Source organism: Arachis ipaensis, chromosome B10 (genome assembly GCF_059453495.1).
Source record: "Arachis ipaensis isolate K30076 ecotype BB chromosome B10, ASM5945349v1, whole genome shotgun sequence".
In the NCBI taxonomy this organism is placed as follows: Eukaryota; Viridiplantae; Streptophyta; class Magnoliopsida; order Fabales; family Fabaceae; genus Arachis; species Arachis ipaensis.
Genome location: NC_142435.1, coordinates 98,257,232 through 98,329,320, shown reverse-complemented (window position 1 = coordinate 98,329,320; position 72,089 = coordinate 98,257,232). Strand labels below are relative to the sequence as shown.

General features: G+C 34.4%; 3 protein-coding genes and 1 long non-coding RNA gene across 5 annotated transcripts; 2 read left to right on the top strand and 2 right to left on the bottom strand.

The window, feature by feature from the left end:
• Positions 1-25,989: 25,989 nt before the first annotated feature.
• Positions 25,990-30,412, top strand: LOC107621781 (uncharacterized). Its single transcript, XM_016323782.3, has 2 exons — positions 25,990-28,606; positions 29,982-30,412. Exons 1-2 carry the CDS (start codon positions 26,029-26,031, stop codon positions 30,386-30,388), a joined length of 2,985 nt encoding a protein of 994 aa, XP_016179268.1. The 5' UTR covers positions 25,990-26,028; the 3' UTR covers positions 30,389-30,412.
• Positions 30,413-41,934: 11,522 nt separating this feature from the next.
• LOC107622795 (DNA polymerase epsilon catalytic subunit A-like) lies at positions 41,935-43,559 on the bottom strand. The gene is made up of 4 exons (XM_088488584.1): positions 43,511-43,559; positions 42,883-43,001; positions 42,646-42,787; positions 41,935-42,048 (listed from the first exon to the last, which is right to left on the bottom strand). The coding sequence occupies exons 2-4, from the start codon at positions 42,894-42,896 to the stop codon at positions 41,935-41,937; spliced, it is 270 nt and encodes an 89-aa protein (XP_088344710.1). The 5' UTR covers positions 42,897-43,001; positions 43,511-43,559.
• Positions 43,560-46,425: 2,866 nt separating this feature from the next.
• Positions 46,426-47,147, bottom strand: LOC148581019 (AUGMIN subunit 1-like). The gene is made up of 2 exons (XM_088488422.1): positions 46,900-47,147; positions 46,426-46,468 (listed from the first exon to the last, which is right to left on the bottom strand). The coding sequence occupies exons 1-2, from the start codon at positions 47,145-47,147 to the stop codon at positions 46,426-46,428; spliced, it is 291 nt and encodes a 96-aa protein (XP_088344548.1).
• Positions 47,148-59,748: 12,601 nt separating this feature from the next.
• LOC148581018 (uncharacterized) lies at positions 59,749-65,734 on the top strand. Of its 2 annotated transcripts, none has more exons than XR_015907355.1 (2): positions 59,749-60,570; positions 65,115-65,734. It is a non-coding gene; the product is annotated as an uncharacterized LOC148581018 (long non-coding RNA). The 2 variants fall into 2 exon arrangements; XR_015907356.1 differs by lacking the exon at positions 65,115-65,734 and adding an exon at positions 62,694-62,881.
• The last annotated feature ends 6,355 nt before the right edge of the window (positions 65,735-72,089 follow it).

Genomic DNA, 72,089 nt, shown 5'->3' with positions numbered 1-72,089 from the left:
ATTTTATATTTTAAAAAAATTGAGTAATCTTTTTCTTAACAATATAATCAAAATATCTCTCTTTTTATATAGAATAATACTACACATTCAAGTAATTTTTTTGTTAAATAAGTCCAACCAAATTAATCTAAGATAACAAAAATCAATTATGACTAGCATTATTCTAAGTCTTATTGTTTAACTTGGTTAGACTTAGTTCATAAAAAGACTTAAATGTGTAGTATATATATATCAGTAAATGCTTATTTAGAAATTTACTTCTCATACAATTAGAAGCCAACTCTTATTGAGATTCATAGTTGAAAAAGTTCTTTTAATTAATGCAGTTGTTACAAAAATAATTAAAACTAATATAAAAAAAAATAAATAATACTCTTTTAAGTCGATTTCTAAAAAAAATCATAAATTTCATTTAAATTGATAATTGATCATTCTAATGACATCTAATATAAAATTTTTAAATTGATTATAAAGTATCAAAAATTGAATAAAAAATTATTGTGGGGTCAAATTTAATAATTTAGTGGAAGCAAATAAATATTATTATCATATACTACTCAAAAAAATTTCAAATTGTAGTGGGGACGGTTGCCCCTACAACCAAACACATAGATCCGTCCCTGGTCTCTATCCTATTATCCTATCTCTCTAAAAAAATACAATCTTAGATTTTTACCAAATCTTGCAAAAGATCAAAGATTAATAGAAAAACTTTGAATATTTTTTACCACTATGTGCTCTTGTCAAGGGAATGGAGAATATAAAATTAAAGATGACTTAGAATAAAATATGGCATAACTGTAATCGATTATATATATGTATATTTTTTAAAATTGATAGTAATGATTGATGAATATTATTAAATATTAAAATGAGTATTGCTACACATATAATAAGTCTTTTTGGTATATAAGTCATACAAATTAATTTTAACCCAACAAAATTCACTTACATAATGTGTGTGTGAAAATCATGTTATTCTTTTTTTTTATCCTGCGTTCCTCATCCTCCTTCTCCTCCTCTTCTTTCTTCTTCTTCTCCTTTTGTTTTTTTTTTTTTTTTTGTTTCTCCTCCTTTTACAATTTGATGTGACTGAAGTCATTGGGCATAAATATAGTAAAAGGACTTGACCAAAATTAAAAAGCTGAAAAGAATTTATTAATTAAAAAAAATAAATGATATTGTTGTAATATTATAAAATTGAATAATTTTTATTAAAATAATCATTAGATTAAATTTATTATTGTTAATTATATTTATTTTGCATTCAAATAAAATAAAATACTTGACAAAAATATAGTTACTATATATTTGTGTATATTACACACAAAAATATTTTATAAAAATAAATAATCAGCTATTATATATATATATATATATATATATATGTTATTTTACTCAATTTTTTAATGAAATTATTATTATCATCTGAATAATCAAATTTAGTATAAAAAAAATCAAATTTGTTATAACTAGGTAATTAAATTTTTTCATAAATACTAAATATGTATTCTTATATAACTAGTGGCTGATTTTTTATTTTTGTATTTATGTAATATAATTAAAAATAATTTGACATACTTTTTTTATATATCAAAATTAATATTAGTATACAAGTTTATAATTTACATGAATTTAAGCCGAATATAAAGCACATGGATACAAAAATAAATTTATGTATACAAACATTCTTTTATTTGAATAAAGTATTTTTTTTTCACTTCAAAATACTCATTTTATCTTAATATACATTATTTATATTATTTATTTTATTTTTATGCCTTTAGTAAATATTTTCTTAACAATGAATAATATTAATAATTTAAAATTATTATTTATACTATTGTTATTTAAATATTCTCTTAATAAAGAATACTGAAATTCAATACCACAATTTATATAAGAAAAATTAGACACGAATGTATTAAATTTAATTTATAAAAAATTTATAATTATATATATTTTTTTTTATTTAAATAAAAAAATTCATTAACCAATAACTTAAGTCCAATTGACATCTGCCTCTAACACTATATTTAGCTAGTCCAAGTCCAACACTAACTTAGCTTTCCACAACACCACAATATGAGCTGCTTTGAGTGTGCGCTATCATTTATACAACAAGGGCATCAAGCCACATTTCAAAAAAATCTACTTTTCGGTTAACAAAATGGTTGGTGCTCATCTCACGGTGTTCAACATCTTCGCATATACACAACAAAAAGTGTCTTTATAATCTTCACCACCAACTTATTTTATTCATTATATCCACGGTGAAAAATTAATGAATACTAGTGTGTCAGTAAAGTACAATGGCATATGTGAAAGTCTTCCCTATACTATAAGTCTATAACTACTTGCGCAAGATACAATAATCCACTGTTTGTCTTCTATCAATTTAGTCTTTATTTAGATTTAGAAAAATAGGAGTGATAAATATTTAGTTTTTTTGTTTTTGGTGACTTAAATATTTAGTTTGAAACTTAGTTTTCCATTTTATGTTATACATGTGAGTAATAACTTTCTTTTACGAAAAAGACACAAAAACAATCCTATATTATTGGCTAGATTTATTGTAATAAAAATTGAATGACCGAATAATGTTCTAGACTATGAAGTACGTATGGACACTTTGATGAGTTGTCGTTGATGATCGGATTTTTGTATGGTAAAAAATTTCACAATAAATTCTCGTTACAAGTATAGTTTCTAAACCAACAAAGAATCCTTTTATACAAAAATTTGGTTGTCACAAGTAACAAACCCCTAAAAATAATAACCGAAGTATTCAAACTTCGTGTCGTCTCCCAAAGAAATTGCAGGGAAGCGTTTTTGTTATTGGTTATGAGTTGTATATTTTGGGGTTTTGGATTAAGAAATAAGAAAAGTAAATTGCAAAGGAAACAAACTAACAACTATAAAAGCTCTTGGTAAGGAATAAGAATTGGAAGTCCTATCCTTATTATCGTCCTCAATAGTGATGAGAATTGTTCATTGCTCCCACTTAGTTAACCATCTAATTATGAAGGAAAGTCAAGTGGATGAATCAATTTGATTCCTCAAGTCCTAGTCAACTTCTAAGGAAAGACTAGTTTTAGTGGAATCCAAATCAATTAGCAACCTTCAATTATCAATCAACAAAGGAGTTTGATAACTCAAGTGTCACCAATTACTCAACCAAAGCCAAGAGGAGATAAGTCTAATCTAGAATCCAACCAAGCATTTTGTCAAACACTTGGTAGGTACAAAATAAAAGCATAGAAAATTAATAAGAGAATATTAAATCTAAACAACCAATTGCAAGCATCAATAACACAAATTAAAGAAAGCAACAATAACCATAGAAAGCATAAATTGCATTAATATGAAACCAAACGTAACAAGAGATCATAAACATAAAAATGGTGGAAAAGGAAAATTAACAAGAGAAGAAGATAAACTAAAGTAATAGAATAAATAAAAGTAGAAGAAAACTAAATTAAAAGAACATTGAACCTGGATTTGAGAAGAAATAAATCTAAAACTAAGATAAACCCTAAAACTTAGAGAGAGGAGAGAGCCTCTCTCTCTAGAAACTACATCTAAAACCTAAATTGTGAATAATGAAAAGTTCCCCTTGATTTTGCTCCACTCCCAGCCTCTAATCTGTGTTTTTGGGCTTGAAACTGGGCCAAAAACAGTCTAGAAATTGCTCTCAGCGATTCCTGATACGTACAGTACGTGGCTCCATCACGCATACGCGTCGCCCACGCATACGCGTCGCTTGTTTGCCGCACTATCCACGCGTACGTGTCGCCTAACAGCAAGGCAACTATGACAAATTGCATATCATTTTGAAGCCCCGGATGTTAGCTTTCCAACGCAACTGGAACCGCCTCATTTGGACCTCTGTAGCTCAAGTTATGATCGATTGAGTACGAAGAGGTCAGGGTTGACAGCTTAGCAATTCCTTCAATTTCTTGTATTCCTTCCACTTTTGCATGCTTCCTTTCCATCCTCTGAACCATTTCTGCCCTATAAACCCTGAAAATACTTAACAAATATATCACGGCATCGAATGGTAATAAGAGAGGATTAAAACTAGCAAATTTAAGGCCAAAGAAGCATGTTTTCAATCATAGCACAAAATTAGGAAGGAAAATGTAAAACATGCGATTTCTATGACTAAGTATGAGAATAATGGGTAAAATCTACTAAATTAAGCACAAGATAAACCCTAAAATAGCGTTTTATCAGTTGTGTTTACGTGTCGGACACATTTCGGACACGACACTCATCGACACTCGTCTGACACGCGTGTCTGCTGTGTCAAACCGTGTCTTAATAAAAAATAAAAAAATTTTCTTCGGACATACTTGGACACACCTAAATACCATCACGTGTCAGTGTGTTGTCACGGTAAATTTTAGAAGGTTAGATTTAACAGTGTTTGTATAGTTTTCTAGAGTATTTGAGAATGCTCTAGATGGTTTCGGAACATTCTAGAATGTCCTAGAAGGTCCTGGAATACCCTAGAAGGTTCTAGAAGACCCTGGAATGTCATAGAGTATTCTAGAAGAGCGTGGATGTATATAGAAGTATGAAGAGTAGTATAGAACAATCTAGAAGTATTTAAAGAAATATAGAAGGATAGATATTTGTAATGAAGGTTCTAAATGATTAATCTAGACCGTTGATTAGATTTAATCCTAACCATCCATTAAAGAGGTGGATGGCTATAAATAGGGAGTGAGAGTTAATGTGAGAATCATGTGTGAGTGATTTGTAACAAATAATTGAGTAATAAAGTGTTCTTTCCACCAAAGCTTCCTTTCTCTTGTGTTCTTAGCTTTCTTGCTAAGTATTGAAGGTTAGGCTGACTTGGTCTTAGCTCAAGAGGTTGAGTAAGTTCGAGTGCCAGCACGGTAGCATTAGAGTGTGTCCAAGACCGCGACAATTTGGCATCAGAGCAAGGTTCGAGAGGGAGTACAAGTGATTTGTGGGTATGGCTTCTAGTGTAACCATGGAGCATGTTGAGTCTCAAAGGGGAAGGAATACTATTCCTTCTCAATGAAGAGGCAAGAAGGTTTGTTCTTCAAGTGAGCCTAGAGGTAAGAATTCTAACCTCTTAGAAGAGATAGTTTCTATGTTGGAGAATATTTTATCCTCTATGGATGAGTGCTTCCAAATGATAGAACATGACAAGGAGACCTTCGAGACTCATATGTTAGGAGAACTAGATGCTTTCAAAGAAAGCATGCTCCAAATCGAAGAGAAGCTTGAGAATTTCTTGAAGTTATTTGAGGAAGTTCGAGTTTGGTTCGAGGAGGCAAAATCTCGACCAACCATTATAAGGGAGACGACAAAGATTGATCTCCCAAAGTCAATGGAGTTCAAGGGTGTGAGGGACGCTCGAGAGGTGGTGAACTTCCTATGGAAAATGAAGAGGTACTTCGAAGGCCATGGGGTGGTCGAAGAAGCAATAAAGGCACGCACCGCAGCTCTCAACCTTTCTGATAATGCTACTTTGTGGTGGAGGAGAAAGTGCGTAGATATGGAAAATGGTACTTGCAATATAGTCACATGGGAAGATTTCAAAAGGGGTTGAAAAGACAATTCTTCCCTGAAAATGTGGTCTATGAAGCAAGAAAGAAGTTGAGGGAGTTGAAGCACAAGAGTACAATTAGCGACTATGTAAAGGAGTTCACTACTCTCACACTTCAAATCCCCCAACTTAGCATCAGAGGATGCATTGTTCTTCTTCATTGATGGACTCCAACCTTGGGCAAAGCAAGAACTACAAAGAAGGAATGTTAAGGATGTCGATGAGACCATCGTGGTGGCCAATCACTTACTGAGTATCATGGGGAGGCTCTAAACCCAAGTCTTCCTCCAAGCTTAGTTCTACTAAAGGTGGGGGAGACAAGGGGAAGAGTTTCTCAACCAAGAAGGAAGGAAAATATTCCTCAAAGAAAGAGTATGAAGAAAAGAAGAAGGCTTTTGTGCCCAAAGGAAGACGCTTCGTGTGCAAGAGACCACACCAAATAAAGGATTGTCCCAAGCTAGGGACTCTGGCATCTATCACCGAGGAACAAGAGGCTCAAACTCAAGTAAATGAGTGTGTTAGATTTATCCAACTCATGAATATTGTGAAGGGCAAAGAGGCAAGCACTATAGAAAAGAAAGGCTTGATGTATGTCAAAGCCTTTATCAATGAAAAACTCGTCATGGCTATGATCGACACTGGTGCTACACACAACTTCATCATGCCTGATGAAGCAAAGAGGCTTGGGTTGAAGATCACCGAAAAGAATGATTAGTTCAAACCCGTGAATACCAAGGGTGAACCCTTTAAGGGAGTAGCAAAAGGGATTGAGATGACTCTTGGTTCTTGGAAGGGCCTTGTAGATTTCTCAGGAGCACCCATGGACAATTTCAAAATAGTCATCGTGCTCGATTTGCAAAGAAAGGCAAATATAATACCTATGCCATACTACGACATAGTATGTGTCATGGAGAAAGGGTCTCCATGCATGGTCCCTACAGTCTCAAAAGTTGGAGGACCACCAATACTCTCTGCTATGCAACTCAAGAAAGGGTTTAAGAAGGAAGAAATTACATATTTGGCCCTATTACAAGAGGAGTCAACATCTGAAAGAGAAGACGTTCCTCCCAAAATCAAGGAAGTCCTTAAAGAAAATAAGGATGTGATGCCTCCCGAGTTTCCAAAACAACTACCACCTAGGAGGAAGGTGGACCACAAGATTGAATTGGAGTCAGGAGTAAAGCCGCCTGCCTCAGCACCTTATAGGATGTAGTCAATTTCCATGGTCGAAGGAGACATTATACGCATCATTAAGGAAGGGTTACATCATGATCCACTAGCCAAGAAGTTGGTGGAGTTGGTTAGAGAAGGTAAGATCAAAAGATTTTGGCTAGAAGATGACCTTCTCTACTAAAGGGAAAAGACTATACGTCCTTAAATGAGAAAATATAAGAAAAAAGTTAATGAGAGAATGCCACGACACCAAGTGGGCTGGTCATCAAGGTCAGTGAAGGATCTTGGCACTCATTGAATCTTCTTATTATTGGCCTCAAATGAGAGATGTACTGGAGAGCTTTGTGAAGACTTGTCTTGTGTGCCAACAAGATAAGATTGAAAATAAGACACCAAGTGGGTTGTTGGAACCTCTACCTCTATCAGAGCGACCGTGGAAAAGTGTCTCTCTAGATTTTATCTCTGTCTTACCGAAGTCTGAGGGGTTTGGATCTATTCTTGTAGTAGTGGATCGATTTTCGAAGTATACTACTTTTCTACCTGCCCCAACTGACCGCACTGCAGAAGAAGCAGCATGACTATTCTTCAAGAATGTTGTGAAGTAGTATTGGAGATTATCTAAGAGTATCATTAGTGATCGAGATCCACGCTTCACAGGACAACTATGGATAGACCTATTCAAACTCCTTGGGTCGGAGCTTCATTTCTCAACAAGCTTCCATCCTCAAACCGATGGGCAGACTGAGAGAGTGAATGCCTTACTTGAGTGTTACTTGAGGTATTTTATAAGCGCTAATCAGAAGGACTGGACAAAACTCCTCGACATTGCTCAGTTCTCATATAATCTATAAAGGAGTGAGTCTACAGAAAAGAGTCCGTTCGAGATTGTGATTAGACATCAACCACTTACACCTCACTCTCTTTCTTCCTCTTACTTTGGAAAGAGCCCTAGAGTTTATTATATGATTAAGTCATGGAAAGAACAAGAAGATGTCACTCGTTCTTACCTTGACAAAGCTGCAAAGAGGATGAAGAAATGGGTAGATAAGAAGAGGAGGCATGCAAGCTATCAAGTGGGAGACAAGGTAATGATCAAACTTCTTCCACAACAATTCAAAGCCTTTCGCAAGGTTCATAAGGGTTTAATCCGCAAATATGAAGGGCCATTTGAGATCATTGGATGTGTTAAGGAGGTTGCTTACAAAGTACAACTCCCTCCCTCTATGAAATTCACCCGGTCTTTCATGTGAGTATGATTAAATCATATCATGAAGACCAAGATGAACCGAGTAGAGGTGACTCAAGTCGTGCTCCGCCTGTGGTGATTAGATCATTTGATAAAGAAATCGAAGAGATCTTAGCTAATTGCGTCGTGCGACGAAGAGGAGTACCACCAAGTATCCAAAACTTGATCAAGTGAAAAGGGCTCCCGATAATCGAAGCTAGCTGGGAAGCTCGTGAAGATCTGTGGCAATTCCAAGAACACCTAGAGCGCTATCATGAAAAGAACGCGACGAGGACATCTGCGCATTAGGTGGGGAAGAATGTCACGATAAATTTTAGAAGGTTAGATTTAACAGTGTTTGTATAGTTTTCTGGAGTATTTGAGAATGCTCTAGATGGTTCCGGAACATTCTAGAATGTCCTAGAAGGTCCTGAAATACCCTAGAAGGTTCTAGAAGAGTGTGGATGTATATAGGAGTATGAAGAGTAGTATGGAACAATCTAGAAGTATTTAGAGAAATATAGAAGGATAGATATTTGTAATGAAGGTTCTAGATGATTAATCTAGACTGTTGATTAGATTTAATTCTAAGCATTCATTGAGGAGGTAGATGGTATAAATAGGGAGTGAGAGTTAATGTGAGAATCATGTGTGGGTGATTTGTAACAAATACTTGAGCAATAAAGTGTTCTTTCCACCAAAGCTTCCTTTTTCTTGTGTTCTCTTGTGTTATTAGCTTTCTCGCTAAGTATTGAGGGTTAGGCTGACTTTGTCTTAGCTCAAGAGGTTGAGTAAGTCCGAGTGTTGGCACAGTAGCGTTGGAGTGTGTCCAAGACCGTGACAGTGTCCGGTCTTATTCTTAACATATATTTTTGAAATAAATTTAGATATAGTATATATTATTATTTATTAAAATAAAAAATATTTTAAATACTTGATATAATTAAAATAAGATATTAAAAATAATTAAAAAAATTACTTTATATTTTAATATCAATAAAATATCAAAATATCATTACGATTTATCTAAAAAATACTTTATATTTTATATGTATGCGTGTTCCCATGTCTTATAAGATTTTAAAATTCGTATATTGACGTGTCCCGTGTCATGTCATATTCCGTATCCGTATTGGTGTCCGAACATTATAGGTTCTAGACAATTTTATTGTCTAATTAAATGATAATATTGATGGTGTAATAAGTAAAGGATAACAAAAAAAAATCATTTTGACTGAAAAAATAATTTTAAAATTTTTAAATAATTACTTTTTTATAAATAAGTTACTCACATGATATTTTTATACGAACATAATAGTTAAAATGTGAATATTTGTTTTATAAATAATTTAATTAAATATATTAAATTATTTTTAATTATTATTTTTACCGAAAATGTTAATATAAAATATCAAAAGTCCGTTGAGTGAGTCAAGTCACAAGTGCCTTGCTTCATAGGCATGCTACGAAAAGTTCACTTAAGTAGTGTTTGGTAGAGAGACAGAGATTGAAAGACTGAAACTGAGAGACAAAGACTTAGAGACAAAGACAGAAATAAATTTTAATATTCTGTTTGGTACAAAATGGAGACAAAAATTAAAACAAGAATGAAGTTCTAATTTAATTTGTACAAAGAATAAAATTGGAATTAATTAATTGAAATGAGAGTATTTTAGGTATAAAATGTTATTAAAGTTTCAGTCTCCGTTTTTAAAAATTTCAGTCTCTTGTGTCCCTACTTTTTAGAAGTACTGAAATATTAAAATTTTGGGGACAGAGACAAAAATTTTAGTATCAGTCTCCAAACCAACAAACATAATACTGAATCTCAATCTTCCAATCTTTATTTCAATACCTCAAAACAAACGCTACCTTATGAATATCATAGACAGTAGTCTACTACATCGCTTTCCATTGCACTTTTTTCCAATCTTAACATATATGTCGATAAATTAAATAACGAGACTTATTGAAGGACATGACGAATAAAAATATCGTTATTAGTACATTAGCAAATGACATCAATTTGGAGACATTAAAAAAGGGCATTATTTCTAATTGAATGAGGATAAGATATTTGTGGGTATTAGTAGCTTCAATAAAGTTTGAGAGGATGGAATCATTACACTTTAAAGTTGGTATTTATCGAGAGATCATAAATCTTAGGTTGTGTTTGTTTTCTGCACAAGATATTAAAATTAGAATATTAAAACATAAAATTATATTTAATAGATAAAATATAAATAAAAATATTATATTTAGATGTATTAAACAGTGTATTTTATATTTTAATAAAATTATAATATAAAAATATTAATAAAAAATATAATTTATTTTTTATTTTTTTATTTTTTATTTTTTTATAATTATATTTTTTATTATTACATTTTTCGTCTTTTCAAACTTTTTATATGAAAAAAAGTTAAACATAAATTACACTTTTAAAATTTTTTTTTAATTTATCATTAAATAAAATATAAAAATATTAATTTTTATATTTTTTTTATATTTTATTTTTAATATCTTATCTTATCTTACTCTAAAAATCAAACATAATAATTTTAAAAATAAACAAGAGTCCAATGTAAAAATGTGATCATTTTTTCGAAAAATGTTTCTTCTCCGTGTATTATAACTACTTATGCAAGAGACAATAATCCACAAGTTTATCTATATCTCGTATCAATTTAGTTTTTATTTAGATTTAGAAAAAAAAAGTAATAAATATTAAGTTTAAAATTAATTTAATTGTTATATATCAGGAACTTTATTTTAAGAAAAATACAGGGACAAACAATTTTATAATTGGTTAGATTTGGTTAGATTTATAAAAATGAAAATTGAATAATAAAAATATTTTTAAAATAGATTTATGGAACCCAATTTACAGGTTCTAAATTTTGGAAATTATTGTCCAGCTTAAGAATCCAACAAATATTTGTTTCGGTGGAACACCTACAGACAAACGAATAAGCCGAAGCTGTGAAAAAGGTAATTTTGAATGGGTAGAAGAAAAGATTGGATGAACACCTAGATTCTTGGACTGACGAGGTGTAGTCGGTACTGTGATCATACCGAATAATAATACACTCCACTACCAACGAGACACCTTTCAGGCTTACCTATGGTGAAGAAGCGGTGATTCCGGTAGAACTTGGAGAGCCAAGTCCAAAAATACTTTTAGGAACATTGGCATCTCATGAGAGTCTGAACCTAATTGATAAAGTCAGGGGCATGACTAATTTAGCAGAATAAGCTCTAAAACAAAGGGTGACCAAAAGGTACAATACAAAGGTCTGATACAGGAGTTTTCAAGTGGGGGATCTAGGTCTAAGGTAAGCCGATGCCGAGTTACCAGAAATACGAGGTAGGCTAGCCCCGACCTGGAAAGGACCTTTCAGAGTGAAAGAAACACTGGGGAAATGTGCATACAAGTTAGAAACTTTGGACGATTCCGAAATTTCGAGAAGTTGGAGTGCAACCCATTTAAAAGGGTACCATTCTTAGGAAATGTTGGAACTTTTTTAAATTTCCCTTTATTTTCTTTGCTAAGTAGAATAAGGACATTCTTTTCCTAGCAATCTAGGTTTTTAATGAGACCCCACTTGTATTCGGTAAAAGAAACTTTATTTGCGACTTTAAATAAACATTTGAGTTATTAAATATTTTTTGTGAATCCTATAATAAATCCATGTTACAATACCCCCTCATTTGTATGTTATGCGTTAAAATATTCCCTCATTCGTTTAAAGACGAAATCGAACTGAAAAATAAATTTTGAGATAAAATGATTTGATGAAGAAGGATATACAATAAACAGTGAAATGATAAAATGTTAAAGTTAATCCCGAATATAACGGGAACAAATAAAGTTAAATCCCAAAAAAATAACAGGAGAGGATACTGCAAAAAGTGTCACAATTTCGAACTATTAAATTCAAAACATTTAGAAAAATAGGTAACAAATTGTAATTACAATATTGAAACAACCAAAATCCTAAACCCTAAATCCACCACTTTTTTGAAGGCATCAACTTCGGAGACATCCAAGTCAGGAGCCTTCAACTTGATTTGGTCAAAGATGTACTTCTTGGCATCGAACACACCATCAACAGCTGCATGTTCAGCTTTTCTAACTGAAAAATCGAATTCCTCTATCTTCTTTATCAACTTGGAGACCTGCTTCTTCAAAGTCGTATCCCTTAAGTCAGAAGCAGCCTAGGCTGCCTTTAGATTTTTCACCTCGTTTTCCAAAAGAGTATGTTTACCTTAAAGATTGGTAACCGATCTATTTAGCTTTTGGATTAGGGTGTTGGCCTCAGCAATCATTTTATCTTTAGAAAGAAATTTTGTGTCCTGAACATAAGTCACGGAACACAGGAGCATCTTCTGAACTCGAGGAAGAGTATCTTTCAAAGGCATATTAGCAAGAACATTCCTGGTGTCTTCATCCATAAAGTGTTGATTCACAAATTTAGGAGCTCGAAATCCCTTATTCAAACATGCCTGAAGGAGGTGGGGGTTGAGGCAGCAACATCATCTTGTCTAACATTCTTTAGCTTTTTGTTGGCTGGGGAGTTGGTAGGAGAATTCCCTTCCAAGATGTAGACCTTGGGACCTTGCCTTTTTCCATTCTCTTCAACCATCCAAGACTGTGGTTGACAACTAACAGTGGCAGAAGATGAAATTTTGTTGCCACCACCCATGATCGGAGGTTGGGTTACCAATCTCTTCTTCATATCGGCGATAGTAGCAAGTCCCCCAGCCATATCAACTAAAAAATAAAAGCAGAAGGCAATCCATAAAATGGAGAAACTAAACATGCACCAAAGCAAAAAATAAAGATACGAAGGATAGGAGACTTACTAATAGCATTTTGAGCAACCTGCTCATTTATAATGATATTCCACAAAACTAGAGGTCGTTTATTCCACAGCATCATTAATAAATTGATGCTGAGGAGTTTATTGGAATTCACACCAAAAATTCAAATTTTTGGTGAAGAAACATGATAGTTCTAATAAAGATTAAATCTTTGAGCATTCTTCAAAGTAAAAAAGAAGGGAGTGGTGCCCTCTACCCCTTCGATCTTAAAAAAATTTTCTTTGAATCCGTGATAGAATTCCTCAAACAAAGTAAAAATTTTTTATTCGGGACACTTCGAAAAGAGATGAATCCACGACCCTGAGACCTAAAAAAACGGTCAAAGTGAAGAAGTAAAAAAAGACTCTAAGGGTAGGTTTAATATCCAGGAACCACTACAACATTTTGGGTCTATGGCCACGGTTTTTTGGTCATGATAAAAAACCGTGACTATAAATGGTCTATGGTTTCGGATTTTTACCATGACAAGAAAAAAGCTATGGTCATGGTTTTTTAAAAAAAGGTGACCAGAGTACCTATGGTCACGGACTCACGATTTTTAAAAAAAGGTGGCCTAAATAGTCTATGGTCACAGTTTTTTGGGATGACAAAAAATGGTCTATGGTCACGATTTTTTAGGGTGACCTAAAAGGGTCTATGGTCACGGTTTGGGGTGACCTTAAATGATCTATGGTCACAGTTTTTCGAAAAAAGGGGGGATCTAAAAGGGTCTATGGTCACGATTTTGGGGGTAACCTAAAGGGGTCTATGGTCACGGTTTTGGGGGTGACCTAAAATGGCCTATGGTCACGGTTTTTCACCGTGATCAAAAGACATCTATGATCATGGTTTTGAGGGGTGACCTAAAAGAGTTTATGATCACGATTTTACGAAAGGGTGACCTAAAGAGGTCTATAATCACGATTTTTTAGAGTGACTTAAAGGGATCTATGGTCACGATTTTGGGAGTGACCTTAAATAGGTCTATGGTCACTTATTCAGAGCCTATACAAAGAACTATTCTTCTATTCAGTTGTTCAGTACCAGCAATTAACCAACATTAATTAATTAACAATATATAACCTAAATCAAATAAAGAGGAGACAAATTAAAACACTTAGGTCTATTAATGAGTTTTTTTTTTCGAAGAAGACATGACAACATTAAAATTTCATAATTAACTACTACAGTAATCTATTATATATGTAAAATAGATAACCGGTTATTACAACACAGGAGAAAATAAGAAAGTAAATAAAGCTAATAAGTGGGTTTGGTGTGAAAACAATATAAGAAAACAGTTAAGCCTTCAAAGATGTTTATTTTTCCAGATTAAAAGTTTTTACCAACTATTTTAACAATACATGATTCATTCCATGGCAAACCATAAATGTCTAAATCCTAATCTCTTAGTGATTTAGCCTCCTCTAACCTTCATCAACCGCCACTCTCGTGGTCACTTAATTCCGATTAGAGGGTTAAGTTCAAAAACTAGTTTATGACCACAAAAACTCTAATTACCCAAAGCTAACAGGATTATATATCACATATCCCAATTAATTCATGTAATTAGTAATTTAGGAGGAATTTATTTACAAGTTGTAGTTCAAGCGAGATAACTCTCTCGAGAATTACAAGAACTCGTGTAGAATAAGGGTCATATTCTCGTTTCACGCAGATTCATAAGATTGAGAACAAAAACAATCCTTAGAATTGAATCAAAACATTAATTAAAATAGAAGAATAATAGTTCTAATCCATAGAAATAAATAGAACTCCTAACCTTAACCAAGAGGTTTAGTTGCTCATGCCTTACAGAGAAAATTAGGGTTCTTCCAAAAGTGTGCCGTGCGGCAGTCTTGATCCGAGATGCCCTCTAAAGGGTGGATCTTATTCCTTAAATACTAACCTAATTTTATTTGATACTAAAATAAAATAATAAAGTTTGGGTCTAAAAGATTTTGTTTGTAAATAAAAATAACTAAAATATGATAAAAGATAGCTATTAAAAGCTAAATCTCATTAAAGATGTTCCCTTGGGTGAGTTTGACCCATATCTGGCATTTTTTTTTGGCGTTTTGTGCCGGCAGAGGGGAGTTCTGGTGCTGGTTCTGTCCTCTTTGGGTGCTAAACGCTAGGCTCGGTGTTTAGCGCCAAATTTGGCAGTGATTCCATAAGAAAAGCACAAATTATTATATATTGTTAGAAAGCTCTAGAAGTTGGCTTTCCAACGCTCTTCGAACCGCATTAATTGGACCTTTGTAGCTTAAGTTATGGTCGTTGGAATGCAAGGAGGTCAGGGTTGACAGCATCTACTTTCTTCCTTTATTTTTGCACAAAACTTTGCCAAATTCGCCCAAATTTCGCTTGAAATAATAAAAACACCAAAACAACTCAACATAGCATCCAAAGAAGATTTTTGCACTAAAATATAACAAAACTTAATAATTTCTAACTAAAAACAACTAGAAAATGAAGGAAAAAAGGGTACAAAATACTCACCCATCACAACACCAAACTTAAACTGTTGCTTGTCCTCAAGTAACCAAAACAATATAGGACCAAGAAGAGAAAATGCCTAAGACTCAAGTTGTCAATTAAGCTCGGGTCAAGTTACTGAATGGGGCTAATGACACTCTAATTCTGAATAGGTTTGGCATCTCACTATCCTTTGAAGCTCAGAAGCATTAGTATCCTTCAGAACTAGAACTCGAATGATATTATAGATTCTCTTCTTTAGGCTCAAATTGATTCTTGAACATAGTTTTTTTCTTTCTTTTCTTTGGTACCTTTTACCTTGAGCCTAGCCGTAACTCTGAGTATTTTGTCTTCAAGCTTAACTTGAAACAAGAACACCACAAGCACTTAAACTGGGGAACTTCTTTAGGTTCGAATTTTTCTTTCTATTTCTCCCGAACAGTGGTGCTCAGAGCCTTAGGCATATCTAGCAAAAGCAATTGGTGACGACTTTAAGTGTTCAGTCTCAAGGGTTACTTGACACTTTCACACCACAAGCATATGGTTAGGGAAAACCACTCTTTTGAGCTTTAGATCAGTTTTGACCCTCCTAACCGTTGATACTCAAAGCCTTGGACCTTTTTCTTTTAATTTTTCTATTTTTTCTTTTTATTTCTTTTTGTTGTTTGTTTTGCTTCAAGAATCAATTTTTTCTTATTTCAAAGAGTCTATAATACTTCTCTAAGTTCCTGTTTCTCAAGAACCAATGTTCTCAACTCCAATATCAAAGATGCACTATTTAATTTATACATTTAGAAATAAAGATAGTGCCACCATATCAAAGTAATCAGAACAACTCATATATATACTCAAGTCTCATGCATTTTATTATTTCTTTTTCTTTTTGATTTTTCAAGTTCAGTGAGGAATACATGAGACATCTTTCAAAATAAATAGAAAACAAAATAAGGGACTAAACTAGAAAGTGAAGAGATCTTACCAGTGATCATGCAAAAGCTAGAATAGAAAAACAGGAGATAAGCTAAAAGGTACCGGAAGAACAGAAGGTCAGATAAGGTAAGGGATAATGAAACTTAACTGATGGAGGAAAAATGTCGGTAAAGATTTTCACAAAAATTTCGCATTGCAAGTATAGTTCTAAACCGACAATTAGACCTCAATCAATATTTAAATTGTTTGTCACAATTACAAACCCAATAAAATTAACCGAAGTATTTAAACCTCGGGTTGTCTCTCAAGGAATTACAGGAAAGTGTAGTTTATTATTGGTTATAAGATTGTATCTTTTTGGGTTTTAAGTTTAATAAACAAGGAATGTAAATAACAAGAAATTAAACCAACAACAAAGAAAAGTCCTAGCAAGGGTTGAGAATCGAAATTCCTATCCTCATTATCATTGTCAATTATGATGGTAATTGCAAATTGCTCTCACTTAGTTAACCTCTAATAATTGAAGGAAAGTCAAGTGAGTAAATCAACTTGAGTTCACAAGTCCTAATCAATGACTAGAGTTGGTGAAGCTCAATCCAACTAGCAACTTTTAATCACCAACCAATAAAAGACTTTGACAATTCAAGAGTCTCCAAATTACTCAATCCAAGCTAAGAATACAAAAAGCTAATTTATAATCCACCCAAGCATTTTATCAAACACTTAGAGGGCATAAAATAAGAACATAGAAAATTAACAAGGAATATTAAATCTAAACAACCAATTGCAAGCATCAATGACTAACAATTAAAGAGAGTAACAATAAACATGGAAAATATAAATTGCATTAAAAGAAATCAAACGTAACAAGAGCTCATAAACATAAAAATGGCGAAAAAGGAAAATTAACAAGAGGAGTAGATAAACTAAAGTACTAGAACAAATAAAAGTAGAAGAAGACTAAATTAAAGCAAGGTAGAAATCTGAATTTGAGAAGAACTAAAACTAAAAATCCTAAAACCTAGAGAGATGAGAGAGTCTCTCTCTTTATAAACCTATATCTAAACCTAAAATTATGTGAATGAATGTTAATGATTGATTCTCCTTTCCAGCTCCACTCTGCAGCCTCTAATTAGTTTTTTCGAGCCTGAAACTGGGTCAAAAGCAGCCCAGAAATCGCTCCCAGCGTTTTCTGTAATTGCAGCATGTGACGCTCTGTCACGTGTACGCGTTGGCCACGCGCATGCGTCGCTTGAACTCGGCACTGGCCACGCATAGGCGTCATCCATGCGTGCGCGTCATATGTCTACTGCACCAGTCACGCGTACGCGTCGTCCATGCGTACGTGTCGCTACCAGCTTCTAAAATTCTCAATTTCTTGTGTTCCTTCCACTTTTGCATGCTTCCTTTCCATCCTCTAAGTCATTCCTGCCTTAGAAAACCTGAAATCACTGAACGCACATGTCACGACATCGATGGTAATGAAAGAGGATTAACACTTAGCAAATTCAAGGCCAAAGAAGCATGTTTTCAATCATAGCACAAAATTAAGAAGGCAAAAGTAAAACTTGCGAATTCTATGAATAAGTGTGAGAATAATGGATAAAATTCACTCAATTCAATACAAAATAAACCGTAAAATAGTGGTTTATCATTAACCACCTCAGTTATGGTGGTTGCTGCTCCTTCCTCAAGCTGTGCTCTTCCATGAAGATTATTCACCTCCCTTCGGTGTTATTGATGATAATATAAACCGAGAGCTTGCTCTGTAACACCAAACTTAAAGTTTGCTTGTCCTCAAGCAAAGTAAACTGAAAACAGGAAGGGACATGAAGAGCAGATGGATGAGTAAAAATAATACAAAAGAAGATAAAAGTGATAGAAGAAAAAAATTTAAAATTTAAAACTCTCTTCTTTTTTTTTTTGAATGATCCCTTAGCGTTAAACGCCCATAGGGGATAAAAAATTTTTAATTGGAACGCCCATTTTGGGCGTTAAACGCCTAAGCCAATGCACCCTTCCTGACGTTAAACACCCTCCTGTTCTTCACTTTAAGTCTTCTTGTTGCTTTTTTAAATGCTGTACATGATTACAAAAATTAGAAAACCTAGGAGAACTTTGAAAATCAATGAACAATAAAATGAAATCAAACTAAAATAAAACTGAAATAACCTAAAGGATACTCCTGGTTGGGTTGCCTCCCAACAAGCTATTCTTTACTGTCACTAGCTTAACAGTCAGCTCCTCTAAGGAGGGTCATAGGGCTCAGGTCTTCACCCCTAATTGTGAACTTCTTCCCTGTGTTATCATGGATCAGCTCAATATTCTCAAGGGACATGATCCTGTTCATGGTGTGTGGTATGACTAGACTTTTAGAGAACACCACCTTCATGCCAGTTGATAAGTCCTCAGTAGGAATCTTCTTGTTCCTCCAACCTGAACGCACCTTCTTCTTAGGAACTCCTTCCTTGTGGTTAATGCACACCCAACACCAAACTTAGGTTTGATATCAGGGAGAATATTATTGGTTTCATCAAAGGAGGAAGCTTAAACTCTGAATTCTGTATGCAGGTACCTCATTTGTCAAAGAGGGGTGGAGGTTTAAAAGCCTTGAACACCACGTAATCCTCCTATAACCTTAGCACCAGTTCACCTCTCTTATCATCTATAGGGCTCTTCTAGTGTCTAGGAATGGTCTTCCTAGGATGATAGAGTCATTTGCATCCTCTCCCATATCAAGTATCACAAAATCTGCAGGAAGGAATAGCTCTCCAACCTTGAATAGTACGTTCTCCACTAGCCCATATGCCTGCCTCAGAGACTTGTCATCCATTTGCAGGGTTATCCTTGTTGTCTGTACCACTTGGATGCCCAACTTCTTCATCATCACAGACAAAGACATCAGATTTATACTTGAACCAAGATCACACAGTGCTTTCTCAAAAATGATAGTCCCAATGGTACAGAAATCAGAAAGCTTCCAAGATCTGGCATCTTCTTGGGTAGCTTCTTCTGAATTAGTGCATTGCACTCCTTGGTCAAGACCACCATTTCATCTCCCTTTAGGGCCTTCTTCTCAGAGAGTAGGCTTTTCCTAAAAGCCATATAGGGAGGCATCTTCTCCAACACCTCAGCAAAAGAAATATTGATGTGTAGCTTTTTAAAGATTTTCAAGAACTGAGATAACTGCTCATCCTTGGTCTCCTTTTGAAGCTTTTAAGAGTGTAGCACTTCAGGCTCTTGTGCCACCAGTGGGGCGTGTAACAGTGTGTTTCCAGTTTTTTCTTGAGCCTTCTCTTCCTTCAATTTCTTAGCAACATGCACCTCCTTAGGCTCGGCCTCTTTGGCCATAGTGAGGGCCTTACATTCTTCTCTTAGATTAGGCACTGTGTCACTAGAAAGAGTGAAAGGTCTCTCAGGTATTCACTTTTCTATCTGGTCTATTCTCATCTCCAGATTCCTAAAAGAGTCTTGGGCTTCCTATATAAAGCTTTGTTGGATTTTTGCGAGTTCTACAACAATGGATGCTAAGTCAAGGGTACTCTGAGGTTGAGGAGGCTAAGAAGGACGGTTGTTGAATTGATTCTGATTGAAACCACCCTGAGAATTGTTGACATAATTCGATTGATGTCTCTGAGGTTGGTCTCTCCACCCAAAGCTTAAGTGATTCCTCCACCCTTGATTAAAAGTCTGAGACTAAGGAGTATCGTAGGGGTTTCTGGAGGAATTCTCCATGCAAGTGACCTTCTCAGGTGTATACTGGCCATAGTTGCAAGGCTCACTTTGAGGGAAGTCACCACTCATATCATAAGAAGTATCTGGAGGAGCACTATGAGCTTTAGCAAGTAAGCTCTGCATGCTACTCAATTGTTGAGAGACAAGATTCATTTGTTGAGATAGGAGTTTGTTCTGAGCAAGAATTGCATCTATAACGTCCACTTCTATAACTCCTTTCTGTTTCTGATCACATACAAACAAGAAATGAAGAAAAGGAAAATTTCTACGTCATAGTGTAGAGAATTTCGAGTGAGGTACCTATGTACAAAGAAATAACATAAAATAAAGCAAACAACTGAACTGAAAATTTCAAAAACACTAAGAAAAATATAAAGGGAAAAAACACTACTATTTTCAAAAAATATAAAGGAAAAATACTAAAGGGACACTAAACTTAAAATAAAAAATTAAGGGGCAACAAATAGAGCAAAATTCGAAAATCAAGAGAAAATAAATAAAATTAAAAAATTAAAAATTAAAAGAAAAATTAAATAAACAAGACTAATAAAAAATACCTAATTTAAGGAACCAAACAACTAGTAGTTGTCAATCATAAACAATCTCCGACAACGACGCCAAAAACTTGGTGCGTAAAAAGAGATTTCGCACAGCTTAACCGTCAAGTGCACCAGGTCATCCAAGTAATACCTCAGGTGAGTGAGGGTTGATCCCACGAGGATTGTCAAATTGAGCAAGTAATGGTTGTCAGGTTGGACTCAATTAGGTGAATTAAAGAGGGTTTTCAAAGTTGCAATTCATATGAAACAGTAAATAAGAAAGTAAATAAAGCAAATAAGTGGGTTTGGTGTGAAAATAATATAAGAAAACAATTAAGGTTTTAGAGATGTTTATCTTTCCGGATTAAAAGTTTTTACCAACTATTTTAACAATGCATGATTCATTTCATGGCAAACCATAAATGTCTAAACCCTAATCTCTTAGTGATTTAGCCTCCTCTAACCTTGATCAACCGCCACTCTCGTGGTCACTTAATTCCGATTAGAGGATTAAGTTCAACAACTAGTTTATAGCCACAAAAACCCTAATTACCCAAAGCTAACAAGATTATATGTCACATATCCCAATTAGTTCATGTAATTAGTAATTTAGGAGGAATTTATTTTCAAGCTGTAGTTCAAGCGAGATAACTCTCTCGAGAATCACAAGAACTCGTGTAGAATAAGGATCATACTCTCGTTTCACCCATATTCATAAGATTGAGAACGAAAACAATCCTTATAATTGAATCAAAACATGAATTAAAATAGAAGAATAATAGTTCTAATCCATAGAAATAAATAGAACTCCTAACCTTAGCCAAGAGGTTTAGTTGCTTGTGGCTTTCAGAGAAAATTAGGGTTCTTCTAAAAGTGTGCCGTGCAGCAGTCTGATCCGAAATGCCCCCTAAAGGGTGAATCTTATTCCTTAAATACTAACCTAATTTTATTTGATACTAAAATAAAATAATAAAGTCTGGGCCTACAAGATTTTGTTTGTAAATAAAAATAACTAAAATATGATAAAAGATAGCTATTAAAATCTAAATCCCACTAAAAATGCTCCCTTGGGTGAGTTTGACCCGTATTTGGTGTTTTTTCTGGCATTTTGCGCCGGCAGAAGGGAGTTCTGGCGCTGGTTCTATCCTCTTTGGGTGCTAAATGCCAGGCTCGGCGTTTAGCACCAGATGTGGCAGTGATTCCAGAGAAAAAGTTTAGACTATTATATATCGTTGGAAAGCTATGAAAGTTGGCTTTATAATGCTTTTGGAACCGCGTGAATTAAATGTTCTTTAACTTAAGTTATGCTCGTTGTAATGCAAGATGGTCAGGGTTGACAGCATCTACTTTCTTCCTTTGATTTTGCTCAAAACTCTGTCAAATTCGCCCGAATTTCACCTGAAATAATAAAAACACCAAAACAACTCAAAGTAGCAACCAAAGAAGATTTTTGCATTAAAATATAATAAAACTAAATAATTTCTAACAAAAAATAATTAGAAAATGTAGGAAAAAAGAGTACAAGATGCTTACGAATCAGTGACTATAGTGCAAGCTATGGTCACGGTTTTTACATGTGACCATAGAGTAACCTATGATCACAGTAAAAAAATGTGGCCCAGAATTTAATCACTAAAATCGTGACTATAGAAACTGTGACCATAGATAAAAGAATCGTGACCATAAGTCTATGTCGACACCATAATAGGCTACGGTGAAAAACCCGTGACCATAGGTTAAAAACCGTGGTCATAGACCTATGGTCACCCTTTCCACTAGCTATACTGTGACCATAGACATTTTTTTTGTAGTGAACGAGCATAAAAGCTCAAAACGTCGGATAATGGCCCAGGAATTAGGATGGAGCTGCGAGGAGGCACATCCAATAGGAGTTAGCACACTCACTTGAAAGTTGGAAAATGGTAAACGAACCCCAATCCTGAAAAATAAGGTATCATACATCCATAATCAGTCCGGGGCAGTGCCGACATGTTCATTTATGTGGCACAAACGATTCCCGGTCCTCGGCAAACAGAAAATATACAAGTTACTAATATCAGAATAAAAAATAACTTATGCCTCTCGTAGATTGTCAAGTTTTTTTTTTTTTTTTGCGTAATCGTGGAGGGAGTAGACTTCATCTCCTCGGACACCCACGAGTATATGTCTACCTCGAGCTCACTATTCATCCTTTGGATAGGGGCAGGTCGGGGTCTCGGCAAATTCGCAACACTGCCACACCCTCGGATCGTGATAACTTTTTTCCTACCCATAACCTACAGGGGCACCACCACTATGTCACCACCACTACGTTACCAAAGAGCAAAAGTCCTAGAGCTACAAAATTTATGGCTCACTTAAGTAAGATACAAAACAAGCCTGAAAAACACAGAAATTCTGGAAAATGGGGGCAAGACAAATCATCGATTATTTGAAAAAAGAAAACTCAAAACAGTGGTGTCCCTGCTATATTGAGCCTAATCAAAAGAATAAACGAAGAAAAAATGCGAAAAAAATTTCAAACAACGCCAACAAACATGGAAAATGTGCAAAGGGAAAAATGTGCGAATGTTTACAAAGAAGGAAAAACTGCAAAGCAAAACACACAGGAATAGAAAGAGACAAAAAAATTTCATTGACCTTGAACAAATGTGTTGGAGCGCTGGTAGAAGAAGTGACGGCAGCGAAGAAGGCGATGGAGAAGGAAGACCAGACAAGAGAGAAGTTCACTGGGAGGAAGGAGAGATTGTTCGCGTCTGTGAGAAGTTTTGAAAAATGAATGGTAAAATGAAAATAAAGGGTTATTTAATTTCAAAATAATGTTGCATTTATTGCTGAGAAAGAATTTGAGAGTGTGACTGACGGTTTGTAAAATAAGAAAATTATAATTGCTTTGAAATTAAAAGAAACTGTTCAATTTTTTTTAATGAACTTTTCAAAATTCCAATCTAGAGACATGTCTGACTTCCTGAACTCAGATGCCCCCAACCAAAAAGTCCAGGTCTGGGAATCCAAATTGGAGACACTGTTCTGGACAAATAAGAATGTAACAGAACAAACAATTAAGTCATAACCGACGTTATGAGATAACGGCAAGATTGCCATAACAGTTGCATCATTAAAGTCTGTAACCGTCGAATCTCAATAATAACAACGAGACATAAAAGCATTAGATGCCGGAAAAAAGGCAGCCTTATAGGGCAGAATTAAAAGGAAAAAGCAACTAAGAGGTAAGGAAACGAAAAAATTTCTTACTACCTAATACACTATTAACTTTAGTATCAGAGTGTCTTGCAAGTTGTTCATCTGACCTGATTTTATACGCATCAAAGTTAAGATCTCTAATCTTCACCCTTTCAATTCGTAATCTCGCTTCTAGTACGGACAGTTATATACGTGAGTAATAACTTTTTTTTTTTTTAAAAAGACACAAAAAGAATCCTATTTTATTGGCTAAATTTATTGTAATAAAAATTAAATGATCGAATAATATTCTAGATAAATTTATTGCCTAATTAAATGGTAATATTGGTGATTTAATAAGTAGAAGACAACGAAAAAAATAACTATTTTAACGAGAAAGATAATTTAAAAATTTTTAAATAATTACTTTTTTATAAATAATTAAGATGGTTACTAACGTAATATTTTTATACTAATCGAATATGTTAAATTATTTAATTTTTTTAAATTATTATTTTTACCAAAAATTAATATAAATATCAAAAGCCCATTGAGTGAGTCAAGTCACAAGTGCCTTGCTTCATAGGCATGCTACGAAAAGTTCACTTAGGAATATCCATGAATATCATAGACTACTAATCTACTACATCGCTTTCCTTTGCACTTTTTTCCAATCTTAACGATAAATTAAATAACGAGACTTACTGGAGGACATGAATAAAAATATCGTTAGTACATTAGCAAATGACATCAATTTGGAGGTATTAAAGAAGGGCATCATTTGGAATATTGGTATACAAAATTATATTTAACACATAAAATATGAATAAAAATATTATGTTTAAATGTATTAAATTATATATTTTATATTCTAATTAAAAAATCTTAGTTACAATTTTTTTTATTTTTATTGATTTTTTTTGTAATATATTTTTTATTATTATATATTTTTTTTTCAAAATTTTTATAAAAATAAATTAAAAAAAAGTTAAACTTTTAAAATCTATTTTAATTAATTACCAAATAAAATATAAAAATATTAATTTTTATATTTTTATTTTTTTATATTTTATTTTCAACATCTTATTTTATTATATTCTTAGAACCAAACCTAACTTTAAAAATAAACAAAAGTCCAATATGGCGCTGTGATCATTTTTCCGAAAAATGTTTCTTCTCCATGTATTATAACTACTTATGCAAGAGACTAGTTTATGTATATCTTGTATCAATTTAGTTTTTATTTAGATTTAGAAAAATAAGAGTGATAAATATTAAGTTTCAAACTAATTTAGTTGTTATGTGTCAGGAACTTCATTTTAAGAAAAATACACGCACAAACAATTTTATAGTTGGTTAGATTTATGAAAATGAAAATTGAATGACAAAATATTTTCTAGTCAATTATGTTGCCAAATTAAATGGTAACATTGGTGGCTAATAAGTGGAGGAAAATTGAAGGAAATTATATTTTCAACAAGGTAATTTAGTAATTTTAAAATAATAATTTTTTTATAAATAAGATAGTTATTCACGTGATATTTTTATATAAAAATAATAATTAAAATATAAATATATATTTTATTAAAAAATTTAATTAAATATGTTAAATTATCTAACAATTCTGAATTATTATTTTTACGTGAAGATGTGAATATAAACATCAAAAGTAAGTTGAATGAGTCAAGTGCAGATCAAAAGTAAGTTGAATGAGTCAAGTGCCTTGCTGCTTGGACATAAATACTATTAAGTAAAACACTAAAGTTCATCAAGACCCTTGTGAGTATCATGGACCACTACATCGCTTTCCATTGCACTTTTTTCCATTCTCAAGTCTTAACACAAATGTCGACATTCAAGTGTTGGCACTTTGGAAATTAGACAAAGACACTACTTATTCTAAAAGAAAAGTATAAGGAGAAAATAAAAATATTAAATAATATAAATAATAAATATATTAAATATTTAATTTACTAGGTGTATAGATAGTTATTCTAATATTAAGATTTAGATAAATAATTTAAATGTATAATATATTTTTACTTTATTGAATTAATTTTAGAATCATTATTCACATTATTCACAAAAATAATTGTTTATCTAACAAAATCCCATTCTAAAACATATGCTGAAATGTTGATATGTCTAGCTTTTTGGTTACGTTTATGACTCATTCTCCCTTCCCAAGCAAAAACAACGATATATCAAACAAACGCGTGAAGCAATGCAAGTAAATATTTTCACTTATAAATATCTGTATGCGTATTCATTAAGGAACCATGAGTTCCAACTCAACACATAGTTAAATACTTAAATTCATGACAACAATGTTGTTGCTCCTTTGTTTCCTACTCGTTCATATTAGTGGCATTGCATGCAACTTTGCCACAGACAAAGAAGCCCTTCTTTCATTCAAATCCAAAGTCATTGACCCCCAAAACACACTCTCAACTTGGACGACAGACTCCCACCATTGCGAATGGTACGGTGTGAAGTGCTCCAATATTGGAAGAAGGGTCAAATCTCTGAATCTAAGAGGACTGAGCCTCTCTGGAAAACTACCCTCTCAACTCTCGAAACTCACTTACCTTCACTCACTTGACCTCTCTGCCAACTCATTCCATGGCCAAATTCCACCAGACATTTCTTACCTTTCCCTTCTCAATATCCTTTTCTTATCTTCCAACAATCTCAGCGGCTCAATTCCACCGCAGTTGGGACAACTCAAACGTTTACATAGCTTGGATTTGTCTGTGAATAATCTCACGGGTGAAATCCCTTCAACGTTGTGCAATCTCTCATCTCTTAAGTATCTTGCCATTGCAAGGAATCACTTGTCAGGTGAAATTCCAACTCAAATAGGCAACCTTGGCAATCTTTCGCAGCTTCAGCTATCGGAAAATGATCTCAGCGGCCAACTTCCCTCTTCACTCTTCCACATCTCTCAGTTAACATACTTGTCTGTCACATGCAACAATCTCTCAGGAAAGTTGCCAGCTTCTTTAGGATTTTCACTTCCAAATATAAAGAATCTCTCCCTTGCAACAAATAGGTTTGAAGGGCCGATTCCTCATTCCATATCCAATTCTTCACAACTTGAGTACCTTGATCTTTCTAACAACTTCTTTCATGGGAACTTGCCTTTCTTCAACAACTTTGAAAATCTTGTATACCTTACTCTTGGAAACAATTCTCTCTCTTCCACCACTTCCTTGAATTCTCAGTTCTTTGATTCCCTCACAAACTCAACTAAGCTTCAAGTTCTCATACTCTATCACAACAATTTGGCTGGAGAACTTCCAAGTTCTATTCAGAATCTGTCTACCAAACTATATTGGTTCTGTGTAGCTGATAATTTTCTCACTGGTAAGATTCCTCAAGGATGGAAGGAATTTCAACATCTTGAGTTTTTATCTTTTGAATCCAACCATTTCTCTGGTGAGTTGCCATCAGAGATCGGATCTCTAAGTAATCTGGTGGAACTTTCAATAGATGATAATGTATTGTCAGGGGAAATACCAGATATTTTTGGGAATCTCACTTCTCTGTCTACTATTTCAATGGCATACAACCAATTCACAGGTAGAATTCACCAAAGTATAGGACAATGCAAGTCACTAAACTTTCTTTATATTGGAATGAATAAGCTTGGTGGAACTATACCAAAGGAGATTTTCGACCTTCCTGGCTTAGTACACTTATCCGTTGGAGGAAACTCATTGCATGGATCAATTTCATCTGGCGTGAGTACCATGAAACAGCTTGAGATATTTGATGTTTCCAACAACCATTTTTCAGGTTCCATTCCTTCTGAAATAGGAGAATGTTCTACCTTGAAGATACTTGAGATGGGGAGAAACAATTTCAGTGGCTTAATCCCAACTCTAGGGAGTTTAGCATCCTTGGAGACTTTGGATCTTTCTTCAAACAACCTCGGTGGCATTATTCCTGAAAGTTTGGAGAAGCTGCAGGATCTAAATACATTAAATTTGTCTTTCAACCATTTGGAAGGACAAGTTCCCATGAAAGGTGTTTTCATGAACCTTAGCCAGGTTGATCTCCGTGCAAATGACATGCTTTGTAGCATTGACATGGAAATTGCAAGGAAGTTGGGGATACTTTTATGCCATGTGGGCAAAAAGAAGAGACATATTTTACTCCCTATCATTCTTGCAGTTATAGGTGCTACTATTCTTCTCATTTCAATGCTTTCTCTGTTGTGGATAGTAATATTCAAAAGGAGGAGAAGTAGAGAGAGTAATGTCAATTCAACATCTGCTCTAGTGATGGGATTACCTCAAAGTATGTCATACAATGAGATACGGATTGCCACAGAGAATTTCGCAGCTGAAAATTTGATCGGAAAAGGAGCATTTGGATCTGTTTACAAGGGCGAGTTCACCCTAGACAGCGGTGAAACCACCACCTTTGCTGTTAAAGTGTTGGACATGCAACAAAGCAAGGCTTGTAAGAGTTTCAATGCAGAATGTGAAGCTTTGAAGAATGCAAGGCACCGGAACCTAGTGAAGGTTATTACTTCTTGTTCCAGTCTTGATTCTAAGGGAGAGGATTTCAAGGCACTTGTTATGCAGTTTATGGCAAATGGAAACTTGGACATGTGGTTACACCCAAACGATGATGAGTCAGGATCATCTCTAACTTTGTTGCAAAGATTGAACATTGCCATTGATGTTGCTTCAGCTATGGACTATTTACACCATGATTGTGACCCACCAATAGTTCACTGTGATATGAAGCCAATGAATGTTCTTCTAGATGACGACATGGTTGCACATGTTGGAGACTTTGGATTGGCAAGGCTTCTTTCTGAAAATGCAACACACAAAGAAAGTGGCACACTTGGACTTAAGGGATCAATAGGCTACATTGCACCAGGTACAAAATATTGCTTCCATAAACCATATTAATCTTTATCTATTATATATTACTAATTTTACAATTAAAATATGCCACATATTATTCTCTCATTACAATTGAAATTAAAATTTTCTCTCTAAAATTAAAGAGTTTTTTCTTCTCTCTTTCCTTTTATCTATCTCTCGCATTTCTTCACTCACTATATCTCTCTTATATATCATTATCAATAACTAATTATAAATTTGACAATCAAAATATACAATATAACATTCTCTCATTGTATTTAAATTAAATTAAAATTAAACTTTAAATATAGCGATATTATATATTATATTTATATATTACTAACTAATTTAATAATCAAAATGTGTCACATGACACTCTCTTATTAAAATTAAGAGAAAATATTTTTCTCCAAAATTAGTAAATCCCCTTTTTACATTCTGTTATCTACATCTCTTTTTTTTTCTATTTTTCTCTATCTTTCCCACTTTTTATATAATTTATAATTTATATTTTATATTAGTAATTTGACAAATCAAAATGTATCACTATATATTTTTCATTACAATTAAAATAAATTTTTTCATTCAAAATTAACAAACTCCCTCTCTCATTCTTTTTCTTTATCTTTCTCTCTCTTTTCTCTCATTCTCTATTTTTCTCAATCTTTCTGTTATACAAAAAATAAAATGAACAACATAATATAATTCAAATAAAAAATATTATTATATATATATTTTTTTATTTAATTTCAAATTTTACTATTTATTTTTTTAATCTATATTTTTATTTATCTTTCTTCGAATATTTATTATATATAATTTAGAGAGAATATTAATGTTGTGATTAAAAGTTAGAATCAAGATTTAATTATTTATTTAAAAAAATAATTTTGAGTTAATTTTATAACTATCAATATAAATTTTTTTTATACTAATATCTAATTATATTTTTATATACATAGAAAAAAATATTATTTTTAAATAACAAGTATAAAAATTAATTATTTCTATTTTTGAACCAAATTTAACACCTAATCAAATATAAAAATATACACGTTAAATTCTTTCAAATTTTAGATAACAAATATTAAAATTAATTATTAGTAAAAAATTAAACTCGTTCACATGAAAATAATAACTAAAAATCTTATTATTTGATTTTTTTATCTACGGAGACTCTGGTCTTCTTAGTCGATAATGACTTTTGTCTCCTACAATCTTTTTATAAGATAGAGTAGTTTAATTGTATAAACTTTTGTGCCATAATCTATAATTTCAAGACAAAATTGACCTAATTTTAAAATATTTATATTCGCATAATGTTATTATAGATAAAAATACTAATTCATTCTAATATTGGGGTTATATTTATCTATATACAATTTCAGAATACGGGGAAGGAGGGAAGGTTTCAACAAGTGGAGATGTGTATAGCTTCGGGATCTTAGTGCTGGAGATGTTCATAGGAAAAAGGCCAACTGATGAAATGTTCAAAGAAGGGTTATGCCTAAACAAATTTGCCTCAGCAATGGATGATCATGAGAATAAAGTAATAATGAAGGTTGGTGATGGAAGGTTTCTTACAAATGAGAGTAGTGAATATTCAACACAAAGCTATAGCATTGAGGTTGATAACCATAGTGTGCATCATTGGAGGCGCAAAGCAGAAGAATGTGTAGATGCAGTGATAAGAGTAGGGTTGTCATGTACAGCTCAACAACCTAAAGATCGTTGCACCATGAGAGACACCTCAATTAAGTTGCAAGCAATTAGAAAGTCTATGTTTGCCTTGTGAATTTGATATGATTTCATGCTCAAATTATTATGATTATTTAAATTAAATTAAATAATATTTTTTTTTAACATCAATAAAAGAAAAATCACAAAGAATATATAGTTTATTTTAGGATTAAGTACTGTACGATTTCGATCTTTAAGGTATAGATTGAATTTTTTTTTTCTTTCCAACCTTTTTTTTTGCATACAAAATTGTCCCTAAAATTTAACTTGATTTTAAATTCGTCTTTACTTTAGAGATCAAAATTATACGAAAATGGTGGCAGAAACGGAGACAAAGGTAGATTGTGGGCAGCTTCTTCTTCTTCTTCCTTTCTCCCTTTTTATTCTTCCATTTTCTCTTCACAGGAACAAAAACACTCTTTTTCTCTTATTTTTTTTATTTTATAATTTTTATGAGTAATTTGATTTAAAATTTTAATATTTAAATAAAAATAATTATTTTAAAATTTGATTTTAAACTTTAGGAACGATTCTGTATACAAAAAGAGCTTAGAAACAAAAAAAAATTTTAACTTATACCTGAAAAACTAAAATTGTATTTAACCCTTTATTTTACCTATGTAATTTTTTCTCGTAATCATCTAGTATATATATAGCTTGTGCGCAAATTCGCAAACCATGTATTTGTAAGAAGTATTTTTTCATTTATAGTATCTGCTTATGCTCTACTTAGCTTGCGGATGTTTTTTCTCCTAGTAACCGTGATTTATCATTTAAATTGAGATGGACCTCTAACAGAAATTTTTAATAGTATAAAATTGAATTGAATTCTAATGTTTGAAATGAATTAATAAAAATATAGAATTGAAATGTTTATTAAATGAATTAAAATTTTATAATTGATAACTTTTTTTTATTAAATTATATAAAATAATTAAAATACATCTAAAAATATTAAATTAAGAAAATATTTTTATTAATTAAAAACTAAATGATTTTTTATGGTTGATTATAACGACAAACCAATAACAAAAAATAAATATAAACTATCAAGAACCAACTTAGCAAGTAAAAAAAAGTTTAATTATTAATAATAAATTATAGTAACTAATTCATGTTATTAAAAGAGAATAAAATTATGCCACTTTTTGTTAGTGTCATAATTGACACAACTTTACTTAAAATGTTCGGATAGATTGGCAAACGCTTGGTGTCATTAATCTAAGTTAAACAATTAAAATCTATATGTGTGTATATTTTTTTAGATTTACATAGTAGATCTTTAAAAAAAATGTATATATTATATTAAGTAAGTTGAAGGAAAGGGAAAAATAGAAAATGAAGATGGTGAGAGAAGAGAGAATGTGTGATGAAAGGTGGGATGTATTGAGAGAAAGTGAGTGAAAAAAGTTAATAAGAAGTAATTAGATTATAAAGACATTTTAAATTTTAAGTGAAATTCCAATGGAATGGAATTCTAAATCAGACCTATTTGAATTGGAATTGATTTTGAGAGAAAATAAAGGAATTAAATTCCATCTAAACTAATTTAATTATTTTTGTTTTAAACGATGAAATTGAATTTAATTCTCATCCTTTACCAGATATAATCGACTGCAAAGGGGGTTCCATAGTATATTTTTTAGTATCTTTTTTCTAGTGCAATAAAGTTACATAGTGTCTATTTTTTGTTGAAAAAAAAAGAGAGGGGTATTCTCATGGGTTTGCCTTGGTATCGTGTTCATACTGTTATATTAAATGATCTCGGCCGCTTACTTTCTGTCCATATAATGCATACGGCTCTGGTTGCTGGTTGGACCGGTTCGATGGCTCTATATAAATTAGCAGTTTTTGATCCCTCTGATCCTGTTCTTGACCCAATATGGAGACAGGGTATGTTTGTTATACCCTTCATGACTCGTTTAGGAATAACCAATTCGTGGGACGGTTGGAGTATCACAGGAGGTACTACGCCGAATCCGGGTATTTAGAGTTATGAAAGTGTGGCTGGAGCACATATTGTGTTTTCAAGCTTGTGCTTTTTGGCGGCTATCTGGCATTGGGTCTATTGGGATCTAGAAATCTTTTGTGATGAACGTATAGACAAATCCTCTTTAGATTTACCAAAAATCTTTGGAATTCATTTATTTCTTGCAGGGTGGCTTGTTTCCAAACACCCTGTAAACATCAAGAAAGCGTAAGGCTGATTTGGCATGTCAAAAACTAAAATAAAGTACAAGAAGCTGGCTATGATGAAAAAAAACTCCTCTTCTCTTTTTTCCAAATTTTATTTTGTATGTAACATTAAGCTAATTTTAATTTAACTAAATCTTTTAATATTATAAAAAAAGATAAAATATATTTTTTATTTTTGATGTCTATCAAAAGTTTTAAAAATACTCATAAATTTTGATTTGTTTCAATTTTATTTTTTAAGTTTTTTATTTGTATCAATTTTATCCTTCTTACAAATTTTTTTATAATTAATATTTTTCTTTCCAATTACACTACAAGAAAAAATGACTTTTAGCGGCCATTTATTTTGCTTTTAGAGACAATAAAAATAGCTGCTAATATATTTATCGGCAATTAGACATTAGCCGTCTTATGCTTTGCTGCTAAAAGGTTTTAGCGGCAATTATAACATTTGCCGGTAAAGACCTTTTTAATGGCCGCAAAAAGTATATAACTATTAGTGGTCATTTTTTAGCAATTTATATGGCCACTAAAAGTAATTCTAAAATTGCAATGTTATTCATTTTTAGCAGCCATTATTATTGCCGCCAAAACCCATTTTACCAGCAATTTATATGGCCACTAAAAATAATTCTAAAATTATAATGTTATTTACTTTTAGTTGCCATTACTATTGCGGCTAAAATCTTAAGACTTTTTTTTAGTTATATTATACTCAATTTTTTAGAAACAACGAAATTCTTTTTTTTTTCTAGAATTTCAATTATTTGTGGCAACAATAATTATTATTATTATTATTATGCATAATATAAATATACTAAAATTAATTATTACAAAATGAGATATTTCATTAAACTTAAAATATTGATACACAAATTTTTCTTAAAAAAATAATAAATCATGTTACAAATCTAAATAACAAAAAATGCTACAAGCTTATAACTATGTTACATCAAGTTAGGCTATAATAGTAGCAAGGAAGAAAATAAAGGAATGAACATAAGTTATATATAAGTAATAAGTTGCCACTGTATCAGAAACAGAATAGTAAGCCATTGTCTGCACGCAGTAACAATTCCAAACAAACAAAATAAATAAATGAATAAAAAGAGAAATCAGGAAGCCATCATTGGCAATAACAATTAAAATTAACAAAACTTAAATCAATAAAATTAGCCTATGCTCGTACTTGAAGTCACTTAGAGTGTCAATTATCTATGTATAATGAATAAAAAAAATTTGGTTAATCAAAATAACACTATAAAATTCTTACTTGATTGTGAGTTTTTTAATGAGAGTTATTATAAACCTTCACAATATATTTTAATGGTGACAATTTATAAAACCTCCCTAAATCATTAACAATAACTTCCACAGCCCAATCAATACTAAAAAAAATTTTAGCCCAAATAAATATTAGCTCATAATAAAAATTGAAAAAAAAAAAAACAGTAAGAAGGCTTCGACAAAGAAAAAGAGAGAGAGAGGGAGAGGGACGATTCATCACCGCCGCCATTCATCTCCTTGCCGCCGTCGTCTCCTCCGTCAAGCGTTGCCGGTGGAGTTATAAATGGAAATCGTGGAGCCTCTGAATTTTCATTGACCTCTCAGAGTGACGATTTGATTTAGATTGTTGAGGTAATGCTTCAAATTTTCCGCTTCTCCGTCGTCTTCCACCGTGGGTTATGCCACTGGTTTTGCTTTTTCTCCGTCGGCTTGAAGCACTCAAAGTGCGTTTCGGCGCGGATTCGGTGCTGCTAACTGAGGAGATCAAGAAGGCGAGCTAGCAAGTCTCTGTAAGCTTCGATTGAAGCCACGTTCAAAACTATCAGATCTCGTGGAACTGATTTCATGTCGTGTGGAGTCATTACAATGAGGATTTGTTCCTAATTTTTTCTTGTTCTTTGCTTTCTTCAATTCTTCAAATTTTTTCAAAGATATTAGATTTTGTGATAATTTGATGATATAGTTTTGGCAAAATTATACACAAATTCTGCTTCTTATGTTCTAATATACTCTTCTCTTCTGTTAATTTTTCAGGTCAAGACAGAGAATTTGATATAGATTTAGTTAAGTTGATTTGATATATTATAAAGGTGAATAGACATTGAAAATTTTGATTTTTCTTGAAGTAAAAAGGATGTTAGGGTTCATAGTTTAGGTGATCATTAAGTTCAATTGTTTCCATTAGAGGTTATTCTCCTTTATTGATGTAGATTTGTTGAGATATATCTATAAATTAAGTGTTTAGTACTTTGTTGATTCAAATTTCAAAATGAAAAATAGTTATCTTTTGTATACCTTCAAGTTGTATCATTTTTTGCTGATCAAGATTGGTAGAAAAATTTCAGTATATAGCATAATAGTTGTTTAAAACAAACATAGCAATGTTCATGTTTCTCATTCAAAGTAGACATATTTAATTTAATGTTCTGTTTTGACAAGTGACTATTACTAAATATGTCATATGAAGTTCTTGAACAAGCAATAAATTACTTCAATGATTCCAATAAAGGTAACATATTTGTATTATAACTGTATAGTATTTACTAAAAAAACTAAACTATGGTTAATCAGATCTACTTTATCGACTCTATTTTGCAGGTATTTTCTATCAATTTCTTTGGGGAGTGGGGTGACGAGCCAGGTGAGCGTAGTTATTAGTTTCCTCCCATTCAACCTGTTGGTCGTGACGCTTACAGCGTCTTTTAGTATCTTCAACTCTTCAATCTCTCTTTTCAATTTTATTCAATTTTCCCTCATCTTTCTATTTCAGCTGCGCGACAAATTCAGAGTCCAAAGAAGGTGTTGCCATCAAAAAGATCGGGAATGCCTTTGACAACAGGATCGATGCCAAGAGGACTCTCCGGGAAATCAAGCTCCTCTGTCACATGGACCATGATCATGTAATCAATTTCATTTTTCTCTAATCAGTTTTTTATTCGGTTTTGGTTTTGAAGTTTTTGGTGTGAATTCTGTGTGGCAGGTGATTAAGATAAAGGATATAATAAGGCCAGCGGAGAGGAAAAAGTTCAATGATGTGTACATAGTTTATGAGCTAAAGGACATGAGAATCTGCCATTCATTCTTCTTCTTTAATGAAACTAACTGCAACCATGACAATGGAAGAAGACTCCTTAGCTGCACTTCCATTTGACAAAGCTGTTGAACAACAGGTTCAATTTCTTCTTTACATTTTCTCTTTACACTTCAAAGTTTAGAATTTTTCCTTCTTAGCTCTATGATTTTTTTCTTTCAATTTTGAATTTCTTATTTTTCTTTCTGGCATAATTACTGCTACATAGGTAGTAAATATGAATGAAGAATTACATGCCACGATACAATGTTTTAATTTGGAGAAACACGTCGATGCTCGCATGAGCTTTGGTGGCAACGGTGGAAAGTTGCAGGTTTTTTTTTATTATTTTATTTGAATCTCTTTGAATTTTTCTTATCTTAGCTATGTCTCAGTTCTATTCTATGGCTAATGATTAATCATATGAATACCTGTAAGTAGTGTGTAGAAAATACTATACCATTACCACAAGATGCTCAAGTTCTATTCCCAATTTTTTTAAAAAACGGATATTTCTCATAATGAGGATCACCTACATGAATTCAAGATTCAAACTATGCCATGGAGTCCTTCCTAAAATTTTCAATTTAGAGTAATTAAGATGTAGGACTTTTAGTTATAAATCCGCCTATAGTCTTGCTAGTTACAAAATTTTCATAAACTTGTATACAGCAGTTACCAAATACTACTTAGCAATAATAACTTGCACCTCCATTTGTCACATGATACATTATGATTACAATCTGTTCACTGCAGATTTTGGATGCTATGTGATGATTCAGGGGGATTTTAGGGTATAAGAAGATAAGAAACATCGGGCGACCTATCAGGCATTAGGTGATTCTGAAAAGAAGCTCCAGTTTTATTCAGCCAGACAAATAGCCTGTCGCTTGCTTGGAAGCAGGGGTTACCTCTGTCAGAAGGTTTAATTTAAAGTGATTTGAGCAAGGTCTTGCCGAACGATGGTGATATGCCTTGGGCATCTGCTCTTACAGATTATTGTTTAATTTTGTAGTGCTGGCTTCCTGTGGAGGAGGATTGTATGTGTTCAAGAATCAATTCCTGCTCCCTCTGGCTCGGAATGAAATTTTGATTGTATATGCATCCCAAGGTTATCTTTTTTCCTCCCTTGCATTGGTAGTTTACCGATGAACAAGTTGATTTTGATATGCATATAAAAGGCTAATTAAGAGAATCAAAGGTTGAGGACTTCCTAGATTAACATACTTAGGAATCCCCCAATTCTTGAATAGTTGTTAGATATATTTGTTTTGTTAATGCACCTTATTTATTTTTTGTTAGTATTTATATTTGTTTTTCTTATACTCAAGAAGAAGAAAAGGAAATTAGTGTTGAAAAAGGTACATAAATGCAGAGATAGTATTTGCAGCTAGCTCCACTTGCCCATTGTGTGGTTGTGTTCCTTTATTTTACCATGAAAAAGAGGTATTTGTGCATTTTGCATATAACACAGCATGTGGTCATAATATGAAGGCCAAAACACTAAGACTAATTTACAGAAAAAAATAGCATATATAAGATAATAAAATAATGAAGATTATTAGCATGTGTGGCATGCATGCATGATATGATTGTTATTTGTTTCTGAAAGAGAATATATAGTACACATTGCTATAGATGTATATCATGATTATTCTCTATCACTCTTTTATTCAGTACTATCTATTCTACCATCATGCTATGCCGGTTAGCTTATCCTCAATTATTCACTTTCTGTACAAATTTTCTAAATGAATCAAAATGATCAAGGGATCAAGTTGACTAATGTATTTTATTCATAGAAACTATTTGAACTCATTAACACCAGACCAAAGAAAGCATTAACTCTTAATTTTGCTTTTGATCAAAGTTCTAATTTTGTTGTGTGTAAACCAGGATGCTGTGGTCTCTCGAAATTGACTGTCTACTTTGTTTTGTTTCTAAAGATAATTAATTCTTTTATTTCTATTTTTTAATGATACTTTTATGGCTTTTATTTTTTCTATTTTGTTGCATTGATGTTTACCATTATGAACATATGGCCTCTTATTTCAATGTGTACTCTACTCTTAATTTTTTGAAAAGTGAGAGAAGAATCTGCTTGCAATGAGGGGAAGAGTTTTGGTATAGGATCTCAGATTCATGACAAGGGACATAAGGATGAGGTGTGCATTTTTGTTGTTTTTATTATTCTAAATGTAATGGTTGTTCTATGACAGTTCTTACATGTTTAGCAGTATTGATTATGGAATAAGGAATATATATTGGCATGTAGTTTATTTTTCATACAATAGGAAATGCTTTAAGATAAGTCGCCGAAGCTGTTAGCTGGTGTATGCTTTTTCTTTCTACTAAGCTTGCAATTAGAGTTATTTCTAGTTTTTGGACAATGAAGAGTATGTTTCATAGATGAAATGATTAGTGAAAAACTAAATGTGGAAAACAATTAGTAGCAATTAATCTCATATTTGAAAACAATTGACAATAGCCAGAGTTAGGACTTCAAGTTTGTTGCTGCTGCTTTTTTTTTAATTTGAGAATATGTAATTTTGATGAGATTAACGAATGATTTGAAATTAAAAATAAATAAATAATTATAGAATTTATGGAGGTTTAAAAAGCTTACAAAATAGTTAATTTTTTTAAATTAAAAAATTAATTTGTGGGGTTTTAAATTGCCACAAAAGTGATTTAAAACTGTCACAAAAGTCCAATATAAAACCCCCACTAAACACACACAAAACCTCCACTGAATAGATTGTGGAGGTTTTTAAAAACCCCACAAAAGACCTCGTGGCACCTCAAATTTTGGGAGTTTTAGAAACCTCCACAAATAAGAAAAAAAATTGCCACAAATAAATAAAAACCTTGTAGTGTGAAAACAAACCATACAAATGTTCTTCAAATTTTTGCTTCCATCTCTCTTCATAATTCATACACCTCCTAAAATATATCTTTAAATCTGTAATACTATCAAACTGTAAATGAGTTTAAATATCAACAAAATAGAGAGTAAGTCACTAAGTCTAAATTACTAAGAAATTTGGCATACAACTGTGACACTTGACACTATAAATTAAATCAGAGATATGAGAATAATCACCTACCATCATATTTCTTGAGAATTGTATTCTTGGTACTCAAGTAAAGTGGCCACCTCTTTGAAAATGCTAGGGACATTGATGATTCAGCAAACACTCAAATAGACTATAAAATTATCAAAAGCAAGCATGTTTACACACAATAATTAAAACAAAAATAAGGGTTTATACATTTAACTACACTACAAAAAAATCACTTTTAGCGGCTATTTATTTTGCTTTTAGCGGCAATAAAAATAGCTGCTAATACATTTACCGGCAATTAGGTATTAGCCGTCTTATACTTTGTCGCTAAAAGGTTTTAGCGGCAATTATAATATTTGCCGGTAAAGACCCTTTTAATGGCCGCAAAAGGTATATAACTATTAGCGGCCATTTTCTTGGCAATTTATATGGCCACCAAAAGTAATTCCTAAATTGCAATGTTGTTCATTTTTAGCGGCCATTACTATTGCCGCAAAAGCTCATTTTACTGGCAATTTATATGATCACTAAAAATAATTTTAAAATTGTAATGTTCTTTACTTTTAGTTGCCATTATTATTGCCGCTAAAATCTTAAGACTTTTTTTAGTTATATTATACTCATTTTCTTAGAAGCAACGAACTAACCTTTTTTTTCTCTAGAAGCTCAATTATTTGTGCCAACAATTATTATTATTATGCATAATATAAATATACTGAAATTAATTACTACAAAAAGAGATATTTCATTAAACTTAAAATATTGATACACAAATTTCTCTTGAAAAATAATAAATCGTGTTACAAATCTAAACAACAAAAAATGCTACAAATCTATAATTATGTTACATCAAGTTAGACTATAAACCAATCCCAATGACAAATCCTACGAAGCATTGCCATGGCATGAAGGGTTGTTGCAAGCATTCCCAACCAGCAGTATCATCAATCACAGAAAATTAAGAATATAACATTATCATCTACATAAGACTTTCTTCAAACAAAATCCAAAGACAGGTAATTGCCCAACATATGGGAGCGCATGAACCTCCACAATTTGGCTGTGACCCCTTTTGGGCTTTCATTTGTGCTGTCGTAGTTAACTATCACAATTATAGTGGTGTAACATCAATAAACCCAATACAAAAAACAAATCATTTTCGGTAGAAGATCCAAACATCATTAACTTCTGGTGCTTGATCTTAGAAGAATCACTCCAAAATACAATCATAGATATTGATATAAATGGATTTCAATACTAAGATTGCAATGAGAACTTTACCTTCACTTTTTTTCTCTTTTCCAGGATACTTTTCCACTTTCTCTTCTTTATTTCAAGCCATCCTTGATAATCAACATTTATGTCAACATTTTCAGATGATATTTTCTTTTGTTGAATAAGTGAAAGTGACTCGTCCTTGCTACTATTATCAATGTTGTTGCTGAGAATTTCCATGACCACTGAGCTTAATTGAATTCCCTTCATTATTAGCTTTATAATGTCGTATAATTGGTCTAGGACCAATTGGCAAATTTCTGGCCTTGTTTCCAAAATCCTCCAATCACTCACAGTCTCTTCATCAGCCATAAGGCTGACACCATTAGAATCACTATTCCCTTTTGAGTGATCATCCCTTTTAAATGAGTTAAAGACATTAACTAATTTTCAATGACTAAAATTGTCCTCTTTTTCACGAACTTTCTTATGCAACCAATCTGGATGAGCTACTCGAAAAACAGAATTTGCAATCCGTAAGTATTAAACTCCTCAGAAAAAATACAAAAAATACAAGAATCAATTACTTCAATATGCCAAAAGAAAAACTTTAAACCTTTTGCATGGCAGCGGGAATTGTGACAATTTTTTGAATTGTTGAAGAAAAACTCAAATGGTCTGGGCATTTGACCTTGTATACCGTGTAACTTGGTACCAAGTTTTCATAAAACTTCCTAGTATAATGAACCTGCAAAAATTAAATTCAATTCAGGTTCCTTCAACAGAGGAACAAGACAGCAATTCCAAAATTTCCCACCAAGCTAGTTGAAAATTTTCTAAGATGCAGTTCGGCATTTACCCACCCAACTCCTATCAAAACACCGAAAACAAACACAAACAATAACAAACAACCTAAAATGTCTATTACTTCCTGTAGCTAAGCATAAATATTGGTAATCATCCATAATAATTATGTTCACATTATTGATTATACTCCACCAAATAACATAGTAAACTAGAAGGAGGCGAAGAAAGATCAAAGTTGAAAGAATTCCTAGAAGAAACCATCTTAAATATAATATGTAGCAAGAAGAAATTACACTGGTGCCAGGAGCAGGAGTGCAAATCTGATGAGCGAAAATCCTAACTGTAATATTACTGCTTTTGAAGAACATTAAAGCTTCTCACAAACTTAAAAACTTGTTTGTACTGAAAGCAAAGCAAAGAAAATGAAATTATTATGTCAGGCAAGTCATTTCTACAGAACCATTAGTTCTAATATCATTAGTATATAGTTAGTATATGTATAGGAATAAGAAATTAAATTAAGAAAACTACCAATGGCATCAACGTTGCTCCAGTAAATCTCTTTCTGAGGGTGCTGAAGAGGATCTCCATAAACCTCACTGGTGCTTGTAAGCAAGCTAAGAATCTGGCTCCAACTAATTAATTATTCCCTAATCTTGCCAACCATCAGATTTTGAATAATAAAATATTCACATCAAAATTCCATACAATTATATCAATTTCCAGATAAACTGGCTCAAATAGTAGGAATTTCATAATTTAGAATTAAAAAAAAAGAAAATAAAATTATTTTTCAGAAAATTAGCTACATTGAGTTAAAAATTAAAATAAAAACCACTAAATAGATGGCAGATCATAGTTACCAATAAAAATTGTTATTTGTTAATCATAGTATACGTTCGCTTACAGGTGTTCCCTACAGAGATGATGAGTTTTTTCTTATCACTAAGCAATAAACTAGCAAAATATTGTGGGTGGATGCAAAAGAGATAATTTTTAACTTTTAGATTCTTAGATTAATTGCTGAATAGAAATAAGCAAATGGCTTAATATAAATTGCCAAAATAAATATAACTTGTCTTCTACTTTCAACTTTCACTTGAATATGTGTTCCATCAAGATGAAAGCACGAACAGATATCCTCAATCCTAATGATTTATCTATATCAAATACTATGATGCTTTGTGCTTGAAGCTAATAATCTTGACCAGTATTACCTGGAAAACTTTTATTAGTTTCAGTTCACCTCTTCGCTTGATTTATCCATATCAAATACTGATCATTTGTATTATTGATTGCCACATCAACATTTAGCATAACACAAGGGCATGAGATTGTCAATTTCCTTTCAAATATCTACAATGCAATAAGTATGAAAAAGATTCTTTACAATTCTAACTACCAAGATTCTAAATCGTCAAAAGTAGGCAGAAAAAATTAAGTTTTGGAAGGGAGACATAAAAGGGTAAAGATTAAAAAGGGTGAAGCTAAATGAATTGCCTACACCCTAACAAACAATCACCGAAATCTAGCCTACAAATTTTAGCAAAGTCAACAATTTCTGAAGTATTCCTCAACAAGAACAAGTGAACAGTTAAACCTTATCCCAGTAACAGGATCAGCTTCCTGGATCTAATAATGGCATAATGTTCTATCAAAAATCATGTTCATGTTTAAACCGATAAGTCTCTTTTAATGATTTGCATATAGTTTTCTTTAGGACCCCCTAAATTTAGCTACAAGACTTCACCAAACATATTCAAACCACCTAATTCTACCATCTGTTCTACACGTGGCACTACCCCAAATCTCTTTCTAATGCTTCCATTCCTTATTATATCTTGTCTACCGAACCCATTCATTTATTGCAACATGCTTGTATGGCTGTGAATGCCATCTTGATTAAGTATGACCTCTATTATGAACCAAAGTTGTTAAAAAACCAATACCAACCTTCTGGCAGTATTTCTTTAAACGATCTTTCAACCTTGATTGTTGCTCTGTCTTGGACAGGTCAAGAAAAGATTTTGATAACCTTACATTAGCACCATCAACAAAATCAGACTCAATCTGCTTCTTTATATGATAATAGTCACTGAAAGATTTCAAATAGATATTTCAATCAATTGTGTACAAATAAATCTACAATATGCTAATGATAGCAAGCATTAACCAAAAAGAGAGGCACACCTTTTCTTTGCCATGAATGTTTCTCCATCCCAAGCCCACTCAAGTTTGCGTAGACATGTCTTTCCAGGATGGTTGAAATCACATGCAGCGCAAACCTCATCTGAAACAATCGACGGTGGCTACAAATAGGAAAGAAATGTCACATAAGCCACCAACATGCATCATAACTTCAGATTTCAGAAAGATAAATCCCAGTAAAACAGCATAAGCAGCACAAACATTCTTAAATTTTCTTCCAAATTTTTACTTGGAAGTTGATAGAATCAAGAAGATATCATTTCTAACAGAAGTGATCATCCACATGAATCTGGCCAGAAAAAGCTAAGAAACCATTGTGATATTGTGGTGAGATGCATGGCCACTTTTACAAGTTTCTCCTACTATTCAATTTTTTAAAGAAATCCAGCCAAGTAAAATTGGCCTGGAGAAAACGTTGATATTCGAGAGTTACCTGAAACACCTAAACAAAAAATTAGGATCTGAAACATTTAAACACTTCGATTTCATATTGATCTGCCAGATTGATTAGGATCAAGCAAGCAAACGTAGCAAAAATAATAACAGAGAGAGAATCAAATGTTTCTGAATATTCAAACCAAAATCGAAAAAATAAACGGAGAAGACCTACCGCAGCGACGATCTTGTGCGTCTACACGCAAGAACGGAGGCGGTGCAAGCGGCGGAGGTGTGGTGTTGCGACAAGAGAAGCAACGGTGGCTGGAAGACCTTGGCGACATAGATCTGAGATGAACAAATGATGATAGCGATGCGGATCTACGCTTTCTCTCGATCTCAGAGGCGGAAGAGGAGCCTTTGCTCGATTCTAGAAGCCTTTGGAACTGCGGCGGCGATACCGATGACGATGAGCTTAGAGTTTCGTGGTGATCTCTCTTCTATCTCTATTTCAAGCAATCTCTCGTTCTGTTTGTTAATTGGCTAATTATTATGAAAAAAATATTTTAGGAAGAATACTAGTAGCCATAATACTATGGCCACTAAAAATTTTTAACTAAAAGTATCTTTTATATATTTTTTAGTGGCAATAATAATAATTGCCATTATAATATATAGTATTAGTGGTAAATATATAATTGCCATAAAAATCAACTTAAATAAAACAAACAGTGGCCATTAAGCTATTGCCGCTAAAAGTTAGTCGCTAAAATTAATATTTCTTGTAGTGCTAAAACATAATGGTATATGCTTGTAGAAACTATAAAATGAATCAAATCTCATCAATATTATACATAGCAAGTGCTACACCTAGGACTTTGAAATTGAAAATATCTAGTTCTATTGGACTCTCACTAACTTCAGGGACTACATAGACATAGATACAATTTGATAAAAAAAAGTCAATGATGCTTAAAATACCAAATACATGTCCAATCACAAAATAGCACAGGAATAGAAAAATTGATTGCATTCTGCATAAAGGCACACAAGAAATATTATCATATAATTGGGGGATTAATTAGGATACCATTTGTACAAGAGTCCCGATATTCCTATAATTAACTTTGAGATTTGATCACAATTTGGAATTAATTTTAAAAGTTAATAACTTTTTCTGATAAGACACCTTATTTTCAAGTCTTCTTTGCGTAAGTTTGGTCCCCATTTCTCTTTTCATGCTTTTTTATTTTCAACATCAAATTCAAGTCCTCCCTCCCAAATTAAAAAAAAAACACATTTTTTTGCAACTTGCTGATGCACCACTATTTAGAGATATATTTTGTACTTAATTTGAGTGGTTTTCTCAACATTCTATCACACTTATTCATATAAAATGCATAGTTTTGTATTTCCTTCCCAATTTCACTTAATGGTTGAAAACATGCTTTTTAGGCTTTAATTGTGCTATCTTTTTAATCTCTCTCTATTACTATTCGATGCCATGATTCGTTTGTTGAGTGATTTCAAAATTTATAGGAGCAAGAATGGTCTAGAAGAGAGGAAAGAAGCATGCATGACTTGCTAAGTTACTTTTTAATCACACAAAACCTGAATATACCAAAAAGACTCAAACTATTTCCAGAAATAATTAGCTCAAATAAAATTAAGCTAGCATGCAATATTATCCTATAGAACTACCCTATGCTAATTAAATATATACTCGTCATAATATTTACCTAAATTCTATTCCATCAACTTGGCCATATATATAGACACAGCACACACATTCGACTTGAAGAAATTAGGAGTATAGATAATTAACTAATTATTATAAAGTAACAATAATGTAACTCTTATATGAGAGTTGATTATAGACAAGCTGCAACAAAGTAACATTGACCATTTGATCCCAAATATTTGTGCCCGAAAATCAACACATTGAATTAAAACTAAAGCAACAATTATTTGCCAATAATAATAAATTAAAACTTGCCTTGAGATAATTATTCATCATTGATGAACATAATTGCAGTGCATCCCATTTATCTATAGCATAAGCAAAAACCAATTTAGCTTTATTTGCGATCCCCTCATTTGATTTCACGTGATCATCTTGTCAACATAAGAGTTGAAGGCAATGAGCTAAACCAGCTTATGCTCTAAGACCTCATTTTTCACTCACAGTAAGCCACAAAATACTTGCCAAATTCCAGTAAAGCAGAATGCTTAAAGAGAATAAAATCCTTCGACTAGTTAAACTTACAAGAATTAGGAAGTCATTAGTTAGCCTATTCTCACGATCAATGTCCTTATCCTGATTGTTTCCACAATTTTCACTGCAAAATTGTTTTAAGCCATAAGAATCACAATTTGGATCCAACATGGCCCCTCATCCCAGAAAAATTAAAAGTAAGAATTTAAACCTTCTCCCAATAACAAATCGTGCAACAATGCCCTTCTATCCTCCAGTTTCTTCAAAGATGCACTTGCAAAGAAAGAACTCTTAATGTTAAAACCACCTCTAATCCACAATCTCAGTGAGCAAATCGTGCAATATTAATCATGACAGAGTAATTTAAAATGTTAGTGATTTCTAATCAAACAAGAGAAAGAACAAAACATATATAATTACCACTTCCCATCCAGACATTGCGAATGGCGTCCCTATTCTTCTGGCGGCCAAATGTTGTGATTACACCTATCATGACCAAAGGCTTTCCTTCAAAGTAAATCCCATTGGTCTCAAGCAGTTGCTTCAAAACAAAACCCTTATTCCTAGCAGCAGCAAGTTCCATCTCAAGGGAATAGAGCTTCTTGTGTTGTTTCCTAAACAATCACACGATGGAACAAGTACTGAACAAGTTCCAAGCACGAAATGATCATCATTAACAAATATCCAAACAAGAATTAAGAGATCAAGTTGAGTGAACCTGCAGATTATGATCTTCAAGGTATCTTCTACCGATATCGCAGATTGTCCCTATAACAATTAACAGAACGAAACCCTAAGCATGATTAGACTAAAATAAATAAAAATCAAATTGTTAGGAACTTGAATAATTACCTGGCCAGTGATCCTGTCAAGCTATTTGATTGCAACTCTGGTAAACATACCAAATACCAACTTTAGCTTCCCAGCTCCATTAATTACAGTATCAGTGGCCTGATACTGATCACCAAAAGCATGCCCACCAATACAAATGGACCGATTCAAATTCCATTATCTAAAAACAATTTAAAAGTGCATTACTATTGCATCTTAGAAGGTTCAACACACATTCATGTTCAAAAACATGGACATGACCCTAAAATAATGTGTCCTTGATGTAAAATGAGCATAAGTAACTTGATCAAAGTATTGTCCTTCAAACAATCATCATCATCGTCATCTCAGATCACAAACCAAGAAAGTAATAATAATTAAGATTACAAAAATAGAATTCATCAAATCTAGACTTAGGAATTCCAACAATCAATCCCTAATAAAAAAAGATAAAATTAAAAATTAAAAAGGAAATTGGTAAAGCGAGAATTGAGGCCCAGTCAACAATTTAATATATAACTTCCATGAGTCTCACTAACTTGAATTAACTTGAATCACGATTAATTAGAACCGTACCTTGGGATCGGTACTCAGAGGCCTTCTGGTGGAAATCACGAGCGACGAGACGCGCAGCTTCGTCTTTGGCTTTGGAGACGATTAAGAGGTCGTGCAAATGCGAGATGCTGCGAGGCGTGTACTCAAACTCTGTAACGGGTTTGCCGGTGGCTTCAAATGTCTTTGCCAACCACTCACTCACTTCCTCGATCCGAGAAGACGCATCGGAGCCGCTTTTCGGTTCTGACTCCGCAGGATTCTGATCGGCCATTCGTACTTCGAGTTAGGAGAGACAGAGTGCAATATGAGAGGTGATTTTGGGATTTGTATTGACGTCACAGCTTGTTGCTGAAGATCGGCGGTGTCAGAAAAAGGCGTAGATGTCAGAGGTTTGGGCATTGCTACCAGATCTAGAGATGAGTTAGTGGAGGAGGCGCCTTTGCTCGACGGCGGTGGCGATGGTGGCAGCGACGGATACGATGAGATTAGGGTTTTGGCGGTGAGACCATTTTTCACCTTCAACATAAGCTAGATCCCTTTCTCTTTAAATATCTGAATCAACATTTTTTACACCAAAGTTCTAAGAAGCACAAGCAATAACTCATTAAAAAAATATTTTAATGATAATAATACTGGCCATAACTCTATGGCCACTAAAAATTTTTTACAAACAAATTTTTTTTGTATTTATTAGTGGCAATAAAAATAATTGCCATTATAATATATATAGTAATAAAAGTAAATATATAATTGACGCAAAAACATAACTTAAATTAAAGAATTAGTGGCCATTGTATTATTGCCACTAAAAATTTGTCACTAAAACATGGTTTGTTTGTAGTGTTATACCTCTTCTCTATACCCATCATCATCACACTTCTTTCACTCTCTCTCTTTCTCTCTCACATTTCACCATTACCCAACACACCACCTTCACCGTTGTCACCCACTTAAATTTCTACAACAATAAAAAATATTCTCTGCAATTTCACTATTGTTGCTGTCGGACCATTCCAAGGTAAGTCGTCGGCGGCTCTTCCTTAGCTAGATCTGAAATCTACAACGTCGATGGAGGCATATCTCATCAATTTAGTCAATTTCCAATACTTTCAAGAATATATCACAACTTAATAATCCTAGAATAGAATATTCACTAAAACAGAAAATTATATCTGTGTTCTACTAACTAATTAATCAACTTAACTCTGCAAATCAAAATTAACTAACAGAAATTAGAGGCAGTAGACGTAGTTACCGAAATGTTGAGCTCGCCAAAAATAAGAGAAACAGGGTTGCTCTATTTTGATTTCGTGTTTAAAAGTGAGTGAGACACAGAGGTAGAGGTTGGGATATGGAGAGAAGAAAAGGAGAAGAAGAAAAGGGAAGGGAGAGGAGCTGCGATGGTGTTGAGTGGTTGCCTGCGACGAACAAAGAAGGAGGGAGAGAGATGGCTTAGGTGGTGCTGGGTTTGTGCGAAGAAGAAGAAAAAGGGTGGTGGTCGTCGAGAATGGAGCTCGACGGAGATGGTGGTGATGATGATGATGGAGAGTCGGCGGAGAAGGGAGAGAGAGAGAGAGAGAGAGAGAGAGAGAGAGAGACGATGATGATGATGATGATGACGACGAGGAATAGGGATAGGAGAGGGTATAATTGAAAAAATATTAATTATTAAAAATTAGCAGTAAGAGTAAAATTAATACAAATAAAAAAATTGAGGGACAAAATTGAAACAAATTAAAATTTATAGATATTTTTAAAACTTTTAGTAAACATTAGGGACAAAAAGTACACTTTACCCTATAAAAAAATATGTTCTAAACATCCTAGCTCCAGAAGATAAAGGAGAACTAGAGGTCCCTATTCTTTCAACAACACCACACATAGTTTCCTTGTAAAATTTTTAAATAACGGGTAACAACTCCGCACTAACTCACTTCTTTGATAGAGGTATCCTATGCTGCATTTGTTTACTGGCATGGGACACTGAGACAGGGACATAGAGACACAAAATCATGTTTGGCAGATGACATATAAACAAAGACATTGTATCTAGAGAAACTAAATTAATGTATTTTGTATCCATCCTGACAAGAAGGACACGGAGACACTAGCAAGAGACAATTTATTTTTCATTTTTTTCAATTATTCTTGTTAATTTTTTATAATTATATTTTTTATTATTATATTTTGAGTAAAAGACAAATAGGTCCCTGGCCTTTTTAAACACGGACATTTTCGTCCCTCAGGATTGAAAAATACATTTAAATCCCTCACCTTATAAAACGTGTGACAATTATACCCCTCTATCGAGTTGGGGCTCAAAACGGCAACAGAGAATGCTGACCTGGAGGGGTGGAGATTGAGCTATCCTTTTTTCTTGATGATGTGGATGGGGAACAAATTGTTAATGGACAAATTGGTCCTTGTGCCTCAAAACAACACTGTTAGCATCTCCCACCTTATTTCACTCTTCGTAATCCCATAACACCCAGAAACTACTCCAGTTATTACAGAAAACCCTACCAGAAGATAAACAGCTTCTTTCTCCCTCCAAAAAAAACATCTTCCTTCAGTTAAAAGTGGTGGTGTGCTTAGTGGATGTCATGGTTGGCGAGGGGAATGGCAAGCTTTGTCTGGCAAGAAGCTGTCATCTTCTACAGAGGTAAGGGTAATAGTCGAGGATACGTGCGTTGTTGTTTAAATGTTTGTGACAATATAATGCATGGGGTTGGTTTTAGGGATGATTGCATGTTTTATTTCAGGTAAAAGAATGAGAAAAAGTTATGTGGAGTTTACTGATTTCAAAATTTGAGGCACTTGATCTAGGGTTTAATGTCTGATATATGTTGTTGTGGGTAATGTAGATAGATGATATGTATGTGATACCTATTTTTCATCACGAAGGCCATTTTGGTAGAGGACTGATGCAACTCGGGGTTGCGTCGGTAAAGAATTTCTCGGTAAAGTTGCGTTGCAAGTATAGCTCTACCAACAACAATCCTCGAGTATCAAATTTAGAAAGGGATTTGGTTGTCACAAGTTCAACCCCAATAGAAATAACCGAAGTATTCAAACCTCGGGTCGTCTTACAAGGAATGGGCAAACATGTGCTTCAATATTGGTTAGAAATCCGGGGTTGTGAGTCATGAGCAAGAATTTAAACTAGGAATCTTAACAAGCAAGTAATCTTAAATTGCAAGAAACTAATTCAAATAACTAAGCAAGATATGAGCAATTCCAAACTAGCAAAGTAACATCCAATATAATTATATTATAAACCAAACAAGCAACTATAACTAAGACAAGTAATCAAGAATTTGGATTTCCAAATATAAATGATAAAAGTAACTCTTGGCTAGGCATGGGAATTGGGGTCACCATCCTTGTCTAATAACCATATCTTGATAATTATAACGAACCAAACTCATTAAGTCTACTTCTATACTTGAAGTACGTCAAATGGTTTGGTCAACATCAACCCATAAGTTCTAACCTCACTACTAATTGACTTAGTAATAGCTTAGTGTCAATGGTTATCAAATTGACCACTAAGGGTTCTCAAATCATCAAATCCATTAAACCCAATGACTCAAGTTTACCCAATCTCCTTAGCCTAGGCTAAGAGTAAAGAGAACTACTCCATAATCAAAGTAAACAATTCATCGAACACATGGTGAGCATTATCAAAGAACATGTTCAAATTGCAATTAAATTGAAATTAACAAGTACCCACTAACAATTATCAACATGCAATCACACAAACAACACAATTAATCATAGAGATCATCAATGTAACATCAACAAGTCAAGATTCACAACACTCATGAAATGGGTATAAAATGACAATTGACAAGAATTCATAAAACTAACACAAGATCTAAGCAAAATTGTATTAAGGAATTCAAATTGAACAATTAAAACTAGTAATTAACAAGATCCAACTCAGAATTTAACAAGGGAAGATCAAATTAAAACTAGATCTAGAGAGGAACAAGGGTTTCTCTCTCTAGAAGAACAAAGAAAAAAAACTAGCTAAAAATTGTGTCTAGTGTAAAATGAATGATCCCCCCTTTTCCCCTAGCATCCTTGGGTATTTTCCATGCAGAAACAGCTTGAATTTGGGCCTGATGAGCCTCAGAAATTGCCAGGCACAATTTCCTTTAATGAGGTCACGTGCAGCTTTCCGCGCGTGCGCGCTGATTGCTTTTGAGATCCACGCGTGCGCACCAAGTGCGCGTGCACGTCGACGGGAATCCTCTGATCCGCGCGGATGCGTCCATCCTTGCGTGCCACTTCTAGCTATCCTCATCCACGCGTGCACGTGGAGTGCGCGTGCGCGCCGATGCTGAGTTTTCCAAAATCCAAATCTTTATGTTCCTTCCTCTTGCACATGCTTTCTTTCTCTCTTCTAGGCCATTCCTACCCTATAATTCCTGAAATCACTCAACAAATACATCACGGCATCGAATGGCAATAAAAGAGGATTAAAATATGGCAATTTTAAGGCAAAAGAAGCATGTTTTTCATTATGGAGCAATATTAGGAAAGGAACACAAAACCATGCATTTCTTGTGAATAAGTGTGAGAAATATTGACAAAAACCCCCAAATTCTACACAATATAAACCACAAAATTGGAGTTTATCAAGGACCCAGTGGAACTCTTGAGTATATTGGTGGAAATGTTGAAAATTTTCCAAAGATGGACTTGGACTTCGTGAATTTTGGGGATTTGGTGACATTGTTCAAGGGTCTGGGCTATGCATCATACAGGGAAGTTTATTGGTATGACCCAACAAGCAGTGACATTGAGTCTGGACTGCACATTCTGAGAGGAAATGCAGGAATCAATGAGATGCGAGAGAACAAACTGAGGAATTCAACCACGGATGAGTTTTACATTTACTTCGACCACCCCGTCGATGAGTCACAAATAGTAGAAGAAGATGCTGTTGTAGAAACGGGGCAGAAGAATTTGATGATCACATTGATGTTAATAGCATCATGAGGGAGCTTCAGTCATCACTATCCACAGAAGATGATGGGTATGATAGTAGGGAGGATGAACTGTATAAACCTCCTCCGGTTGTCTCTGAAACTATTTCTGATGATGATTATTCTAGCTGTGATGAGAAAAATGATGGTATAAAGAGAAAAAAAAATCTGAAAGGAAAGGAGAAGGTTCTGCCAAAGAATAAGGTCAATGCCAAGGAAGGGACAGGGACAGAGTCAAGTAGAAGTAAAAAAAGAGCTGGACCAAAGAGTGTAAGTAGGAGTGATGGCAAAGGAACTATGCCAACTACAAAGTTCAAAGGAACTGTGCCTACTGTAAAGCCCAAAAGGACCAGGCCTGCTGCCAAGTCCAAAGGGTGTGGGCCTAATGTAAAGCCCCAAAGAACTAGGCCTACTATACAAGTTGAAGAAGCCGTGCTTACTGTGCAGCCCAATGTTAGGCCTCCAATCAGCCTTTATATGAATGAGGAGAATTCAGATGATGATGACCCTATTTATGAGTATGAATCAGAGGATCTTCACACACCAGTGCCTTCAGAAGATGAGGGAGACAAACATGAATTTCCAATTTTTAATGATGAGTATGGATTTGGGGAGGGTAGATTTGAGATTAGAACCAAGTTTGCAACCATTGATGGGTTCAAAGAAGTGGTAAGAGATATGTTCATTTCTGAAGGGAGAGAACTTATCTGGATAAAAAATGATAAAGAAAGAGTGAGGGTTGGCTACAAGGGTAAAGACTGTCCATGGCTGGCACATCTATCATACAACAAGACACTGTTATGTTTCCAGGAAAGACTTTCAATCCAGAGCATACATGTGCTAGAGATTTGAATAGTAATACTGCTAATTAATACTGGATCAGTAAGAAAGTGGAGAAGAGAATGGCAAGTCAACCTTATATGACAACTGATGAGCGGATAATTTATACGCTTTTTGGCATTGTTTTTAGGATGTTTTTAGTATATTTTAGTTAGTTTTTATTAGTTTTTATTCAAAAATCATATTTCTAGACTTTACTATGAGTTTGTGTATTTTTCTATGATTTCAAGTATTTTTTGACTGAAATTGAGGGACCTGAGCAAAAATCTGATTCAGAAGTTGAAAAAGGACTGCAGATGCTGTTGGATTCTGATCTCCCTGCACTTGAAGTGGATTTTTTAGAGCTACAGAAGCCCAATTGGCGAGCTCTCAATTGCATTGGAAAGTAGACATCCTGGGCTTTCCAGCAATATATAATAGTCCATACTTTTCCTGAGATTTGATGGCCCAAACCGGCGTTCCAAGTCAGCATAAAAGCTGGAGTTAAAAGCCCAAACTGGCACAAAAGCTGGCGTTTTACTCCAAGAAAAGTCTCTACATGTGAAAGCTTCAATGCTCAGCCCAAGCACACACCAAGTGGGCCCGGAAGTGGATTCTGCATCATTTACTCATTTCTGTAAACCCTAGGCTACTAGTTTTCTATAAATAGGACCTTTTGCTATTGTATTTGGACACCTCATGACACTTTACACGTTTCATATTGAATGGAATTAATGCAATTACTACCGTTTTCCATTCAATCACGCTTGTTTCTATTCTAAGATATTCACTCGCACTTCAACTTGATGAATGTGATGATTCGTGACACTCATCACCATTCTCAACCTATGAACGCGTGCCTGACAACCACCTCCGTTCTACCTTAGACTGAGTGATTATCTCTTACCCTCCTGATTCAGATCAGAGTCTTCGTGGTATTGGTTAGAATTATTGGTGGCCATTCCTGAGATCCGAAAAGTTTAAACCTTGTCTGTGGTATTCCGAGTAGGATCTGGGAAGGGATGACTGTGACGAGCTTCAAACTCACGAGTGCTGAGCGTAGTGACAGACGCAAAAGGATCAATGGATCCTATTCCAACATGAGTGAGAACCGACAGATGATTAGGCATGCGGTGACAGCGCATTTGGACCATTTTCACTGAGAGGACCGATGGTAGCCATTGACAATGGTGATCCACCAACATACAGCTTGCCATGGAAGGAGCCTTGCATACATGAAGAAGACAGTAGGAAAGCAGAGATTCAGAAGATAGAGCATCTCCAAAACCTCAACATGTTCTCCATTACTGCAAAACAAGTATTTATCTTATGTTCTTTTACTTTTTGCAATTAAATCTGAGAATAATTGATATCCCGACTAAGAGTTACAAGATAACCATAGCTTGCTTCAAGCCGACAATCTCCGTGGGATCGACCCTTACTCACATAAGGTATTACTTGGACGACCCAGTGCACTTGCTGGTTAGTTGTGCAGAGTTACAAAAGTGTGATTGTGATTTCATGCACCAACAACTAATGAGGCAATCAACTTCCTTAGAGAAGAGTTTAACTTGGTGGTACATCAGATGATGGCTTACAGGGCAGTGAAAGAGGCCAAAGAGAGGATAATGGGAAACGAAAAGGAACAATATGGCAAGCTCAGGGAATATGGCATGGAGATAATTAAGAGTAATCCTGGGTCAACAGCAAGAGTTGATGTGAAACCTATCCCTCAATTCCTCTCTGTCTTTGACAAAATATATATCTACTTCGAGGGCTGTAAGCAAGGCTAGCTTTAAGACTGGATGTAGACCTTTCATCCATCTAGATGGAGCTTTTCTTAAGACATACCATAGAGGCCAACTACTTTTAGCAGTGGCACAGGATGCGAATAACCAATTCCATGTATTGGTGTACGGTGCTACAAGATCTGAGACTAAGGAATCATGGAAATGGTTCGTCACACTGCTTCAGGAAGATCTGGGTGATGCCAGTCAATTTGGTTGGAACTTTATGTCTGACCAGCAAAAGGTCAGACTTCTACTCTGTTTATTTTTGGGTAAATTAAGGTAGCATATTAAATTACTCTGGACTATCTTTACTACATTTATGTGTTTTCAATCTTATGTGTTTGCAGGGTCTGCTACCAACCTTAAAGGAGGTAATGCTGAAAGCACATCATCGCAATTATGTCATGCACATGTGGAGGAATTTCATAAATCAGTTCAAAGATATGCACATTAGAAACATAGTATGGGAGTGTGCTAAGTGCACAACAGAACCAGAGTTCAAGGAGACCATGGAGAAGCTGAAGGGGGTGAATAAGGCAACATGGAAGTATCTGATGAAATTTGAACCAGCCACTTAGGATAAAGCTTTTTTTAGCCATGGACCCAAAGTGGATAATCTAACTAATAACATTTACGAAGTAATTAACACAAAAGTGGTTAAGTACATAGTTAAGCCAATGTTGACTATGTGTAAAGAAATTAGGTGCTATCTAATGAGGAGAATGACCAAGCACATTAGGCTGTTAGAGAACCATAGTGGAAAGGTTACACTAGTCCAAGAAAAAAAGTTATAGAGGAAGATAAAACCCAGCAACAGGTGGATTGCTGAGTGGGTGGGAGATAACGAAAGAAAAAGATTTGAAGTTAGTAGAAAGAAGACCAAAGTGGATGTGGATATGATCAAACACACATGTTCATGCAACATATGGCAATTGACTGGTACATGGTTTAATTTGAAAGATTTTCTTTTCATCTGTTCTGGTATAATGCTAGGTAATATGTGAATTGTTTTGGATTCAGGCATGCCATGCATTCATGCTGTTGCTGCAATCAGAAAGAGGTATGACCAGCCAGATGATTATGTGCATCCTTGGCTATGTATGGAATCCATTTATAAGACATATGCACATTGCATAAAACCAGTTCCTAGTGAGGAATTCTAGACTTCCACTGACCAGCTCAGGCTTGCTCCACCACCCATCAAGCGACCCATTGGGAGGCCAAAGGTATACAACCGCAACAAGGACCTTGCTGAGGCTCATATTCAGGGGGACAAGTTGAAGAGAATCTTTCAAGTTACGTGTAGCAAGTGCAACGAGAAATGTCATAACTATAAGACCTGTAAAGGAGCACCAAGCAACCCAAACTGAAAACCAAAAAGAAAAAAAAAAGCTAAGAAGACTATTGAAAATTTGCTGACACTAGTGTTGTGCAAGAATAGTCTGCTGTAAGACCACCCTAAACAATACACTCATATTGTCAATCACTTTATTCTTGTCCCTGAATTTGAATCTCTGAATATGTCGGTTGCTTTTGCAGAATGATGTCTTTAGCCAGAATGCTGCTGGACTACCAACCAACACAACAATGCAGGCAGCAGCATCAGGGACTACACTAGTTACTGCACCACTCAATACTCAAGTAGCTGCAGCAACAATACCATCTGCTCCAGTCTAAACTCCATTTAAGCCTCCATCCCAGCTGCCAAGAATGGGGCAACCCAAACTCCGAACTACTGCCTCTAAATTCAGACCCAAGCAAACAATTATCAGTCCCCAATAAGTACAAATCCACCATCAAATGTACCACCAAATCCACCCCCAAATATACCACAAACTCAAAGCACTAGCACCAGTGGGGCACTATCAAAGGAGACATTGAAAGTAGCTAGCAGTGGGACCACAAGAATTTTCAAGTTCGTCCCAACTCCTGGATGCAACAATCAGAATAAATGAACATAACTGCATGAAATTATGTTTTTTGTCCTAGTTATTAGTATGAATTGAACAATGTTGTCTAGTTATCATAGTTTGGCAAACTTATTTACATGCCAACCAGACGTTTTGTTATTTTGTGGCAAACTTATGATGTTAAGTAATGTTTGGGATTAAGCCAGATACATTGTTGTTTCTATTTTGGTTATACTCTGTGCAGAATTACTACCTTATATAATAGGTGACTTGCAGTATTTTTTAGTTGTTCAAACTTCATAGAAAATTGGATTTAGTCCAAAATAAACTTCCCATTAAATAGCCAACAATGACAATTTTCATTACAACATCACCATGTACATCAAATCATCTTCAGCCCTTTAAGAAACATACAGCAACAATAACAACAACTACACTAATCAAAGTAATATGCCACAAACTCATGTTTTTTTTCTTTTCAATACATAACAGTTTTCTCTCCAAATCTTCCATTTTTTTTCCAATTCCCAACTTCGAAGGTGTTGATCTTCAACGTCTATTCCCTCAGCATCATCCACAGCACCCAATGCTTGAGACTCCATGGCCCTAATTTTTTTCAGGTGTTCATCAAGTCAGACAAAGTACCAGCAGTATCATTCTTTAACCTGGAGTAAATTTTCAGAGAATCACCTAATCAGACACATTACAGTCTCATCCAACTATTGAAAAAAATAGTAACTTACTTTGAAGAATGGACACCCTAGAAACATTCTATTAGGATTAGTTGCTGCTCTTGACTTGTAAAGAATGACATATACACCGCAGAAGCACTTTGGCGCAATCCCATCTCGATCACATCCTCCTGGAATAGCACATGAAGATCCCCCTCCAGGTCTTGTGCATGAAGAACCCCCTTCATTCGTCATGGACGATTGCACCATCAGCGGCCATGGGTTCAACCATGCATTTCGATCAAATAGGGCTCAGTCATGGTAATGGCGTCGTTTTGAGGCACAAGGACCAATTTGTCCATTAACAATTTGTTCTCCATCCACATCATCAAGCAAAACGGACAGCTCAGTCTCCACCCTTCCAGGTCAGCAATCTCCGTTGCCATTTTCAGCCCAACTCGACGGAGGGGTATAATTGTCACGCGTTTTATAAGGTGAGGGATTTAAATGTATTTTTCAATCCTGAGGGACAAAAATGTCCACGTTAAAAAGGTTAAGGACTTATTTGTCTTTTACTCTTATATTTTTTTCCAAATTTTTCTAATAAAAAAATAAGAATAAATTAGACTTTCATAACTTTTTCTAATTTATCACAAAATAAAATATAAGAACACTAATTTTTGTATCTTTGTCCTTTATGTCTTGTTCTCATTGTCTTATCTTTTTCTGTTCTCAGAACCAAATGTAGCCTTAAGAACACTAAACTTCATTTTAGTTTTTGTCCCACATAAATTCAAGTTTTGTAAAATTTATTACGAATTTTTAAAGCTGTTGTATTGTTGTTAAAACCAAATTAAAAAAAAAAAACTAATGAGGCAATTCTTATTAAAAAATTCACACTAAATTCCAAAATTATCAAAATCCTCTCAAAATTTATACTATTATATTAGACACATTCACCTTTCATCACCATTTGGTCCTATGTAATTTTGATCCCGATAAAATCATTTATAAATTTTAGAAGTTAGCTATCCACTTATCATATTTTGCAAAAAATCAGTTTTAACAATCATATTTTTAAAATTTGTCATAGTTTACATAGTTAATTAATGAAAGGTTTAATTATTCTGTTGATTCCTATTATTTTGTGAAATTTTTAATTAGATCTCTATACTTTTTTTTTAATTGAGTCCCTACACTAATTTTTTTTTAATTAAGTCCTTTTTAGTAGTAATTCACTTAATTTTATAAGGACCTAACTAAAAAAAAAGAATTAGTATAAAGACCTAAATAAAAGAAAAAAAAAAGTGTAAAAATCCAATTAAAAAAAATTAATGTAAAAATTCAATTAAAAAAAATATAAAAACTTAATTAAAAATTTTGCAAAATTATAGAAACGTAATTAAACCTTAATGAAACACTCCACAATTTTCCGCTCTAATACTAAACATTTCCCATCTTCACCTCAATTTATCCCATGTGATCTTGATTATTGGAGAATCAGTTATATATATTTAAAAGAAGATGCTATTCGATTTTGATAAGAGTTAAGAAAATCTTATTAATAGCCGAATTCAAAACCTACATAATCAACTAACCAATAACTTAAAACCTATCAAACTTGAACCAAATACTATAAACACGTCCAATATTTATTAGAATAAAATTCCATCCTCTTCCCAACACTGTGAAATTAATGGTGCAGCTTTGAACATGGCTGTCCTGTTTTTGGAATTTAGTGGAATCAACTCTGGCAGCCCAATTTACAAAAATTATCATTAATTCTACCCTTGGTAAAACATGTAAAATACAAATCCAATGGACCACCCACACCAACAGAAAAGTAATATCCAGCGTAATAAACAAGCCATCATACCAAAACGAGTTACTTACTGTACAAAACACAAGATCATTCATAAAGCAAATATTAAAACAAAGCTGAGTTTTTTTTTTTTATAATTTAAAAGCACTCATATAGAGAATTTTGTAATAACCCAAGTTTTTGAAAAATTAAATGATGAGTTATTTACAATTTATTATAATTATTAAAAATTTTATTTTAAAAAAATTATTTTAGTAAAGATAATTAAATAGAGTTTTATGATAATTAAAATTTAAATTAATTAGAATCTTTATTATAATTAAACATTTCACGTAATTTCAGTAATTAAAAAATAAGAAAGAATGGTATAATTTTTAATTTAAGTAACTTTTATTATGAATAATTTATGATTTAATTCAAGTTTTTTAATTTTATTGGAGTTGAACTAATTAATATTCTTGTGTGATTTTTACAAATGATTATTTTATATAATTTGAAATTAAAATTCTAATGATAGAAAAATAATAGAAATTTATATGATTTAATTTAAAAAATTGATGTTTGAATTTAAACTATACTTTATAAAATATAATTAACCTATTCATTTTATAATTTAAATTAAAAATAATTATTTAAATTTAGTAATATATTGATAAATAATATTCTTAACTATTTTTAACGGAATACATTTGATTTTAAAATTATTCTACCTTTTAATTTTATCAAAATATTTATTCATATCTATTTTTATTCTTTTATAAAATCCCTAATTTTTAACCTTAAATTTTTAAATTAAATTAATAACCCTAATTTCCAAATTAGAACCTAACCCTAACCTCCCTTGACAAACTCAGCCGCACCCCACCCCCTTTTTGGCTAAACGCACACACTTTTCAGTTTTCCCCTTTCTCAAACACAACACAGCAACAGTAGGAAAGAAACAAAGAAAAGAGAACTAAAGAGAGAAGGAACGGAGCTGCGATCAGAAAAGAGCCACGCTGCTGGCGCCGTCCAGCTCGCCGCCCCCCATCGCGTCTTGCCTGCACCGTCATTCACGCTCATTGCCGTCCAGCCGTTGGTGCGAGCTCGTTGCCGTCGAGGAGAAGTTGCCGTCGATTCTGATTCTCGTTGCGCTCTGCTGCCACGAGGTCGCCGTCGTCGCTGCTTCGAAGTGGGCCGTAGTCATCGCCGTCATAGTCGCCGTCGAGCATGAAGGGTGGAGGAGAGAGAGCTCGCGTCCGAGACTGGAGAGGAGATGCGGTGTGCGCTGCTGCCTCCACCGCGACCGGTCCGCCGCCGCCACTGCTAGGGTTCGTCGCCACCACTTCTGCCACTGCCAACGAGCACGAAGAGAGAGATAGGATTTCGCAGAGAAGAGAGACGCGACAGGGAAGACAGGGGCTTGTATAGCTGCTGTCGTTGCTGGAGACAGAGGTTCCCGTCGAGCTGCACGCTGCCGTTGCCATCGGAAACCGCTGCTGAAGCCAAGATGCCATGGTGGTTGCTACTGGAGCTGCCCAGAACCACTGTGGTTGCTGCCTAGGGGACAGAACGGGTGCCGCAATCTGACAGAGTGCTGCTGCCGTCGATCGGAGATGCCAAATTGTTGCTGCTACTATCTTGAGATGATATGGCTGCTATTAGAGTTGTGCAGCATTCCCAATTTCTATGGATTTCGACACTCGGAGGTAGGGAATTTATTTTTAAAAAACATTTTTAATTTGGAATGCCTACAAAGTTAATTGGATAATTGCAAATACTTAATAATGGTTAAGAATTGATTAATTGATGTGAATTGCTTGAAATGTGTTTGAGAATAGTTAGTTGTGATTATTGTGAATTATGATTAGAATTGAATACTGTTGTGATTATTCCGAATTATGAATTAGAATTAGATACGGTTGTGAATACTTTAAATTATAAGTGAAATTAGATGCGGTTGTGAATTGTGTTTTGAATTATTGATTTTCGCGATGAATTGGCTGAGATTCTGATCTTGAATGAATTATTTTGAATTGTTTAATATTGAATTGGAAATTTAATATATTGGAATGGCTGTGAAATGGATTTGCAAAGGGTTGGAATTGGTTAAAATTGGCTGTGAATGGTGATTTATTTGATATTACTTATTAAATTGAAATATGATGAGTTAATTATTGAAAATCTGACGTTTTGATAATTGATGAATTGAGTTTAGATTATGGTTGTGATTGTGACTGGTTTTTGTTGTCGTGAGTGATTAATTGATGAGAATGATTTTAGTTTGAGGCTGTGATTGATATTCGTTCTCTGGTTGTTTTGGAATTGCAGAGAATCTTGATTTTTTCTGATTATGCTTAATTGGTTATTATCGACTGATTTGCTTGATGGTGCTGTGATGGTTGTTATTGTTGATTTATGGTTAACTAGAATTGATTTTGAGGACGGTTAAAGGATTGAAGGTTGACTGAACTATTTTCTTGAAATCTGATCTTTAGAACAAAATAGTAACTTTGCTAATAACTAAATAACTTTAAAATAACTAGAGATATGAAAGGTTGGTTTTTGGAATATTAGTTATGAATTCTTGAATTTGGACTGATTTACTTTTAAAGAATGGTTTATGGAAATTCTGGTTTTAATTGATGATAGGATATTAGTCGTTAAACTGGATTATGATTAGATGGCTATTGAGAATTGCTATTTTGATAATTGTTGAGAAAATGACTGGTGAATTATTGAGGAAGAGGGAACCCGTAAGGGTGGTTAAGTCCGAGTTTTAGGGAAGGTGCTACTGAAATTTTATAAAATTCGAGGTCTTGTTTGAAATGTTATTTTATAAAAACTTGGATTTGGGAAACTATGCTATTTGATTTTGAATTTATTGAAAAGAATAGATTTTGTGTTGAGTTTTATTTATTCTATTTTGAGTTCAATTTATTAAGGAAAGAATTATACTATTTTAAGTTCGATTTATATAGAAAAGAATTATGATTTGGTGGTTGAGGTTTTTGGGAAAGAATGTCTAAGAAAGTTAAGGAAAGTTTAAAGAATGGAAAGAGGTTTTGGTTTTAATTAATGGTTTTAAATACAGGAAAAACCTATAAATTGATAATCATTGATCTCGGGGATAACTCATGAACTGAGGATCGTTGTTTGTTGTGTATTGATCTCGGGAATAACCCATGAACTGAGGATCGTGTTTGTTGTGTATTGATCTTGGAGAAACCCATGAGCTGAGGATCTCTATTTTGTTGTATGTTGATCTCGGGGAAACCCATGAACTGAGGATCACTATTTGCCCTTGTGCGTATATTATGGGGTCGAGTTTTGCACTGACTACCGGTAGTCACAAAGGAGTGGTATTCTTACCACCGACACGTATGCACTAAAGACACAAAGGGAAAACATATCTGGGACTTGTTCCTAGGTAATGTCGGGCTGCAGGGTGTAAACCGACACGTGAACTCATAGTCTGTTTAGGACAAACATGCATCATATTGTTTGTGCATGTGCATTTGGTTGTGTTTGCTTGTATTATTTCTCTGTGGATGTGCTGTTTGTCTTATTGTGACTTGTTTGTGTGTTGGTTTGGATCTCTTACTTGTGCTATTAGTTCACGGATGTATTGAGGTGAAATGTTGTGGTTGAGAAATGATTATGTGGTTGAGAGATGGTTAATGACTACTTTTGTGATTGAAATCTGTTTTGAATTTAGAAAGTTAAAGAAAAGTTAAATATTTCCATTTTATTTCATTACTTTTACGGCATTCCCATTTCCTACTGAGAATGTGTAGTTTGTTATCACCCCAAAAATTTTCCACCCTTTTAGTGACACAGGTTCGAAGACTCAATTTGAAGTTGCAGGCGATTATTAGACTTATTTATGAGTTAAGTTTATGAGTTGAGTTGCTTTCATAAGATTTTATTTTATACAAAGGGATAGGAGTTGTATCTGAGTTTCATTTGAATTCTTTTTTATAATACTTATTATTATTAATAATTACGTGATTATTATTATTTGATGATGTTTAATATATGATTTTAAAAAGTAAAAAACAAAACTTTCTGACATTTTCTTAAAAACTGAAACGCAATATCAAATTAAAAGCTCAATATTAAATAGTTAATAAAGACAATAGGTTAGTAACGTCTTACTTTTGATACGATCATGACGTATTGGAAGTTAGATCGTTACAAATCTAACATGTAAAAAATACCTGCTGACTCAGCGGTGTAACATGAATAACAACCTGCACCATTAAAAAATACATGCTGACTCAGCGGTGTAACATGAATAACAACGTGCACCATTGCATTTTATCAATAAAGTTGAGATGGTTAGATAGATGCCTATAAGAGTATAATCATTCAAAAATTCCAAAAAAATGACATGGTTGTCTAGAATTGCTTACTCGAGTCTTGCTCAAGTTGGACTCGAGGTCCACTTCATAATCTCTTTAGATCATGTTAATTTTTGAAAAAATCCTAATCATATTATTATTAAAAAAATGCTATTTTTATATCATTTTTAACCACTAATTTCAATCATTGAATCAAAATATAGTAAAATAATGCATACGAATATAGATATGGAGACATTCAGTAAATACACACGCACGATCCAAAACAAAACCCACCTAGTTTTTTTTATTGTGCCACTGCTTTCCTTGTCTTCGATTACGCCACTGCTCCTGAACCTACCCAGTTTTTTCATCGCGTCATTGCTCTCCTCTTCTTCGATTGCGCCACTACTCTTGAACCCACCCAGTTTTTTCATCGCGCCACTACTCTCCCCTTCTTCGAGCGCGCCATTGCTCCTCACTCTTCACTTTCTTCTCTTCTCTGCGCAACGCTTCACTCTCCTCTTCTCTAACTATTTGATTTATGTCCTTAGTGGGATCAAACTCTTCCATTGCTATTCCATTATTTTTCTGAAATTCAAGCTGAAAGTGGGAGATTAGGAGTGAGTTCTTTGATAATGTTTTTGTTGCTTTGCTGATTTTGTGCTTATATCATATGTTCTCTGTTGTCGCTATTCTTCAATGACCTAATTCTTATGTTTGAAGTAATTCATACCTCTCCACCTTGCATCCTTTTTAATGATCTATTGTTTCGGCTTTGTTTTACTCATTTTGGTTTTTATTTCTATAGCTCACTACAAGAAAAACGTTGAATACCATCAGAAATATCGTCAGATTGAGCGGTGCCCATTACCGTCAGATTTAGCATTGGTTTTTGTGTTGGATACAGCCTATATTTGGTTCCCTAAATTGCTTACCGTCGAAATTAATTTTCCGACTATAAATCCGACGATGAGAAGTGGCGCAAAATATTTTTTTTTTGGCGCCAAGAGTATCGGCGGATCTACTGTTGGATTTCGCCAACGGTAACTCACTTTAATGAAACATTGTGTTTAAACAATTTTCCATCGGAAGGTTCTACTGGTAAATTCGATGGTAATATTGGGATTAATTTCAAATGCGAACTCTCTCTCTCTCTCTCTCTCTCTCTCTCTCTCTCTCTCTCTCTCTCTCTCTCTCTCTCTCTCTCTCTCTCTATATATATATATATATATATATATATATATATATATATATATGTGAGTTTAGGATTTTTTGGAATTATTGATTAAATTATTGTAATGAAGTTCGTGATTAGGATTTGGTATAGTGTTTTTAGGGTCTTTATTTTTTTTGTGAGTTTAGGATTTTGTTAGGTATTTTACTAAATTATTGATTAAATTAGGGTAATCAAGTTTGTGATTAGGATTTCTTATGTTAATTTAATGTAAATAGAAATTAAATCAAGATAGGTTAAATAGAGTGAGATTAAGAGTGGTCGACATTGTTGGAAGACTTTGTGTAGTTTGTTAAATTAATTAATTTCACATTGTGAGTTTAATAAGCTCTCTTATTTTTTTAGGATGGTATTATTTTCCTGAGATTAATTGGATTTTACTTCTTCTGTATTCTATGCATCTGTGTTTTAGGTAGATTTTCTATCTCTAACTATAATCAATTATTTAAGTTTTATGTTGAACTTATTTTTTCTAGGATAGTATTTTAGGACCGAAGTGGGAGAATGTCACGTATAGGCACTGATGAGCGGATATTTTATACGCTTTTTGGGGTTAATTTCATATAGCTTTTAGTGTGTTTTAGTTAGTTTTTAGTCTATTTTCAGTAGCTTTTAGGCAAAATTCATATTTCTGGACTTTACTATGAGTTTGTGTGTTTTTCTGTGATTTCAGGTATTTTTTGGCTGAAATCGAGGGAGCTGAGCAAAAATCTGATTCAGGCTGAAAAAGGACTGCTGATGCTGTTGGATTCTGACCTCCCTGCACTCAAAGTGGATTTTCTGGAGCTACAGAACTCCAAATGGCGCGCTTCCAATTGCGTTGGAAAGTAGACATCCAGGACTTTCCAGAAATATATAATAGTCCATACTTTGCTCAAGGATAGACGACGTAAACTGGCGTTCAACGCCAGTTCCATGCTGCTGTCTGGCGTCCAGCGCCAGAAACAAGTTAGGAGTTGGAGTTCAACGCCAAAATTGGATCCAAAGCTGGCGTTGAACGCCCAAAACAGCCCAATGCACGTGATTAGCTTAAGTCTTAGCCCCAGCACACACCAAGTGGGCCCCAGAAGTGGATTTCTGCACCATCCATCTCAGTTTACTCATTTTCTGTAAACCTAGTTTACTAGTCTAGTATTTAAACAACTTTTAGAAACTTGTTTTGTACCTCATGACAATTTTAGATCTGAACTTTGTACCTTTTGACGGCATGAGTCTCTAAACTCCATTGTTTGGGGTGAGGAGCTCTGCTGTGTCTCGATGAATTAATGCAAGTATTTCTGTTTTTCATTCAAACATGCGTGTTCCTATCTAAGATATCCATTCGCACTTCAATATGAATGTGATGAACGTGACAATCATCATCATTCCTCCACGAACGCGTGCCTGACAACCACTTACGTTCTACCGTAGAATGAATGAATATCTCTTAGATCTCTTAATCAGAATCTTCGTGGTATAAGCTAGATTGATGGCAGCATTCAAGAGAATCCGGAAAGTCTAAACCTTGTCTGTGGTATTCCGAGTAGGATTCAGGGATTGAATGACTGTGACGAGCTTCAAACTCGCGAGTGCTGGGCGTAGTGACAGACACAAAAGGATAGTAAATCCTATTCCGGTACGATTGAGAACCTGCAGATGATTAGCCGTGCAGTGACAGCGCATCTGGACCCTTTTCACTGGAAGGATGGATGGTAGCCATTGACAACGGTGATCCACCAACACACAGCTTGCCATAGGAGGACGTGCATGCGTGAATCAGAAAACAGAGGAAAGCAGAATTTCAGAAGACAAAGCATCTCCAAAACTCCAACATATTCTCCATCATTGCATACAAGTATAATTTGTGTTCTGCACTTTTATTCCTTGCAATCAAATTTGATAAGTGAATTATTTTATTGTCTTCCTGACTAAGAGTTACAAGATAACCATAGATTGCTTCAAGCCAACAATCTCCGTGGGATCGACCCTTACTCACGTAAGGTATTACTTGGACGACACAGTGCACTTGCTGGTTAGTGGTACGAGTTGTAAAAAGTGTGATTTACAATTCGTGCACCAAGTTTTTGGCGCCGTTGCCGGGGATTGTTTGAGTTTGAACAACTGACGGTGAATCTTGTTGCTTAGATTAGAAAATTTTTGTCTTTTGGGTCAGAGTCTCTTATTTTCTTTTCAAAAATTTTTCAAAAAAAAAATAAAATAATAATTTCTCTATTAAATCTCGTGCCAAACTTTAAGTTTGGTGTTTTCCCTCCAAAATTTTCGAAAACAAGGAGCATTAGATCTAAAAATTTTAAATCTTTGGCTATCTTATTGTTTCACTCTTTCCTCTTTAAATTCAAAAATATCTTTTCTCTCTTTTTTTAAAACAAATTTTCGAAAATTATTTTTAAAATTCAGATTTTTTAAAAAAATTTAAAATCTTTTTCAATTCATATCTTTTTCGAAACTTCCTGACCACTTTCTCTCTCCTCATTTTTTCGAAAATCTTCACCTATTTTTATTTATTTTATTTTAATTATTTTATTTTCGAAATAATTAAATAAATAAATAAATAAATAAATAAAAATAAATTTTTTTATTTTTACATCATCTCCCTTTCTCCATCATGGATCTAAGTGGAAATGAACAGTCCAGGAGGACTCTGTGGTCATATGCTAACCCCTCTACTGCTTCATATGGGAATAGTATCTGCATACCCTCCATTGGAGTCAGTAGCTTTGAGTTGAATCCTCAGCTCATTATCATGGTGCAGCAAAGCTGCCAGTATTCCGGTCTTCCACAGGAAAAACCTACAGAGTTTCTGGCACAGTTTTTACAAATTGCTGACACAGTACATGATAAGAAAGTAGATCAGGATGTCTACCGATTATTACTGTTTCCATTTGCTGTAAAAGACCAAGCCAAGAGGTGGTTAAATAACCAACCTAAGGCTAGCATAAAGACATGGAAACAGCTGACAGAAAAATTCCTGAATCAATACTTTCCTCCAAAACGGATGACACAGCTAAGGCTGGACATCCAAGGCTTTAAACAAGGAGATAATGAATCTCTTTATGATGCCTAGGAGAGATACAGAGAGATGCTACGAAAATGTCCCTTTGAAATGTTTTCAGAGTGGGTTCAGTTAGACATCTTCTATTATGGGTTTACAGAAAGAGCTCAGATCTCTTTAGATTGCTCAGCTGGTGGATCTATCCACATGAGAAAGACAATTGAAGAAGCTCAAGAGCTCATTGATACAGTTGCTAGAAATCAGCATCTGTACCTAAGCAATGACTCTTCCATGAAAGAAGAGGCTAAAACAGTAACTGCTGAACTCAGTCCTGTAGAGCAAGCTGCTGAATTCAATTAGCAATTGGATTTTCTAACAAAGCAGTTAGCTGAATTCAAGGATAAACTACAAGAGACAAGGATGGCTAATATAAACATGGAAGTACAATTAAAGCAAACAAAGCAGCAGCTGTCAAAACAAATAACAGAAGAATGCCAAGCAGTTCAATTAAGAAGTGGGAAAGCACTAAATACCCCACTTCAAGGCAGCAGAAAACCAAGAAATGAGCAAACCACCAAAAATCCATCTGAGGACAGTAAGAGCCCAGGAAAAAATAATTCTGGCACCAAAACGCCAGAAGTTGGGTGGAAGGCTGGCGCTGAATGCCCAGACCATGCTCAGGACTGGCGTTCAATGCCAGAAACAAGCAAGGATCTGGCGTTGAACGCCCAAAAGAAGCACAGTTCTGGCGTTCAAACGCTAGGAACAGATGAGGAGCTGGCGTCTAACGTCACTCCAGCTTCTAACTCTGGCACTCAATTGCCAGTGAGGGATCAGACACACACATGTGCTGATGACAACCCATCTAAAAAGGCTTCTTCAACCACTTCTGTAGGAAATAAACTTACAGCAACTAAGGTTGAGGAATATAAAGCCAAGATACCTTATCCTCAAAAACTCCGCCAAGAGGAGCAGGATAAGCAATTTGCTCGCTTTGCAGATTATCTCAGGACTCTTGAAATAAAGATTCCATTTGCAGAGGCACTTGAGCAAATACCTTTTTATGCTAAGTTCATGAAAGAGATCTTGAGTCATAAGAAGGATTGGAGAGAAACTGAAAGAGTTCTCCTCACTGAAGAATGCAGTGCAGTCATTCTGAAAAGCTTAAAGACCCTGGGAGTTTTCTGATACCATGCACATTAGAAGGTAATTGCACCAAGACAGCTTTATGTGATCTTGGGGCAAGCATCAACCTAATACCTGCATCCACTATCAGAAAGCTTGGTTTAACTGAAGAAGTTAAACCAACCCGGATATGTCTCCAACTTGCTGATGGCTCCATTAAATACCCATCAGGCGTGATTGAAGACATGATTGTCAGAGTTGGGCCATTCGCCTTTCCCACTGACTTTGTAGTGCTGGAAATGGAGGAGCACAAGAGTGCTACTCTTATTCTAGGAAGACCCTTCCTAGCAACTGGATGAACTCTCATTGATGTCCAACAGGGGGAAATAACCCTGAGAGTCAATGATGATGAGTTTAAGTTGAATGCTGTCAAAGCCATGCAGCATCCAGACACATCAAAAGACTGCATAAAAGTTGATCTTATTGACTCTTTGGTGGAAGAGATCAACATGGCTGTGAGTCTCGAATCAGAGTTGGAAGACATATTTAAAGATGTTCAGCCTGATTTGGAGGATTCAGAGGAAATGAAAGAGCTTGTGAAATTTCCTCTGGAAGAGGAAAAACCTCCTAAACCCGAGCTCAAACCATTACCACCATCCCTGAAATATGCATTTCTGGGAGAAGGTGACACTTTTCCAATGATCATAAGCTCTGCTTTAAATCCACAGGAAGAGGAAGCACTTATTCAAGTGCTAAGGACACACAAGACAGCTCTTGGGTGGTCCATAGGTGACCTTAAGGGCATAAACCCATCTAGATGCATGCACAAAATCTTATTGGAGGATAATGCTAAACCAGTGGTTCAACCACAGAGGCGGCTAAATCCAGCCATGAAGGAAGTGGTGCAGAAAGAGGTCACCAAATTACTGGAGGCTGGGATTATTTATCCTATTTCTGACAGCCCCTGGGTGAGCCCTGTCGAAGTTGTCCCCAAAAAGGGAGGCATGACAGTGGTTCATAATGAAAAGAATGAACTGGTTCCTACAAGAACAGTTACAGGGTGGTGCATGTGTATTGACTACAGAAGGCTCAATACAGCTACCAGAAAGGATCATTTTCCTTTACCATTCATAGACCAGATGCTAGAGAGACTGGCAGGTTATGATTATTACTGCTTTTTGGATGGCTACTCAGGCTATAACCAGATTGCAGTAGATCCCCAGGATCAAGAGAAAACAGCATTCACATGTCCATCTGGAGTGTTTGCTTATAGAAGGATGCCATTTGGGCTGTGTAATGCGCCTGCAACCTTCCAGAGATGCATGCTCTCTATTTTCTCTGATATGGTGGAAAAATTTCTGGAAGTCTTCATGGATGACTTCTCAGTATATGGAGACTCATTCAGCTCCTGTCTTGATCACCTGAAACTAGTTCTGAAAAGATGCCAAGAGACCAACCTGGTTTTAAACTGGAAAAAATGTCACTTTATGGTGACTGAAGGGATTGTCCTTGGGCATAAAATTTCAAAAAAGGGAATAGAGGTGGATCAAGCAAAAATAGAGGTAATTGAAAAACTACCACCACCTGCCAATGTTAAGGCAATCAGAAGCTTTCTGGGGCATGCAGGATTCTATAGGAGGTTTATAAAGGATTTTTCAAAAATCGCAAAACCTCTGAGCAATCTGCTAGCTGCTGACACGCCATTTGTGTTTGACATAGAATGTCTACAGGCGTTTGAAATGCTGAAAGCCAAGCTGGTCACAGCACCAGTTATTTCTGCACCAGACTGGACATTACCATTTGAGCTAATGTGTGATGCCAGTGATCACGCCATTGGTGCAGTACTGGGGCAGAGGCATGACAAGCTTCTGCATGTCATTCATTATGCTAGCCGCGTTTTAAATGATGCCCAGAAAAATTACACAACCACAGAAAAAGAATTGCTTGCAGTGGTTTATGCCATTGACAAGTTTAGATCATACTTGGTAGGATCAAAGGTGATTGTGTATACTGACCATGCTGCTCTTAAATATCTACTCACAAAGCAAGATTCAAAACCCAGGCTCATTAGATGGGTGTTGCTTCTGCAAGAGTTTGATATAGAAATAAGAGACAGAAAAGGGACAGAGAACCAAGTGGCTGATCATCTGTCCCGGATAGAGCCAATAGAAGGGGCATCATTCCCCTCTCTTGAAATCTCTGAGACCTTTCCGGATGAGCATTTGTTTGCCATTCAGGAAACACCATGGTTTGCAGACATTGCAAACTACAAAGCTGCAAGGTTCATTCCCAAGGAGTACAGCAGGCAACAAAAGAAAAAATTAATTACTGATGCAAAGTACTACTTGTGGGATGAACCCTATCTCTTTAAGAGATATGCGGATGGTATAATCCGTAGGTGTGTGCCTAAAGAAGAAGCACAAAGGACCTTATGGCATTGCCATGGGTCACAATATGGAGGTCATTTCGGAGGTGAGCGAACAGCCACCAAGGTCCTCCAATGTGGCTTCTACTGGCCTACACTCTACAGAGATTCCCGAGAGTTTGTACGTAACTGTGACAGTTGCCAGAGAGCTGGTAATTTGCCTCATAGTTACGCCATGCCTCAATAAGGAATCTTGGAGATTGAGTTGTTTGATGTATGGGGTATTGATTTCATGGGGCCTTTCCCACCATCATACTCAAACACTTATATTCTGGTGGTAGTTGACTATGTATCAAAATGGGTTGAGACCATTGCCACACCCACCAATGATACTAAAACAGTGCTGAAATTCCTTCAGAAACATATATTTAGCAGGTTTGGTGTCCCCAAGGTACTAATCAGTGATGGGGCACTCATTTCTGCAACAAACAGCTTTACTCTGCCATGGTCCGGTATGGGATTCGCCACAAGGTGGTGACTCCATATCATCCACAGACAAATGGGCAAGCTGAAGTCTCTAACAGAGAACTAAAAAGAATCCTGGAACGGACTGTAAGTACCCGTAGAAATGATTGGGCACGAAGCTTGGATGATGCTCTGTGGGCTTACAGAACAGCATTCAAGACTCCTATAGGGACCTCTCCATACCAACTTGTGTATGATAAGGCATGCCACCTGCCCGTGAAACTGGAACATAAAGCCTACTGGGCAACCAGATTCCTAAACTTTGATGCCAAATTAGCTGGAGAAAAAAGATTGCTCCAGCTAAATGAGCTAGAGGAATTCAGATTCACTGCTTTCGAAAATGCCAAGCTTTATAAAGAAAAATAAAAAAAGTGGCATGACAGAAAGCTGTCATCTAGAATCTTTGAACCAGGACAAAAGGTTCTGTTGTTTAACTCTAGGCTCAGGCTATTCCCCGGGAAACTGAAGTCCCGGTGGAGAGGACCATATGTGATTACAAGTGTATCACTATATGGTTATGTGGAGCTTCAAGACATTGATTCTGACAAGAAGTTCATTGTTAATGGACAGAGAATCAAGCACTATCTTGAAGGCAATGTTGAGCAAGAGTGCTCAAGGCTGAAGCTAGATTAAAAGCTCAG

Bases quoted from the DNA above. Each gene is read 5' to 3' on its own strand.
- LOC107621781 (XM_016323782.3), top strand. From the start codon at position 26,029: ATGACAACAATGTTGTTGCTCCTTTGTTTCCTACTCGTTCATATTAGT. The intron at 28,607-29,981 runs GTACAAAATATT...ATACAATTTCAG, and splicing joins AATAGGCTACATTGCACCAG to AATACGGGGAAGGAGGGAAG.
- LOC107622795 (XM_088488584.1), bottom strand. The intron at 42,049-42,645 runs GTTGGTATTGGT...ATTGCATTGTAG, and splicing joins TAAAGAAATACTGCCAGAAG to ATATTTGAAAGGAAATTGAC.
- LOC148581019 (XM_088488422.1), bottom strand. From the start codon at position 47,147: ATGGCCGATCAGAATCCTGCGGAGTCAGAACCGAAAAGCGGCTCCGAT. The intron at 46,469-46,899 runs AGGTACGGTTCT...ATTTGTATTGGT, and splicing joins GCCTCTGAGTACCGATCCCA to GGGCATGCTTTTGGTGATCA.